The sequence below is a fragment of the Macadamia integrifolia genome, unplaced genomic scaffold (genome assembly GCF_013358625.1).
Source record: "Macadamia integrifolia cultivar HAES 741 unplaced genomic scaffold, SCU_Mint_v3 scaffold1321, whole genome shotgun sequence".
Classification (NCBI taxonomy): Eukaryota; Viridiplantae; Streptophyta; class Magnoliopsida; order Proteales; family Proteaceae; genus Macadamia; species Macadamia integrifolia.
The window spans coordinates 74,592-139,146 of NW_024868159.1; the positions used below are offsets into that span (position 1 = coordinate 74,592).

General features: G+C 38.9%; 2 protein-coding genes across 5 annotated transcripts; both read right to left on the reverse strand.

Annotated features, from left to right (window-relative positions):
* Positions 1-633: 633 nt before the first annotated feature.
* Positions 634-3,775, reverse strand: LOC122063430 (flavonoid 3',5'-hydroxylase 2-like). The gene is made up of 2 exons (XM_042627137.1): positions 2,821-3,775; positions 634-1,456 (listed from the first exon to the last, which is right to left on the reverse strand). Exons 1-2 carry the CDS (start codon positions 3,712-3,714, stop codon positions 827-829), a joined length of 1,524 nt encoding a protein of 507 aa, XP_042483071.1. The 5' UTR covers positions 3,715-3,775; the 3' UTR covers positions 634-826.
* Positions 3,776-11,144: 7,369 nt separating this feature from the next.
* LOC122063426 (transcription factor TGA2.2-like) lies at positions 11,145-54,287 on the reverse strand. 4 transcript variants are annotated; one of them, XM_042627133.1, is made up of 12 exons: positions 54,066-54,287; positions 53,381-53,536; positions 52,388-52,491; positions 32,946-33,022; positions 32,631-32,825; positions 32,300-32,371; positions 32,155-32,214; positions 26,639-26,716; positions 26,481-26,532; positions 15,673-15,944; positions 14,470-14,718; positions 11,145-11,667 (listed from the first exon to the last, which is right to left on the reverse strand). In XM_042627133.1, exons 2-12 carry the CDS (start codon positions 53,476-53,478, stop codon positions 11,521-11,523), a joined length of 1,404 nt encoding a protein of 467 aa, XP_042483067.1. In that variant the 5' UTR covers positions 53,479-53,536; positions 54,066-54,287; the 3' UTR covers positions 11,145-11,520. The 4 variants fall into 4 exon arrangements, with proteins under 4 accessions (XP_042483067.1, XP_042483066.1, XP_042483068.1 ...); XM_042627132.1 differs by having other exon boundaries at positions 53,381-53,542; XM_042627134.1 differs by lacking the exon at positions 53,381-53,536 and having other exon boundaries at positions 54,066-54,285.
* Between the last annotated feature and the right edge of the window lie 10,268 nt (positions 54,288-64,555).

A 64,555-nucleotide genomic window follows, 5' to 3' on the forward strand; every position in this document is an offset into this window, starting at 1 on the left:
CATCTTTTGCTTCAAAAACCTCACCAACCTCAAACCCTTATCTCTTTATGAATCTGCTATTACCCCTACCACCGTCCCACCCGTCCTGACCTGTGATGGCTGCCTTAATCCTGGAGAAGAGTGAAGCCTCTGTTTTGGGGTGAGGGGTTGGGGTTGGGGTTGCGGTTGGGGATGGAGTTTTCTATGGGGGGGGGGGGGGTTATACAGATAAGAAAAATGTGTAATAAATGTGAAGGTTTTTATAAGGAGATATATGTTGGATCTTTCACAGTATATATATCAAGTATCCAGATGAGTGGGGTTGGGGTTTTGGAGAGAGGGGACATACAAAGAAGAAAAAGGAGTAACAAGTGTGAAGGGGTTTATAATGAGATATATGTTGGATCTACACAATATATATATATATATATATATATACCCAGATGAATGTACGTGAAGAGGATCCCGTACAACATGAGGTTGGGAAACAAGTTTAAAATTCCTAGGAGCTATTGCCTACATCACATTGGTAGAATTTTTTCTCTTGAAATAATTAGGACCAAATTTCCCGTCACCAACTGATGGTGATAAAAACAAAAGATCATTAACACCCTAGGATGGTGGGTGAACCCTCTTTAGGAATGGAGAAAATAATTATGTGAACTAGGGGTAAAGAGAGAGAGTTTCTGACTCCTTTTTTTCTTTCCCTCTTTAAAAGTATCTAATTAATCTCTTATTTAAAGTTTAAAAAAGAAAAGAAAGAGAGGAACATTAGAAAAACAGAAACACAGTAGAAAGGAAAGCTTCAGAACTGCAACCCTAATACTCAATCACCAATCCAAACCCATCAAGCTAAGTAAGCATTAGGTGCCAACCTAGGAGTCACCATAGCTGCCAATGGCACAGCCTTCTGCAAAGCCAACCCAAATGCTTCATCCATGTTCAGGTCAGTCCCAGCTGGAATGTTCCATTCAAAAGAATGAACAAGTGTTCCCAATATATACTCCACCAAAACAATTCCCATTCTAGTTCCTGCACAGATCCTTCTACCAGCTCCAAATGGAATCAATTCAAAATCATTCCCACGAGGATCAATCTTAGCATTCCTTCCACTCAAGAACCTCTCTGGTGTAAACTCAATTGGGTTCTCCCACACATTTGGGTCTCTCCCAATTCCCCATATGTTAATACTCAGCCTTGTGTTCTTAGGAATGTAGTAGCCATTCACTTCACAAGCTTCAGTGGCGACTCGAGGGAGGTTCAATGGTGTTGATGGGTGTTTCCTGAAGGTCTCTTTGCAGATGGCTTGGAGATATGGAAGCTTTGGGATGTCGGATTCTTCGAGACGGCGGTTCCGGCCGATCACTTCATCCATTTCTGCATGGGCTTTTCGGAAGATTGATGGGTTCTTCATCATCTCTGCTAGTGCCCACTCAATTATGCTTGAAGATGTATCTGTTCCAGCTGAGAAGAGGTTCTGTAGCAGTAGAAGAAATCAAGAAATATTTTAGAACTCGGTGAATCTAACTCAGGACTGAGCCGATTTGGTGAATCCACTTGATTTTTAAAAAAGTCTTTTATCATGTCCCCACATTGCAAAGTGTACTATTTTTCTTAATCTTTTAATCATACAAGAATATGCCTTGTATATAATAATGGGGGCAGTTTCCCTTCACCCAAGGCAAAGAATCTAGGAATTTCTACACCACTAGGTATGGGTGCCTTGGGTGGGGGTATTATCGACTTTTTACAGTAAAGGAGTAAGATTAACTCTAGATCTCCTATATTAAATACTAAATCAATCCCCATTTTTTAATCAATGGTGTTTTGTTTTCTTTATTTTTGGTATAGAAAAGATATATCATATAATAAAAAAAAATTATGTCGGAAAGTGTGCTTCAGTGTCTATCTCTCCTTTCACGTGAAAAAGCATATCTACCCCTTGTTTGGAAGAAAGAAAGATAAGAAAGAGAGATAAACACATGAAGTGCTACGCTGCTGCATAAGCACATATTTAAGATCACTATTAAGTGCCCACCTTGACTAATCCTTGGTGAGACTAAGGCAGCAACTTATCGCCATGGTCTTCACTTAAATTACAGATGCATAGATGAGAATCAAACCTGAGACCATACGTCTATCCATACAATCTTCAATTCACCTTCACCATCTGAGTAACCCACATATGGGTTTATGAGCATGCCACTCTTTACCAAAAAAACACAAAAAAATATGCCACTCATCCCTACCCCATTGACATTTAACAAGTGAAGTTTGCTCAAGGAAAACTGACCTTGATGTTGATGGATCATAATTAATTAAGTCTTCATTACAAAAAAAAAAAATTATGATATGATAAAATTAAGATTATTCAAACATTTTGACCATTAGGTAGAAGGATAATGCCCCCCCCGCCCCCCGCCCACCCCCACCCCCACCCCCACCACCACCACCAAAATGCTTACCTCCACATACTTTCATTGCTTTTGAGCCGTGAAAATATTTTTATATCTTGTACCACCTATTTATGGTGTTGTCGGTGCATAGATGCATCCCCATTTAATTAATTTATGACTTTCTCACATTAGGTAATGAATTCTAAGTAACATTTGTGATTTCTGTGAATAGCAAAAATTACTTAATAGAAGATGCAGGTTCATTATTACTCTCTTACTCGAAGAGAGATAAAGAGAGATAATATTGAATTTGGATCATCTTATCATGTGATGATCTCTTCACATGGCAATCCATCCATGAGATGTGAGATCACGACTCAATGGTGCATTAAATTTTAAAACATTAGTTTAAAAGATGAATTAGAAGGATTAAAAAATGACATACCAAGAGAAGGGCCTTGATGTTGACATCGGAGAGTCTCTCTCCTTCTGAGTTTTCCCGATTCGCGAAGATCACATCGAGAAAATCGGGCTTTCCTTTCCGCTCATGAGCAGATGCTTGGTGCTCCTTAATCATCCTTGCAATGAGATGATCCCATTTCTTGTGCAGCCTCTTCATCCCTCCTTCAATTCCTTGCAAGTCCATCCAAGCAATTGATGGAATAAAATCACCTATATTGAACAGCCCAGCCGTGGTCATGAGCTCCACCACCATTTCCTTGAACTCGTTCGACTCATCTCCCTTTGTGGCAAAAACTCGGCGACTCAGTATGATCTGCCCAATCATATTAGCCATTGCATAAGTCAACATATCGGGTATTACAACGGTATCACCACGGCGAGTCGACTCGCACATGGCCCGTATCATGTGACCAAGCTCGGCGGCACGCACGATGGACCACTCTTCCAGTGCTTTGCCGCCGAGCATGTGGAGGTTGCTCAGCTTACGAAGCAACTTCCACCGAGGCCCATAGTCGGCAAACACCATATCCTGAGCGTCATAGGCCAAGTGGGTGGCTCCGGCGTTGGGCGGGCGGTTGGAGAAGTTGAGATCAAGTGTCTTGAGGAAGGCACGAGCAGCATCCGGCGTTGACGCTACGACCATGCCACATGTGCCCATCTTGAGGTACATGACGGGGCCATACTTCTTGGCTAAGTCAAATAAAGCTACGTGAGGCATCTTGCCGAGCAGCGGCAGAGCACCGATGACCGGCCAGCCTTTTGGGCCTGGAGGGAGGCGGCGGGGCTTGAAGATGATGCGGCGGATAAAGTAGCGGGTGATGAAGAAAAGGATCGTAGCTGCGAAGAGCTCACGGAGTAGAACCATGTCAAGCACCATTGTCGCAGAGCTAGCTAGGCTTGTAGGATAAGTGTGAGGTCACTAGTCCACTATGGTGTGAGGAATGAGGGAAAGGACTTTATAGGAGTTTTGATTTCTGAGGAAGGTAGAGCTAGCTTGTCGTTGGTCACGTGGGAGAATACTCAACTACCACTCTTACTCGCATGGGGGTAGGAGCACCAGGAAGACACAATGTGACCGGCAATTATTTGTATCTTCGAGACATTTGGATTATATTATAAATTGTGGGACATGGAATTCTTCTTGACGTGACATTGATTATTAGGAAAATTACATAATTATACCCATTTAATTTTCGCTTTTAACAAAATTATCTCGGACATGGGTATTACAAATCTTCCGCTAAATACTTTTTTTTTTTTTTGAGATTTTTACAAATCCATTTGTCTACATCCCCTGATTCTCCTCTCTGTGCGAAAATCGTCTGCAACAGTTACATTGGTATAGTGAGTATTGGATGATTGAAAATTCCTTTGGATGCGTTTTCAGATGTTTTCAGTCATTCAATGTTCACCGCATCTCACAACTCGTTGTAGAGGATGTTGATTCCCTCTCTTATCTTTGCCTCCACCGTAGCGAAAATGGGTTACAAGCATGGTTCTAAAAAAGTGAAACGGAACGATCCATATCGGCCAGATTGGAATGATATCGGCTTTGCCTGATTCTCGATCTTGATCTTTTTGATTCCATTCAATATGTATGGTTCAAGTTAAAATCTTAATAAAAACTGAATTTTTTTTTTTTTAAATTAAAGGTAAATATATCCGATATGATCAATCTAGACTGTTTCAAAATGGTATTAAAACAATACCGGCCTTAACCGATTTCATGAGCATTCCTAAAGTTTTAGAACCTTGGTTACAAGTTGTTGGTGATTGACTGAGAAAGTTGGCTGAGGAATTGCACGTGCCTTGTTGGTAATTGACTGAGAAAGTGACGATAGCTTGGGGTCACTGCTGGCGGGGGACCAGCTAGAGTGGTGACAGGCTGGGGTGGTAATTGACTGAGAATACAAGTGATGGACCGGGGTTACAAGTGATTGGTTGGGGTGCTACTGGACTGGGGCTATTGGTGATGGGCTAGTGAGGTGGTGATGTGATAAGGTGGTTTATGAAGAAACAAGGGAAGAGTTGGAGGAACTAATGGGGGATTGGGAGGAGAGAAAGGCAAAAGGGTGAGGGAGTTGCAAGGATGGATGATTTGGGGAGAGGGTGGAAGTTTTGGTGAGCGGATTGTTTGGGCTGCACAGGGTCTTCCCCAAGTTTCAGACTACATAATGGAGCTAGGGAGAGGGATTTATGGCTTGGGTTTAAGTTGTCTTGAGGGATTTAGTATCTCTCTCCCTCTCTCTCTCTCTCTCTCATCATGAGGGCTCTCGCATATGAATTGTGAGGCACTCTTTTTGCTTTTATTGGTTTAGCATGACAGATGCGCCAGTACATGCAAAATGTATAGATCCTTCTAATATTGAAAAGAAACTTTTTGCATAGATCCTTCTAATCTTGAAAAGAAACCTCTTAGGTGACATGGTATGGGGCCATGGAGCCTAGTCGACCTACCATTTGCTTCATTTTATAGGATGAGGAACAACAAATGGTTGGGAGTAATCCACAGGAAAATTTTAATTCACAACTATCAGCTGCCTTTAAAGACACTGAATCATCTCAACTAAGCATAATGTGATAAATGAAGCTCTTTTCCAAAAAAAAGGTATGTCATTCTCTTGATTTTATTTATTTTAAATTTTAGAATGGTGACCCTTGTAATGGTAAGGAAGTTCATCTTTATTGCTTGAAAAAAAAATTGCATCCCTAAATCTAATGGTGGCATAGGACTTCGTGACTCGGAGACCCACAAATAAGGCTCTCCTCCTTAAGTTAGGTTGGAGACTTCTCACGGTTGAGTTCTGCCTCTGGGGTGCATACCCTAAGAGCTAAGTATTTCAATGGTAAGAATTTCGGCTAAGACCGATCCTAATACTTGGTCGATCTAGGATTGGGTATCATATCGGTATCAAGGGTAAAATCATTAAAAAAAAAAAACATAATTTTTTATGAAAAATAGGGGTAATATTGACAGAAATGGACCAATGCAACCAATCCTGAATCAGTATTGTATCAGTATTAGTTGAGATCAATACCGATACCGATACCAAGAACTAAATCCCAAGTTAGAATAGCATTTCACTTGTTTTACCTACTTTAAGAAATTGGTGATTCATAAAGTTGGGAATGGAATGAATATTTTTGTTCTGAATTGATCCATGGATAACTTCTTTACCTGATTGTTCTATCCCCGATTTTTTTATTCAGTGTGACCCTCTCTTGAAGGTTAAGAAGGACTTCATCATTAAAATACATGAAATGTTAGCCTTTGATGTAGTTATATATTTCTCCTTTGATTGTTAATAATATTTTGTATATCTCCCCATCTTTGGAAGAAGATCATTGGTGGTGCTCTGTCTAATCTTGACAAGTGAACCACCAAAGTTGTTGTTAAATTTCTTCCATTGCAGAGTTGGAGTAACTTAGCTAGTATCTTAAACAGATCTTCCAAGTCTTCTCCATTCTCATCATGGTGGCGTGTTTTTTGGAAACTCAAAATTCATCTAAAATTGAAGATTTTTTTTAGAGACTTTTACCTAATGGGTTGCTTGTCAGAGACATCTTGGGAAAATGGATTATTATGGATGTCTCCAATTGCATTTGCCACTCTAATGTGGAAACTCTTTGGCATGTTTTCTTATTTTACAACTTTGTTAAACACATCTTGGGCAGCTGGACCCTGGGATTAAGGACAAAATCCCTTTCTAGTTCGTCTATTTCATCTCTTTAATTCCTCCCTCCTTATGCCTCATGATAGGCATTGTATTGATTCTTTAGTGTTTTTATTATAAATACATATTTTATTTGGACTTACAGAAATCTAATTGTTCTTAAAGCTAAACTCAACCACCTTACAATTATGAATATTAATCATTGGGTTTGTATTTTATTTTCACACATTTTTACTAATGATCAACTGTCTTTGATTTTGAGCCTCGACGAATGCTCTGAGAATATCAAGTGCCTCCCCTCTTTCGCTATGGAGTCTTTTGTTCTGATCTTTGCAACGGCTATTAATACTATAGGGGAAAAAAAAGATTTAAGTGGGCTACTAGTATACTCTTTAAGGGGAACCTAATGCTAATCTCAACTAATTTCTTAATGACCAGAGAAAGCATTGAAGCAATCTTTTGTAGTGTTCTCCAAGGACTGAAGATAGCGAAGGACCATGGTTGGGACATTTTGAAAATTTGGTGTGACCCAATGGAAATGCAAAATCTTTTGATGGATCCGAAACCAACTAGTTGGTCTTGGGACGATCTTTCGTTATTTTTAAAAGTTCTCACCTGATCAAATTGGTCAACTTTTGTTTTATATCTCCACAAGCTCCACAGGAGTTGAAGTTTTGCTCTAGGATGCTGGCATCTATAGTGATGCGTAAAATAAATGGAAGTCTGGTGAAAGGTTTAACTATAAACATTTCTAATTTTCTAAATAAATGATTTTTTTTTTTTTTGGTAGTAGGAAATAAAAATATTGTTTAATGGTTCAACGTAATTCTCTTAACTTGTACCCATGTATCATTGTTGCCTTTGAATGCATCATGTGGTAATCCAATTAAGCAAAATTTTTTAATTTGCCATTTAATTTTATTTTTTATCATTTTTTTCTTTGCATGGAAAAGTATGCACAAATCAGAAATTAGTCTACAACCTCGATCTCCACAGAGTGAGGATAAGATTGTATACATTATGAGCCCATAGTGATGGGAGCCTAGTAAGCAGCAAACAGTGGTAGATAGCATGTGAGGGGTGAGTCCCTAAATTTTCTTAAAACCTGAAAGGAGTTTTTGTGGAGATTGCTACAGGTTGTCAAAGGTTCTGAACTCAACCCTTTTCGTTCAATTTCATTAAGCAAGCTTATCTGTCATATGGTACAGAGATTATTGGTAGGAGTTAGGAGTTGGGAGTTGGGAGTTGGGAGTTGGGAGTTGGGAGTCCCCACCTACCATGAACACGAACACGATTGGTGGGGCCAGTTGAACTGGCCCAGGCCACTTTGGTTCCGGTTGAAATGGCCAAAACCAGAATCTACCACATGATAATTGAGCAGAACCGGTTATCATAACCAATTTTTGGTTTCTTCAGTCCAGTTAGAAAGACAAACACATATATAATTGCAGAACAAGAATTGTATTATGCTACTGTTGATGCAAATACAAGGGCCACATGAACTAGGTAAATAAGAGGCTATAAAAAGGCTATATTACTTTCAATCCTTACAAAAGATTCCGAATAATGCTGAACAGATACGAGAGAGAGAGTTCCCGGTGCAAGGGTACTACAGGAGACATGATAGGCATCCAACTGAGACCAACCGATTAATAACTCCGACAGATTTAAAGTCAGCTTAGGGCCTGTTTAATAAGCCCAACACATTTAGAGACTAATTATAACCTGTTTAGAGCCCACTATAGCCCATTTAGAGATAATTGTATCATTAACCCGTTTAGCTTTATTATTGGTAGCTCGTTAATAGATTGGGATCCTGATTATTAATAGCCCGATTAAAGACCGATACTTGACCAACAGTTTATAAATTGGTCCTAGCATAAGAGGACCGATTTTACTTAGAAGGGCCCGTCACAGTTCAAGATCCTAAATTGAAAGGGAACCCGAATAAACCCGATCAAAACTGACCCACCTGACCAGTTGACACACCCTATATAGGGGCAGCTATTTATGACAGTAAATGTGCGCTAATCCTTTACTCACTGAAGAAAACTTCCTCCTTCGTTTTTTTTTGGGAAATTTTCTTATATCACCCTTAAAAATCCCCATAACTTAGAATGAACCCCAAAAATAAAAATAATATCCATCACACAAATTAGAGTGACCCCCAAAAATAAAAATAATATCCATCACATCATAATTTGTAACACAGTTACTTGAAAAGATAAAATGACTTTTTACCTTTCTACTTCACCTTTAAAAAGAACTCATTTTTCTTCCATTCGAAACCTTTGCATACTCCCACCACCAGTTTGGCCGCGATCCTAGCAAGGATGATCGGATTTCAAGGTGGAGTCAAGCATTGGAATTTGAATAATTGGATTTCTTGGCCGACGATGGTAATGATGCGGCGGCGGAGTTGGAGGTGGTGAGAGGACTCTGGTGGTAATGGTGCAACATAGACTCGGATAGCTGACCTAACCCCTCTATCGCCTCCATGGCTTCACCGACCAGAACTGTCGAGCAACACAGAGATCGAAAAACCAGAAAATGAATTAACACGTTATAGGATTCAGATTTCTGAATTCACCGAGATTGAACCACTAAAACAAAGGCTCAAAATCAAATCGAAAAACCAGAAAACGAATTAACATGGTATAAGACCCGAGATCAGATTCTGCTCGCCGTGGTGAACGAGGTAGAGATACAAATTCAGATCCATCATATTGTTTTGAACTTCGTACTCCCCATCAGCCATTACCAAATCAAACCCAAAAAATCCAAATACCCAAATCTTCCCTTCTTTGTTCCTTCTCTCTAATTTTCCAAAACCCATAAACTCGATCCCTCTTACTACATCAAAGCAGATGATCGACATCTGGCTTTCCTCGTCAAGCCAAGCAAACACCAATTCAACGATTTTGATGATATTAAAACGACCAGAAACCACCGCTGGATTCAATTTCAAAAGCTTAGAACATGAAATTTGATTTCTGGGATTACTTTTTGCTAGATTCACCTTGGTGTTGCAATAGAGTACCTGAAATTTCAGGTTAAATCGAGACTTATCAAGTGAAATATCTCAATCCAAGGTTTTCTGGTTCCACTGCCCTAGGGGTTAGGTCGAAAGTTATGACTTGATGTTTTTTACCCCCTTAATTTCCCCCTCCTTTCTTTCTTCTCTGATAAATTAACAGATGTAATCGATTTCGTTTCTTCAATATTCTTCTTCGAGCTCTCTTATTATTCCCCTTTTTCCCCTTGATTTTTTATTCTTCTTCTGTTGCAGCCTGCTGCTTTTCATTTCTTTTCTTTACTTTTCCCCCTTTGTTACCTCCTATGTATTCTCCATGCAGTTTTAACACTTGAGTGTTGATGATTCATGCACAGATGATATATTTGAAACTGCATATGACAAAATTGTGATTTTTACAATTTAAGTAGCAATTCTTTACCGGTGTATATAGAAACGATTGAATAGACGACAGCAGAGGTGGAGAGAACGAAGAAGATGAGAAGGACGACGAGATAAGCCGCCTTGAAGAGCCAATAAGCAACCCATTCCGATGAGATTCAATTGCTAAGGCGTTGGAAGGTGGGCATATTTGAACGAGTGAACGATGAGTTTGCACATGATGAACTCAGAGATTTGGATGTGAGCTAGGGAAGATGAAAGTGAGTGATAAGAACATTATGGTACCTTCACATACCCATATTGACCATTTAAACAATAAAGACTAATGACATCATCACTTAACAATCTAATTCTAAGTGAACGAATTTTTTAAAAATAATTTTATGAAAGGGAGAGATATTAGACATTATTTTCATTTTTTAAGGTCACTCCAAGTTATGTGGATTTTTAAGGGTGGTAACAGAAAATCTCTTCCTTTTTTTTTTTTTTTTTTTTTTTTTGGTAAAACGACCAAGTTATGTGGATTTTTAAGGGTGGTAACAGAAAATCTCTTCCTTTTTTTTTTTGGTAAAACGACCCATCGTTTCTTTTACTATTACTGCTATCAGCATGACATCCAATGATGCACAAATAATTGAAAGAAATGAGAGCAAGAACGCAACCCACTTGCATTCCCCACGCCTAGACATGTGGAGAAGATATGGGAGAGAATGAGCTTCTACATTCACCAGTCCTCTTGAAATGCAATCTCTTTTGTTGTTAAACTTACCGTCGTGGCTTCTGAACCGGTTACCAACACAAAAGGCATATACATTGTTCAGATTAGAACCTGTAATTGTTAATCGAGCAACTTGTCGTCGCAGCATGGCTTTCGGCAGCATTACCCAACATCGATTGAGGGATTCCAACCACCAACACTCACCAACAAAACCAAGTTATACATATACCTTCCGTCACATGAAAAAAATGACTTCGACAATTCTAACCATTGGATATCTAAAATACTAGCTATATAAGCTATAAAATTTCAACCTCATATGCAATCAATTTACTATCCCATCCAATGGCATACTCTCCTATGCATGTCCATGCACCATCTTGGTTGTCCCCAAAGATTTTTCAATGTTTTAGTTTATTACATCCTCGTCCTCCTTCCCTCCGTCGCTTATTTTGCGTACCCTGTATCACAAAGAAGATACATCCACAAGTGATACGACATGCCAAATTGAATGTCCTCTTTACAAAAAATTCTGCAATACTGGTTGTAAAAGCAAATTGATTACATTAATAAACAAGCTGAGACATGCTAATTATTTCCACTACTGTTCCAAACATGAGAATAAACATACACCACCTTGGGATCAAATTGACAATTAAGACAACCTGGGAGTGGCGAGAGATACAGCAAATGGGTGAGATCACGGAACCACTGGCTCCCAATATATCAGAAGAGTCCAACAGCAGGCCAATCACGATTTCTGAATGACAAAACCAGGTATTGACCGTGTTGAAACCCAAAATTCACAGCGCCAACTCCCTCCATTAAGAACCGTTAACTTTTCTGGTACAATTTTAGATTGGCTACACATCTTTTTCACTCCCGCGGACGGGCCAGCCAAAGAGAACTAAGAGCACGAAGCCGCGAGAAATAATCATGTATGGCAAGTAGTGCACGCGCTGATTGGCGGGTCGTTAGTATTCGGTGCATTTGTTGAAGGGTTTGTTGCCGTAGATTGTCAGCCTGTTTACATATCAACAAATAATTTCAAATTGTTATCCCAAAAGAAAAAAGAAGAATGAGACATTTTACTAGGGAACAAGGAGAAAGGTAGAAAGCAAACCAAAACATGGCAAAGAAGCAGGCTGACCACACAGGGGTCATTAAAATGCTTGGGCAAGGCAACCTAGGCAATATACACTTCAGATTGCATAGGTGCCTGGGCAGTTGCTGAGTTAAGCAGAATATGCAAATAAATAACAAATTATAGATACTAAAAGATAACTTTCAGCGAACATCAATCACAGTTTTCTTTTATGGATGACAAAAACATTTTTGCAACAAGAAGATGACCGAAGCAAAGGGAGGAGAACCCCTTAAAGGAACTAAACAAAGGAAAGGAATTTCTCATTACACCCATTAGCTATAATAAGAGTGCATTTCAGAATCATCAAGAAAAGATCAATTCCCTCTAAAGCAGAGACTAGCCTTGCAAGATATATGCACCTCTAAGCCCATCATCATGAAATTGAAGCCAACTGTTGACCATCTTAGAATCATTAACCATAATAAATAATGATTCATAAGCATATGTAACATCCACCATTCCAGACCAGAGTGTAACTTAATATCATATTTATCCCAACTCACAAGCATAGTTGTCAAGGCCCCTAGGCAAACCAAGGCATTCGAGGGGGTCAAAAAATAAGTACATCTAAGACCAAGGTGCCAAAAGAAACTGGCCAGAACAGCTAGGCGAACCATCAAGGGGGTCAAACCTATGGTCACAAGTAGATAAAGCATATTCTGTTAAGCATAAACTCAAGATTCAACTTCCACCCAACCTTTCCCCCCAAAAAATGATGCACACCACATAGATAACATCCATGCAAGTATATTATACTGAAGGGAAAATGAACTGTCCCGGAGTGTAGCATACGCTAGCACCTCTCTCTCTCTCTCTCTTCTCACTGAATTGACATATTTGCCCCTGTGGGAGGAGAGAGAGAGTCAGGAGACACTAGCAAATGAAAGGCTCCCAGAAACAACTCAATCCCTATAATTAATATGGATTACAGTATAAAGCATATTCTGTAAAGCTCCCCCACCCCAGAAAAAAAAAATTGCACACGCACAGAGACAAAAGTTGTTCAGCTAGATGCTAAAGGTGAGACATTTAAAACCAGCAAACCATATACTTGAAATCAAGGACTGTATTACCCCAAGGCCCCTCTTTTTTTTTAAAACACCTGACCGTCTAGGCCACACCTTGACAACAGCACCATTAACAATCCTCCCAAGTCACATTAGGCCATAAGGGGTTCATCAGAAAAGATGATCTGATATACATGACATTAATGGTAAATGATGAATCAAATCAAATGTTCAAGGATTCCAGTTGTTGCAGTATAACTGGAGGAGGATGGAACACATACCCATCTTTAAAAGCTATGCCTAAGTCCCCACTGACCATAAAGAGAAAACGTGAACAGAGATTTATTACTTTATGGATAAGAAATTATTCATGCTGTGAAGCAGATGGATGAACAAAGATATGTTCAATAGCTTCCACATGTTGCAGTATACTAAGAAAGATGATCACTATATAGGGTCCTTATCTGAAAATCAACCATAGCTGTCAAGGCACCGTGCCATCTTGGCAACTATACCATTTTTCAGTATGTGTGCCAATTTTTTTTATTTTTTTTATTTTTTTTTTTTTTCTTTTTTTTTTTTTTAATAATAATTTGTTGTCTTTTCTAGCATTTTGATCAGATATAGCAAACTATTTAGATGTACCTCCACACATTGTATCATCCATGTGTATTAAAAGAAATAAAAGTCTAAGATGAAGAGAAGGGAACATGAAGACGGTAGCTCCATCTCACAGCACCTGGCATCTCACCCTGAAACCCTCTCTTGCCCAACTCCTCCTTTAAACCTTTCTCTCCGACCTCCCTGACACCTCTCTGCATCCCATCCTCTCCCACCTCCTCCCTGAAACCTCTCTCTCTCTCTCTCTCTCTCTCTCTCTCTCATATTCCTGCAACCCTCTCTCTGTGTCTGAAACCCAGAAAATAAGAAGTAAAAAGAACAGAGGGACGTAAGTGTACCTGTCACTAGATCGTTGGACCATGGCAGAGTTGCAGAGGCGAGTAGTGCTGCCTTATATGGCACAAACTTTTTAATCAGATCAGTCTTCAAAGGGACACCCAATCATGTGTGGTTCTTTCCCCCCTGTTAAGAAAGTGCTCTGGACCCTTTGTACTGTGGGTGTACAAAGGGAGCATATGTACCATACAATGGAGCTTGTCTTGTGCGCTGTCACATACAATGGGGCTTAGTCTTTGGTGTTAGTTTTGAGTCAGTTTTAGTCTGTATTTCTTTCCTAATTAGGATAATGATTCCGTTTCCTGGTTAGAATAGGTTACAAAACTTTCGTTTTCTTTCCTATTATAATTAATTTGAATATAAATAAAGATCAAAGGGAGACTGCTAGACTACAATTCTGAGAACCCTAGCAGTCTCAGTTTCTCTTCTTCTTTCATTCTTCTTCCCCTCTGTGATTGCTCGTTAGTCCTTGATACTGTTACACCCCCATTTAATGACAGATTATAAGAAGGTAACACAGCCTGCAATTTGCACACTTGTACTCAACTCAACTCAGCTTTATCCAACTAAATGGGATCAACAATTTGCACGCTTCAATAATAGCAAATAAGAGAATGGTAGTCCATTAAAGCCATATCGTAAAGTGCTTGTCAATGGAGCCCAACGACAATGTAATGCATATTTACAATAAATAAAACTAAGACAAGATATTACCTGGCGAAGGAAGTTCTCAAGGGTGCCCAGCTTTCCCATGGCCATAGCCATTTGCCCCATATAGTTTGCCACGTTTCCAGATGACCCAGTGGGGCCAAGAGATCCACTTGCCAATGTCTCAGCTAGGGATTGCTGCAATGCTTCCATCCCTTGAGAAAGGGCATCCTCGGCCTGCTGGGATGACTCTTGCAAGTTGCAGATGCCAACCAATTGTTGCTCAGTTAAAGGCTCCAATTGATTAGCAAGAAGCTGCAATGGCACCAGTTTGGTTCATCAAGGAGAACATATGTAAGAGTAATGCTCAAAGGAAATTCAAATTTCAGACCAAGAAAGGATCATAGTATGAAAATCGCAATCACAGAAATAAGTAGTTGATGCTAAAGTTCATTTTACATAAACATGCTCTATCAGAATATACAAATGCAAACCTTTGATGTGAGCAGGATCAGGAGACTGTTAATGCAATAATGCAATGCACAAATTTTATTACAGGGGAAATGTTTCCTGAACTACATCTTAAGGCAGCCTCTTAATGGCCCATATATCTGTGAAACTGGGAATAGGAAAATCAAAGTATGCAAATCAGGCAAAAGCAAACAGGCATGATACATGTACAACAATGAGACCTTATGAGACGGAGAGAACACAAAATCCCTCTCTTTCCAATGATACACAAGGAAATGGCAAGTAGTTTCCACAAAGGATAACAGACTGGCACGATGGCAACCTATTTTTCAACCCAACTTTCAGGAAGTACTAATATGTTGTTTCTGTTCTTCTTCTTCTTCTTCTTCTTCTTCTTCTTTTTCTCATGATGCAGAAACCTATGAGCCAAAAATTTTATCTTAAAGAAAGTTTTGAGGCGAGGAGGTGCCACATAGTCAGTAAGCAAGACTAAGACACTTTCATTCATTTGTTGATGATGAAACATCCATTTCTCTTCCTTCAATTTGAAATTTTCACATGATCACTCCCCAAACCACACACACCACCCCAACCTAACCCCACACAAATACCACCTACAAAAGGCATCAAACTGGAGGGAAAAAAAAATAACACACACACAATGGAAACGTGCAGCCCCCCCAAGAGAACAGAACAAATTATTCTAATCTGATAGTCACCAGCAGCACTTGGCATTTAAAAGGAAATTAATTGCTCTCTTCCATAAAAACTGGCCCAAAATATTAAAATACTCCGCACCTTCAGTAGTTCGGATGAGCGGAAACCACCGATCCACAGAAAACACCTCTCTGCAGGTGTCTTCCACATTCCTGACAGCATGTGAAAAACATCGGCCTTTGCTGCAGTGCCCTTATGTCTGAAAATGTCATCATAGTGAGCCATTACACCATCTACAATAACACGGAGTTCATTGTCACTTGCATGGGAGTTAACAGCTGCCCTCAGCTCATTGATCTGCCTGTTTTGTTCTTCTAGCCATCGTGCATACTCTATGTCAAATGCCAAGGCCCCTGCAAGAGAATCCAATCAATGACATCTCTTTTCTAAAAAATTTAAAAAATTAAAAAAACAAAAACAAAACAAAAAATTATAAAAGCAACCCAAAGCACGAGGCTCCCACTACTACAGGGTCTGGAAAGGGCAAATGTACGCAGCCTTACCCCCTGCTTCACAGGAGACGTCTCTTTTCTAAGTGACCCAAAATAAAATAAGCAAATAACATGATCTCCGTCACAATTAAATGATATCAAAAAAATTATAGGTACCAACAAATACAAGAAATGTCCACTCATAACCAAAATAATAATTATTTGCCCACATGTAGAATGCAAGCAAGTAGCACAGTTGCCACTTCCCAGTATCTTTTTCACATAAACAGTAAGAGGTTTTTTTTTTTTTTAAAGAAAGAAAGAAAGATATAAAACTCTTCACAGACATCCTAGAAGATAAGAAGGATCTCAAGTTAATACTATAATGCATCACAAACTTGCAACTCTTCTGATTAATCCTTTCAGGGCTCCACTATTTTCAACAGGAAAATATTTCCTGGAAAATCAACCCTTTAATGTGAACTTATTTTGTATTTCTTTGCCACTTGCATTTTATCATTTTCTTCTCTTCCTTTTTTTTCCCAGGGCATTGGGTGGGTGGGTGGGTGGGGGGGACAGTATATGCATAGTTGGCACATTGTGAAATATTGCTCATCAAAGTTCAAAACGAAGGGAAGAGGGAGGATATGCACATAAAGAGAAGGGGGTGGAATGGAATATTCAGTGGGAATATGAAGTCTAGCTGTGCCTGTGATCAAGGATTAAAGTATCGGTATCGGTTTCCGTCTCGGTCAGCCAAAATTAAGATACGTATCAAAGGGTATTGTATCAGAGATACGCAGAGATACGTTAAGATACGCACATAAATGGATAGGAAACATTTTTTTATAAACTTTTGCATAAAAAATTGTTAAAAAAAGCTATTGATAACATGTATTATTCATAAACACTAAATTGAGGGTATCACACTACGAATTCAAGGTTTTTAGTTGTCCCATAAATGTAAAATCCTTGTTCTCAATCTTGATTTCCACTTTAGTTAGAGAAAAATATGGCTAGCAGCAACTTTGGAGCAAAAACCCCTAAAAAAATTGTGTTTTTTTCTGAAAAATGACCTATGTTGGCCATTATATGACCGTAGCACACTGTATCGGTACAAATCGTACTGTATCGGTATGTATCGGTTTATACATACCAAAACGTACATTTCACCTCGATTTTATTTTTTCTATAGAGTATCGATACGTATCGGTGGATCGTATTGTATCAGTGTGTATCGGTATGTATTGTAGGATACATATCGATACGAAAGGATTTTAAAAATTCCATGTATCGTATCGGCAAGGGTCAATACAGATACGTATCGGTAAGGGTTGATACAGATACGTATTGGTAAGGATCGATATAGATACGTATCGGCCTATACGGTACGATACGTACCGATACTTAAAACCATACTTGTGATACAAGAGTGTAACCATTACAGTTGAGGATCAGAGATTTGGGAATGATTCGAGTTGTCAGTAATGACAGAGGTCTTTCTTATTTATAAGAAGATTATACTAAGCTAAATAAGGAAAGTAGGGTAACACTAAGCGCTCCTATCTAAAAGACTTAGTACAGTAAATAGTAAATAATAAAACTTAATCAAAGTAAAAATAAAACTAACTGTGGTCATCTCAACACTCCCCCTCAAGTTGGTGCAAATATATCATACATGCCCAACTTGGAGACAAGAGGATGAAATGCCTTCCAGTGAACAGCCTTAGTAAACATATCAACTAACTGATTTGCAATACTAACAAAGGGAATGCAGACAGACCCTTGTTCAAGCTTCTCTTTGATGAAGTGTCTATCAATCTCAATATGCTTGGTCCAATCATGCTGAACAAGGTTGTGGGTGATAGTGATGGTTGTCTTGTTATCACACTACAGAGACATAGGACCTTTAACATTAACTTGGAGATCACTCAGTAGGCTCTTAAGCCAAACCAACTCACAAATCCCCTAGGCCATTGCGTGATATTCGGCTTCAACACTAAACCGAGATACCACGGATTGTTTATTGCTACGCCCAGTAATAAGGTTCCCTCTAAGAAAAGTACAATACCCAGAGGTAGATCGCCGATCATCAATATATCCAACCCAGTAAACATCAGTAAATGCCTCAATCTTCAAGTGCCCCTGATTAGAATACAAAATACTCTTTCCAGGAGCGGATTTCAAGTATCATAGGATACAGTACACAACATCAAGGTGAGGTGTCCTGTGATCATGAAGAAAACAGCTAACAATACCCACAGCATAAGCAATATCGGGCCTGGTGTGGGACAGGTACATCAGACAGCCAACAAATCTCTGGTAATGCTCTTTATCAACAGAGTCACCCACGCACTGCTCAGTTGATGATTGACATCCATAGGGGGATCCGCAGGCTTGCACCCAAGCATACCTATCTCACTAAGGAGATCCAAAACTTACTTCCTTTGAGAAATGAAGATACCTCTGTTAGATCTAGCCACTTCAATCCCAAGGAAATACTGAAAGGGTCTTAGGTCCTTACTTTCGAACTCTGCTGCTAGTAAGGCCTTAAGGTTGGAGATCTCCTCATCACTGTTACCAGTAATCACAATATCGTCAACATAGAAAATCAAACCAGTGACTTGGTTACCTTCCGCTTTTGTGAACAAGGTGTGATCAGCTTGACTCTGTTTATATCCAAAGCTTATCACAGTTTTCATGAACCGGCCAAACCATACCCTAGGAGACTGCTCGAGGCCGTACAATGACTTCTTCAACTTGCAGACACGTCCGGCATCGGAAGGAGTGGCAAATACAGGAGGAGCATCCATATAAATTCCCTCTTCAAGATCTCATTCTTGACATCCAATTGTTGAAGATTTCATCCCAGATTTATAGCAACAAATAGCAATGCCCTGATAGAGTTCATCTTTACAACTGGGGCAAAGATTTCCTAGTAATTAATCCTATAGGTTTGGGTAAAGCGCTTAGCCACCAAACGTGCCTTGTACCACTCAACTGTCCCATCAGCCTTATGCTTGACTGTAAACACCCACTTGCACCCAATTAATTTCTTTCCCTGAGGAAGAACAAGTTTTCAAGTACCATTTTTATGTAATTCCAACATTTCCTCAACCATTGCAGCTTTCCACTTTAGGACATTTATGGCTTTCTTCCAACCCTGTGGAATAGACACAGAAGACAACAAAGAAACAAAGGCCCTACAGGAGGGAGATAAAGATGCATAGGAAACAAAATTGGAGATGGGATGTTTGGTATAGGAACGAACTCCTTTTCTAACAGCGATAGGAAGATCGTCCACTATAGGAGCAGAAGGTATAATATCAAGTATGGGAGGCTCTGAAGAAGTAACATGTACAATATCAAGTATGGGAGAAATATTACCTGATACTGGTGGATCCAATGGAGATACTTCAGAAGGGTATGGCTAATTATCAGTGGTGTCTTGCTCCTTGGAACTCCGAGTGTAAGTGATCACATCTCTTACAGGCTGATCTGATGTCTCCCCTTGAACGGGAGGCATACCCTAAATAAGAGACGTATCAATAACAAAAAGAGGCTCTTCCTTAAGACTCTCCCCCTGAAGGTGATGTGAAATACACCTCAGACTCATGAAAAGTGACATCCATGGTAACATATAAACGGCGAGTAGGAGGGTGATAACACTTATACACTTTTTGAGAAATCGAGTAACCAAGGAAAACACACTTTAGAGCCCAACGATCAAAGCTTGGACCTTGAAGGAGAGGAATTATGGGCAAAACAGACACCCAAATACCCGAGGAGGAAGACTAGAAACAATTGTAGGATCAGGAAGAAAAGATATAGGGGGCTTATAATCAAGTACACTGGAGGGCACCCGGTTAATAAGATGGGCAACAGTAAGAACAGCATCGCCCCAAAGATATTTAGGAACACCGGTAGCAAACATTAGAGCCCGAGCAACATCAAGGAGATGATTCTTGCACGTCGGGATCTCATTTTGTTCAGGTGTCATAACATAAGATGTTTGGGAGAGAATGCTCTGAGAATCAGGGTATTTCTGAAACTCCACATTATATACTCAGTGCCATTGTCAATACGGAGGACTCGTACAGTGGCATCAAACTGGGTACGAAGCATGGCATAGAAAGATTTAAAACAAAAGAAGATATCAGACTTATTATGCAACAGATATACCCATGTCAGACGAGTACAATTATCAATATAAGTAATAAACCAACGAAAGCCATTCCTATCAATTGTCAGAGAAGGACCCCACAAAACTGAATGAATAATAAAAAAAAGGAATCAATTATTTTCAGTAGGAAAGTAAGAGGTGCGTGTATGTTTAGCAAACTCTCATACAGCACACTTAAGTTGTTCGAAACCACAATGTTTAGCTAAAGTAGAAAACATGAGACGAAAAATATGAAAAAAGTGATGTCCCAGAAGACTGTGCCATTGGTGGAGTTGAGAGAGCAAGCTGTCAGAATGAAGAGTATGCGCTACCACAAGAGGAGGCACAGCCAGTGGAGAATCCTAGTAGTAGAGCCCATCATAGACCTGACCATACCCAACCGTTGCACCCATCACCAGATTCTAAAAAACAGCGAGTAGGAAAAAAGGGAACAGAACAATTCAACTCCTTAGTTAAACGATAGATGGAAATAAGGTTAGCACATAATTTTAGGACATGCAACACAGATGGAAGAGAAATTCTAGAGGTATAGGAAACGAAACCTTTATCAGAAATGGGGGGGGCAAGGAACCGTCAGCCACACGTACCTTATCCCAACCGGAACAAGGAATAGAAGTATGGAAGACATCAGAGCTACTTGTCATGTGATCGGTAGCACCCGAATCAAGTAACCATAAGGGAGAATGAGGAAGAAACAAGGAAACTACCTGTTTGAGCAAAGTTGGACACAGGAGGAGCAAGAGAAGTGCCTGTGTCATTAGTTGCTTGAGGGCAGCCATTTCATCCGGAGAGAAAGGTGCAATAGTGGAGGCATTGGCAACAGTCTCAGCCAGATGGGCCCAGGGGCCTTGTTTTCCAGCTTTGCTATAACGCCCACCCTTGGAACGACCATGGAGCTTCCAGCATGTTTCCCTGGTATGGCGAGGGCGACCACAATAATCACACTGAACAATTTTCCGAGGGGTAGAATCAGCAGTCAGAGTAGTCAATAGTGCAAACCGAACAAGAACTGTAGAGGGTAGCATGACAGAGCAATGATGATCCTCAAACAGAACCAAGTTATATCCCTGGAGTAGAGTCAAAAAAGTCTCACGACCCAGAATCTGTACCCTAATCTGATCACATTCAAGATTAAGACCTGTCCAAAAGTCATACACCCGTTCCATGTCATGCTCCTTCTGAAGTGTACCAGTATCTGTAGAACAGGCCATAAGGACTGGGTGATAGAAATCCAACAGTTGCCATAGGCTGCATAAGATGGAATAATAAGCTGAGAGAGACAACGTACAATGAATCTCATAGACTTGAGCATAGTTCCCCCTATGAGAATAGGTTCGCCTTACTACATCCCAGAGATCCTTAGCAGAGTTAAACAGGACAAGGCTTGGGTTGATAGCAAGCTCCATAGAGTTGATTAGAAAGAACATAACAATGGCATCATTGGCTAACTAGGTGTTAGAGCCGGATGGATCAATCGGTTAAGCGTCTCCAGTGAGAAAACCAGAGAAGTTCCCACGGATAGTAACGAGGCAGGCACGAGACCACGTGAGGTAGTTCTGACCATTAAGTTTGATTGGTCCAGCATGAAGAGTGAATTGATTGCTTGAATGGTGACCATCAGAGGCCTCAGAGGAGGCAGCAACAACCTTAGCATCATCACTTAATGTAGTCATGGCTCAGAGAGAGGTACACGTGGACTTCGTAGTCAGGCGTGAAGGGGCGTTGGCAAAAGGCGTTGATGGCAGCAAGTGCAAGCAGGCACAGGTGCAGGCAACGAGCAGATGTAGGCAGCGACAAGCGCTGGTAGCGATATGCAGCAAAGAGAGCAAGCAGGAGGCAGCAACAGGGAACAGCAAGAGACGACGACGACGAGGCGTGGGCAGGCGCAGGCAGTGACTTTGTGACGAAGGAGGAAGCGGGCGCGATGAGAAGGCGTAGTGGGTTAGGGGTTAAGTTTGAATGGAACAGGGTTTAGTCTACCATACTAGATTAGGAGGCAATGGCCCCCAAGGGCGGGGAAGAAAACCAAAAAAGAAGAAAAAGATTTTTAAGGTTTTTAGCTCTGATACCAAGTTGAGAATCAGAGATTAGGTAATGATTCGACTTGTCAGTAATCTTTCTTATTTATAAAATTACAATAAATCAAATAAGGAAAGTAGGGTAACGCTGACTAAGTGCCCCTATCTACAAGACTTAAGGCTAACTAAGTCTCCCTATCTACAAGACTTACTATAGTAAATAGTAAATAATAAAACTTAATCATGGTAAAAATAAAACTAACTACGGTCATCTCAACAATTACCTATAGTGCAATCATGAAAAAGTCTAGCCTTAGGGTGTCAAAGAGTTTTATGGCATCTGACTGCTTTTGCAATCAACAGAATTTTGAAGAATGCATGTAACAATTGTGTTGTTCAAAGGAATTCATAGTAGGAAATAAGGCAGTTGCAGCCAAGGTATCAAGTATCAGTATCAGTATCAGTCAATGTATAAGGAGGGCAAATTTTAGAGATGTCTCGGAGACATTATTAGAGAGACGATACAAGACCAAGATACTCATGAAAACGCTTAACAAACGCATGAATATGCTTAAGATACACATAAAATACTATTTCGAAGATAAATACACCATAAATAAGTAGTAATTAGGTCTAACCATAGGATGTTAGGTGGTTGGACCAAATATTTGGACATGGCAGATCAATATAAGCCCAAATTTTGTGTACAAGTAAACCCCATGATACCCTGATTACTATTCATTTTGAACTCAATCAGTGTTGGCCATGTGGTGGTATAAAGCTTTGAAGATTTATTACATTTAAAAAAAGAAATAAATGGTTAACACAAGGAAAAGATGCAAATACATGAGTGATAAAATCAAAGTTTTGCTGTGAAAATTGGTGTAGCCAATCTAGAACATGCCCTTCCCATTCAAAGGTTGGATATTCCAAATAATCCTTCCATGTGGCCCATTGAGTGGTAGTGCATGGAAAATTCCAATGGTGGCACAGAGCAGTAAAATTTACCTAGCTATAAACGAGGAAAGAGGGGAGGTACAGTCGGTGGAGAAACCCTCGACAGCTATTGCCGGGTTCCAAAAATGCTTCCGTTGTTGTGCAGGTGAGTTCTTCTCTTCTTGCTCTTCTTTTCTTTCGTGGCGGTGGCAGTGGCTGCTGCTGCTCCTTCCAATGAGCCGCGACAACTACACCCCCTTAGCGCCACCACTAAAACTCACTAGAATATTCCCCTAAGAACAATCTTGGTAGCAAGTGGTGGGAGTACCACAGCTACAGCAACTCAACCAGCCTCCTCTATCCATTGGAAGAAAATCTCCGGCAAGAGGTTGCCATATTCGGAAAGTTCTTCAGGTCGTTGTAGATAAAAAAATTGGTACGTTTTGTTGAGACATTCAGCATATGCTTTTTTTTTTCTTCAAATCGTTGTGTATCGTAATGGTAGGTCCCATATACAATACATACCGGGCAAATACGCCTGATACATATCAATTAGGGGTGCTAATCGATCATTTTGTTCTGACTTCAGTCGGGATGAACCGGTCTTTGGTCTCAACTGGGCCAAACCGAAGCCAGACCGATAAGAAAATGATTGGTTTCAGGTTTATATTGGGTTGGCCCATTCGGCTTCGTTTTTTTTTCTTTCCATATATGTATGAAGAAAATAAAAAATAAATATACTATTTTTTTCTCTCAGGTTGCCGGTTTATCCAATTTGGTTCGATTTTCTACTTGCCATGACCAGTCCAATCAATTCCGTTTCTACCATTTTGTAAATCCTAGACTGAAGCCAGCCCGATAAGAGTTCAGATGGGTTCGGTCTAGGCTAAACAGGTTGGTTTCAGTCATAGTTTTCATCTCACCACCTTGGCTTCTAGGCGGGTTTTTTGGGGGTCTAGGCAACTATTGCCTTAATGCAAGGCATTAGTTGAATTTTATTCCATTTATTATGTTTCTATTGGTATCGAACCAGGTTTGGCACTTATGCACGCCAATCATCATTTAAGCAAATGGTTTAGTAAAGATATATAAAATATATATAAGCAACCCAGTGCACGAGGCTTCCACTACTGCAAGGTCTGGAAGGGGCAAATGAAGGCAGCCTTACCCCTACTTTGCAGGAGAGGTTGTTTCCAAGTTTTGAACCTATGACCAACATGTTGCGCAATAGTGCAACTTAACCATTGCGCCACAAGTTCACCCACTAAATGGTTTACTTAAGATATTATTCATAAATAAGCAGACACAACCCCCCCCCCAAACAATGAATCTAATAAAAATAGTTAAGAATTCAATCCCCAGTTCGAGAACCAAAACACTGATTTTTTTTGTTTTAAGGGCGACTTTCAACCTTTTCAAATGCTAGGTTTTCTCTCGAATCAAAAATTTTCATAAATCTTACTGTGATGGAACCCACTAAGAGACAAAAGAGCAGAAAACTAATCTTTAGCTTTGATGTCTAAAAATTTGTTTCCATTCAAGGCGACTTTAAACATCATGGCACACACCAAATAAGGTTTGACTGAAACATAATTCCATCAATACAAATCAGATTTAAGCAACCAAGGATTTGTTGGAAAGCTGGTTTTGTTCTCTAACCAAATACCGAAAAAAAAAAATCTCATATAAAAATAAAATCATTTGACTAGTCAAACTTATTATGGAACAAGAACATTTCTCTAAATCGAAAACAGTTTAATTACTTATAGGTAAGATCATATTTTCCAAGAATAATATAAACCAAATGTGAGACTCGGTATACACCAAGACAATGATCATTTCCAAGAATATGATAAATCCAATGTATGTTTTGATTGTTTCAAACTTTCAATAGCTTGCTTCTTCAATTTTGTTGTCTTCTAGTTCTATCTATGTTGATTTAAAAAAAACAACATTTGGACACCTTGGTTGCTTAGGCGTGCAACTTGTCACCTAAGTGCTTAGGCACCCCTACACCGCCTTAGGTCCCTTGACAACTATGGTTTCAGTTGAACCGGTTTGGGCTGAAATTTGACACCCCTAGTATCACTACTTGATACACTGGCTGCAGCTGAGTTTTCTGAGAAAAATGGTGCACTTTCTTTGAGAACAGGACAGCCTGACCATGGCATCCTCCATGAGGTGATAAAGATAATAAATCTCACTTTGGAAAATGTAGTTCAGAGTGCAATCGAGGAAAGTAGATTTTTTAATATCGTCTTCCTGCTTGAGGGAAACAGATGGTAATTTTTTCAGATGTTTTAACTTAGAGATCGCTATTAGGTGGAATCCCCTTTCAAGGAGGCACTTGCTGAACAACCTAATGAGGTTAGAAAGCAGTTGAAATGGAAAAACTTGGATTGGATTTCATTCGTGAAGTTACTGAATGTTTTCTGTGTGCAACTGTGTTGGTTGATGGCCTTGTTCGCTGTCTGCTGTTGCTGTTGCTGTTTTTTGTTTTGGTGGGTTGTAGGAAATGAGGTGGTCAAGTCACAACTGTCACATCGAAGATTTTTTATCGTTTTGGATGGATTGGCAGTTTCAACAAGCTTCAATAGTTTAAAACATAGTTGTCACAGTGCCTAGGAGAACCAAGCGGGTCGAGGAGGGCAAAATTTAAGGTGACACCAGCAAGTCGCTTAGGAGGCAACTATGGTTTTAAAAGGAATCTTCTCCATGGTGTTTTTACAAGGATCATTAGAGAGGATATATCTTTTTCTTTTCTCTTCTTTTTTGTCTCAAGAGTGCAATTTGCACAATTTGAACATTCTCCAACATTTTCTTAATATAATGGGGAGCATTTTCCCTCCAGTTTTGTTGGGTAGTTGCTGTCAGCTCTCAATGACCAGTTTGTTTTATCATGAGCCAATTTCCCCCATCCATTTATTAAGATGTTCACTGGCTTCTCGTAAATTCTACTAAGCCCCAACACCAACTGAACAAAAATTATTAAATAAAAAAAAGGGATGGGAAGAGTGGGGGAAATAAAGAGAGATAATCCAACATGCAAACCGGAAGTTAGATCCGATAGGTAATTAAAAAATTAATAACATTCAGCACCCGGCACCTACATCAGGTCCACAAAATCTGCATCCATTATTCCATAGATCACTCACAAAAAAGTAAAACATGCTACTGAGAACAAAGGAACTCTCCCTACTAAGTACTTTAAGAGAGTAACAAAGTAAAAATTATTTCTAACATGTAAAATCAGTGGAGACTTTCTCATAACTGAGGACCTTACTAGAAGGAGAGACGAGAGATAGAAGGAAGTGACATTACCATTTCCACTCATGGAATGAGATTGGTCTCCAGAACTTGAAATAAAAATTCCCTACGGAAAAAGAAATATGGAGGGTAAAATGCAAGGCAAATAAACTATGAGGGGTACATACGTCAGTAACATAAGTGAGAGAACAAATGGTCTTATAGATACAGACCTGCTGACGAGCTCTCTGAAGCTCCTGCTCAAGTTGAGTCAGCTTCAGTCTGCTACTCTCTAATTGTTGGACATATGCCTTAAAGAAAATGTGATAGTCAATGAAAGTGATGAATGAAAATACAATAGCATTTCATAGCTTAATCAAATGGATGGAAATAGATCCCTTGATGGGGAGACCATCAAATAGCGAGAAAATATTAAAATGAATGAAAACTAGGTACTTGAGAGCTCATATCTGTTTTAATAAGGAATTCCTGTAATGCAAAATGGAGGAGATGACACTTGAGTCTTGGGGCCTGCAAATCTGGATCCTTGAGGCCCACATAACTACTAAACCAGTGCTTTTCCTCTCTTGCTTAGATGATTCGGTCTAGTCTAAAAACAATATATAACAGAAAAAAACAAAATAATATGCTGCATAACAAATATTTTTCATAGGAACAAGGATGTCTTGGACTCTATGCCATGTTTTTTGTTTACACCTGTTGTTAAACTCTACAGTTGAGCTGCAAATGACCTGTCAATGTGAGAATTTGCAAGGGAATCCCATAGAAAAGTTGCATTGACCAAAATTTTGCAAAACAACCTTGAGCTTAGCACCTCATACACATCAAGACCCTGAACAAGCTGGCTAGATCCGTGCTCAGCTTGGCTCATTTACAACTTATCTGAATTGTTCAAGAAGTACCCTCCCCTAAATAAATTGTGAACTCATACCAAAGAACATTAGAAGGTACATCGAACTATCCTACAGAAGTAATAAACTTGCAATTTTGCATAACGTAAGCCATATGGACCTTCAGCAATCCAGGAAGTCTAAAAAGTGATCCCCACAAAGGAGAACTCCCACGAAGAAATAGCTTTAACGGTAGCATTGAGCACCCAAAATGGTAAAACATAGAAACGAAAAAAGGAATTTCTTAGGGGTGTCAATCGCTCGGGCCTAGTCGAGCCTAGCGGGCCTATGTCCTCAGACCATGACCTACCTATTAAAGGAATGAGTCGGTCTCAGTCGGTATCGTGTCGGGCTCGGTCAAGTTCCGAGCTTTAATCAGGTTTCTACTAATTGGGCTATAATCGGGCCTTAAACGGGGTACTGTACCAATAAAGCCTTAAACGGTCTTTACTTTTCTTAGATTTAAGATACTTTAATTTGTTTGGCTAAATTATCAACAATTTTGAAAAGATATTACACTTAATTACAGTCAATAATTGATAAAAATATCAATATATACCCTATTCTATCCCAAAATAATCAAAAAACCTATATAAACAGTCGGGCTCAACGTGTCGGTCTGAGTCGGGCTTGTAAACGGGCCGGGCCGGTCGGGAGACCCATCGGGCTTACCCCTTGCACCGTGTACTACCTATTTATAAACAGGCCAGGCTTAGGCCCGACACGTTTATTAATCGGGGCAGTCCAAGTCAGGCCATAAACGTGTCAAGCTCGGTTGGGCCTACCGATGCGGGCTTGGAATTGACACCCCTAGAATTTCTTATCCAGATACTTACGGATATTAATCATTTTGGCTGGCAGAGAGAATTTCATGCATAATGATACAGATGCCTAATTTTGTCTAGACAATTTAATAAAGGGGTTCAATGGATTAGATTGCACATAAGCTCATATGAGAACATTTATTTGCCATACAGACCTGTTCTAAAATAAACCTGATGGCACAAATCAATCCAGCACATTCCTCTGTAATATATATGGCTAATAACAGAACTACTTGATGGATCAAATTTGTAAGAACAACTAGATAAAAGCAAATTCCCAAAATATATTCGAGAACAGATAAGCTCTCATAGTGGTTAATTCCCAATGTCCCTATGCTAATACGCTTACTAGATAGCTATCAAGGTGACACCAAGGCGTCCAGGAGTCTTGGTCACAAAGGCAGGCATTTTGGATGCCTTGATCGCCTTGCATCTAGGCCCCCTTCCAATGCCTTGGGTCCGCCTAGGCGCCGTGACAACTATATGATGCAGATACGGCTGCCCTTACCTAGTTGGACCAGCATGACCGGCTTTGGAAGCCAAGAGCCACGAAGAACCGGTGCAGCCAGGGGTTTTGGTCCAACAAGGGTTGGAAATAAAATTAGTAGTTTACTTAGTATTTTATTTCATGCTTTTATTTTCCAAACTTGAACGTAGGAGTAGGATTTATTTCCTTGCTTTGGTTTCCTTTTTTATAGTTGTTTCCTAATTTAGGCTAGTTTCCAATTCGGTTAAGTTTCTAATTTCATGTTCCTATTTTCCTATATATTGGCTGTAATCGATTGAAGACTTAGAGTGATTTTGATTATTGAATGAATATGTTGAGTTTGTGCACTAGTGAAGTGTGTGATTCTCCTCTTTCCCCCTCTCTACTCTGATTTTCCCTTTCTTCCCTAAGGGTTCTTCACCAACTTGGTATCAGAGCCGAAGATCCACATTCCCCTTCTTCTTTTCCATCTTGCTTTTCCTCTTCCCCCTTTCTCTGTTTCGTTCTTACAGAAACTGAGAACAAAAAAGGAAGACAGAAGAAGAAGAGCAAGAAGAACAAAAGAAGAGAAAGCAGAAAATAGAAGAGAGAAAGAAAGACATACCTGATTTGTCACAACTCCATTGCTGGGTTGAAACTTCACTGCCAGTCGTGGAATCCCCATGGTTACCTCCTAGTTTTGCCTTGCACCTCAGTTCTTGGCATCGTCTCCCCTGGTTGGACAGAGCAGCTAGCAGAACCACCCTCCCTGGCTTCCATCTCCTTCGTCGGTAAAATCCATCCACGATTTCTCCTTTTTGTCCCCTTTTTTCTTTTATTATCTTTTATTCCCTGAAATACCCCCCTCCATTATCTTTAATCCTTTTCACCCCATATTTGTCCTTGTTTCCAATTAGACCCTTGCCCCACACTTGATATCCTTTGTGGTTTAATTGAATCTCAAGTAAATGCAATTCTGCCCGTCCCAACAAAAAAAAAAAGTAATTTCCTATTCTACCATATATTCTTGAGTGTTATTTTGTTAATCATCACCATAGTTGCCAATAGTGAAGTTGTTCAACAGCTGAATTCTTATAAAGGAGAAACTGATACAAAATTTGATGCTTTCACTAACATGGTCACGTCCTTAAAAACAATGGTGGAATCTATGCAAGTTTCCATGGGATCCATGCAAGTTTCTATAGATCGTTTGGTGGCAGCAAATAAAGGAAAGAGTCATTTAATCTGGGGATTCTTCCAACACCACTCCACAGGATCCGTCAGTAACACTACCACCACCACCACAACCACCACATCATACACCACCACCACCACCACCACCACCACCACCTCCACCACCATATGGGACTGGTAGACATAATGATGGAGCAGAAAGAGCAGCAAAATTGGATGTCCTTGATTTTTATGGAGACAATAATCCAGAATTGTACCTTGACTGGATTCACAGCTTAGATACATTCTTCAGATGGTATGGGTGGACTGAGGCTCGAAAGATCCTATTTGCAGAGGCCAAACTGAAAGGCACGGCTCGAGTCTGGTGGATCAAGCAACAACAACAAAACCGAACCCGAGGCATTGGTTTGGTCACTACTTGGGCTGAAATGTATGAAGTCATAAATCGGCGATTCTTACCTTCTAATTACAAGCAATGCATGCATCTCAAGTTTGCACAGTTGAAACAAGAGAATTTGACCGTTAAAGAGTATGTTGCTAGATTTTATTATTTGGCCACTCGTTCTGACTTTGAGTGGGATGAAGAAGTATTAGTGGCACAATTTCGCAATGGTTTGCACCCTCAACTTAGTGCTGCCATTGCATCTAGTCGATTGCCTACCATGGAAGGCGACGTACAAGTAGCATATCAGGTTGAGGAAAATCTGAAACGCCCATACAATCGGAGAAATTTTGCAGATACTTTTTCTCGAGGTACTAGTTCCGTTCTGCAACAGTCTCCTACCCACGAGAGGTCATCTAGCAAACCACAGGCTAGTGCTACATCTATGGCCTCTTCACGACCTAGTCGGCCGTTTTCTCCACCTCGACATGTTTCTGAAATGTCATCTTCACGGTCTCCTCGCTCATACTCACCCCCTCGGCGTGGTTCAGATAAACCTTCTGATTCTTCAAAATTTACAGTTCGGTGCTACTCATGCCATGGATTTGGACATATCAGTGCTCAATGTCCCAGCCGTTTGGTTGCTTTTATTGATAAGAATTCTCCTATACCATATATTCTCGAAGAGCAACTTGGTTCTGACATAGTTGATTTAAGAGAAGAGCGTGCAACAGGTGAAGTCAATGACTCCCAGTGACGACCAACATCCTTTTTATGTCATTCGTCATGTGTTGATCACTCAGAAGGCCACTGAAAATGAAGATTGGCGCCGCAGTAGTATTTTTCAGACTCGTGTGAAGTGCAATGACCAGTTGCTAACCTTGGTCATTGATGGAGGCAGTTACACTAATGTTGTCTCTGAAGACGCTGTTCGTAAGCTGGGATTGAACACAGAACCACATCCTAATTCTTACAAGGTCGCTTGGGTGAACAACACTAATCTCAAAATCACAGATAAGTGTTTGGTCACAAATTCTATTGGTGGATTTAAGGATACAGTCCAATGTAATGTCCTCCCTCTGAAGGAGTGCCATATCCTTCTTGGTCGACCTTGGTTGTTTGATAAGAAAGTACAGCATTGTGGCTATGCCAATACCTATGCCTTCAAGCATGCCAACAAGACTATGAAATTTCACCCTGCCAAAGATCTCCCTAAAATTAAGCTCAAAAAGATGGTGGGATCGTTTCTCATTCAGCGTATTCCTTCAGACGGTCTCCTCGGTCCTTTCCCTAACTCGACAGAGTCAAGTTCTTTTCAGAGGAGGAGAGTTGATGCAGATACGGCTGCCCTTACCTGGGTGGACCAGCATGACCGGCTTTGGAAGCCAAGAGCCACGAAGAACCGGTCCAGCCCGAGGTTTTGGTCCAACAAGGGTTGGAAATAAAATTGACTGCCCTTACCTGGTTGGACCAGCATGGACCGGCTTTGGAAGCCAAGAGCCACGAAGAACCGGTCCAGCCCGAGGTTTTGGTCCAACAAGGGTTGGAAATAAAATTAGTAATTTACTTAGTATTTTATTTCATGCTTTTATTTTCCAAACTTGAACGTAGGAGTAGGATTTATTTCCTTGCTTTGGTTTCTTTTTTTATAGTTGTTTCCTAGCTTAGGCTAGTTTCCAATTCGGTTAAGTTTCTAATTTCATGTTCCTATTTTCCTATATGTTGGCTGTAATCGATTGAAGACTTAGAGTGATTTTGATTATTGAATGAATATGTTGAGTTTATGCACTAGTGAAATGTGTGATTCTCCTCTTTCCCCCTCTCTACTCTGATTTCCCCTTTCTTCCCTAAGGGTTCTTCACCACTATGCTTACTACTTAACCCACATGTAACATTTGCAACCCATATCTCATGTTATAAACATTACAAGCAAATGAAGCTGATAGGATGGGAAGAAATAGATAGAACTTACTTTCTTCCTCAGCCGACTTTTTCTTGCAGCTTCACGATTCTGAGCTAGCCTCCGAAGTGTCTGGAAAATATAAAACAAATAATAAATCACCAAATACCATTAAATGGGTCCTAGTTAATATCCACACAAAACCTGTTCAAGCTACCTTCTGATCCCCTGCTTTCTCCTTCGACTTGTCACTTGAATCAGAAGCTAGAGCATTAGACTGACCTTCAATCTGCACTAGTATAACTTGATTTTAGTTCATTTATTAGCTGTACTGCCACCAGTACAATTTCTATACAATAAAAAAAAAAACGTAAAGACAGTATGAAAATTGGTCTAATATGCTGGAAACAAGGGATGACGTGGATATACATGGAGAAGGCAATTAGAAGACTTGCAGCTCAACATTTGGATATTGGAATAATCATGTAGATGTGGAGATGCAAAATATTGTAATTGGCATATAGAAATGTGAAAATTAGAAAATTCACCATTTGATTCTTATCATCAGTATCCACATCTGTTGAAGTATCAGTCCTCGGACTGGCATCCGCCATTGCGGACTCTCCCCAGTTCTCAAAATGACCACTAGATACAGAACCCAAATTAGGCTGTCCCTTTTGTGAATGAAACCTCTGAGGCACAGCTCTAGCAGCAAGTGGGGTTGTGTCGGAGGAAACGAGAGACTGTTTTCGAGAAAAAAGAGAAATCAGAAGAATGCAAGCACTGGATTAAACAAATAGGCAAATACTCACATGGTACTAGAACACATTCACAGAAGCTTAAAGGAAAAGAGTTAGACCTACCTTAGTAAAAGCACCAAATTGTAAAGGATCCAATGTAGTACCCTGCCCAGTTGACTTTGTTGGATTGAATGCAGGATCTTCAGAGCACAAAAATGGTTGAAAGAACAAGTCAGGAAGAAATATGCTGACAATACAAGTGATATGAAGATTAAATGCCAATCAATTTAGCACAGAAACTTCAAAAGGCAGAGAAAAAGATCTATTTTTAATTAAAAGTTTAAGGAAAAAAGGAAGGCATTTAAAATTGATGTGATTCCTCTAAAATGCGCAACTAATGGTTAGAAAAAGAATCTTAATTTTTGGACCAACTGACTTAATAAAGATTATGTAACAAAGACAATCCCTTTTGCAAAGTTCTGCTTTGTCATATGACCTGTATCAAGTGACCATGCCAGACACCCAAATTAATGTTTTCCACATAGGAAATAATTTTTGCAGAAAGTGCCATGTCAGACACTGAAACCCAAGTACATGTCCATGCAGCCTCAATTAAATACCATGAAACCATATCCCAACAAATTTATGAAGGGTTGTGCTATGCGTAACCACGTTGTTTACAATTTGTTGGAATATGAGTCCACGATAGGGCGGGTGTCCCCATCGTGGAATGAGTCCTAGTCTAAGTGAGTTAGTACGAGTTAGTTTCCTATTACGATTAGGCTTTAGAGTCCTCCTCATATTATGTCTTTAGAGTCATACTCAATGTATGTAATTGTTTCAGATTTAATATAAAGAGAGTGGCTGGCGGTAGGTTGTTAATAATCATCAAACAATCTATCGCACAAGCCTTTCTCCCCAATCCCTTTGCCACTATTCTTTCTTCTTCTTTGATTCTGGTCTCAAATCTCTACATGGTATCAGAGCCATGAAGAAGAAGAAATTAGAGTAACCTGTGTTTCATTACTGCAGCTGAAAAAAAAGGAGGGGTTTTGTATGAAAGTCATACTTGCTGGCTTTTAGTTGAGTGTCGATTTGCTTCCTGCTGCTGCTGCTATAATCAATTTTCCTAGGTTATCGACTGCTATTGCTACCCTGCTGATTGAGTTTTTGATCAATCTAAGAAGAAGCTGGGGTTTCCATTGTGTGACTATCGTAGGAAGAAGAAAAGGGCTCGCTGATTGCACTTCGGATCTGGTATGTTGGTGGTTTGTTGCTTTTCTCCAGCCCTGTTCCAGTGGTACTACGACTGCTCCAAAATCAGGTTTGAATCATGGATGCTTCTCTACCATCATAGTCTATTCAACGCAAGGAGGAAGAAGAGTGAATCGTGGCTGAAGGGTTTTGTTTGATCGAAGAAAAGGCTATTTTCAGCTCAAATTCCGCCAGAAATTTCTTCATTTCGAAGATGCTATCGCTGGTTTTGTGAGGAAGCTCTCCCTTGTCTCACTGGTGGCGTGAGAATTGAGATCTCTCTTTCCTTTTTATTTAATTTATTAATCAACTTTCCATATTCTACCCTCTCCCTACCACTTAGTTGCTTCCAACTCAACTTACGTTACTCATTTTTAAGACCTTATTTGTTTTGTTATTCTGAATTTACCCGTGCCCCTCCTTTAGCCTCTTATTTACACATTGCCATTGAATTATTTTCCCCTTCCTAGTTTACCCTTTGGCCTTAGCTTGTGCTAACAATTGGATTTCATCTAAATTACTATGCTATTCCTTTTTTATCATTGAGATATTTATAGTCCCTACGGTATCCAATTCCCTTTACTTACCTAGTGAGTCCTTGAAAATTCTGGTTTATTACCAGATTGCCACCCATCTTTGGATACTTGAGATATTAACCAAAATCTATTACTAAAACACATTTTCCTATCCCAATGCCTTTTTTACCTACCAAGTATCCTCTTGGGCATTTTGATTAATTACGGTTCTGCCATTACCCCCATGTTATTGCCTATTATGGACTTGGATAGTTCTATACGAAACCCAATTGAGGGATTGCATGAAATAATTACAGAATTGCCACTGGGCATATACATGTGCCATTTTATTGCTTTGGTGGGCCCAAAGTCACATGATTGACAGTGTTTCTTGGCATTGGTATTGGCATGCCATCAGCCATGGTAATTAGTGATTGTTTGTCACCTTGTTGCCGTGAGGGGGAGATTAGACATTAGTTTATTTTATTTAATGCTCTTGGTTAAGAGTTTATTTGGGATGCTGGTTATTGGAATTATTTGTTCACGTGAGAGGGAGGTTGGAGATTTTGCTCTGCACATTTTATCTACTTCTGCCCTGCACATTTTATCGGCTCTGCACAATTCATCAATTGGAGATTTTTGCTAGTGAATACTATTTACATTTTTTAAAGCACGATATGGTGTTTTTGAAGATTGGTTGTCCACCTTGTGCGATTGAATTGATTCTTTCCTTTCAAGATCAAGTTTTTCCCTTATATCAAAGATCATGTCTTCCCCTAAGATCAAGTTCCGCAATTATAGGAGAGAATCTGTCATCATTACCTATCTGTTGCTATGGCATTTTGGATTGCGATTGATGACATCTACAATTTCTGCGATTTTTTATTCTTCCTTTTGGAGATTTGAGTCTTTCTCATACGTTGAAGATCGAGTCTCCTCCTCTTAAGATCAAGTACTACAAATGTTAATGATTATCTATCGTCCATTTTTGTTTGCTACTGATGGTTCAATACGAAATTTCTTATCTACTAATGCTACTGATGTTGATGTGTGCCTGAGTTGATCTTGTTGTTGGTTTTATGGTGGTTGATTGAAGTTCCCACTGTTCATTGGAGTCTACAAGACTAATGATGCATTTGATTTTTTATTCTCCTTAGAAGCTCTATTCAATTGATACATGTATACTCCAACTTGAGGGGGAGTGTTGGAATATGAGTCCACGATAAGGGGAGTGTCCCATCGTGGAATGAATCCTAGTCTAAGTGAGTTAGCAGGAGTTAGTTTCCTAGTTTAAGTAAGTTCCCTATTATGATTAGGCTTTAGAGTCATACTCAAAGTATGTAATTGTTTCAAATTTAATATATAGAGTGGTTGGCGGTAGGTTGTTAATAATAATCAGGCAATCTATCGCACAAGCCTTTCTCCCCAATCCCTTTGCCTTCTTCTTTGATTTTAGTTCTCAAATCTCTACGCAATTAGACTGTAACAATGGCCTTATTCTGACACATTGCAAGCTCAGAAGCAGCTGAAAGTTTGTAGACACATGGATCCCAAGGTCCCCTATTCACACGTTAAGTTTCAACCTGATCAAAGTTTGCCACATGCAAAAAGGAATTCAGGACTACCAGAGGGTGCATAGGACTATGATGGGGTGCATGAATATACATGGGAGGGTAAATGATTATTTAAGGCTGAAATTTGACCTGTGACCAAGCTTAGAAATTCCCTAGATATTCAACAGTCAGGTTTGCCACATCATTCTTCCACACGGCCGAATCAACCCATGGTTAAAATCTAATTCTAACATAGAACTACGATGGGGTGCATGAATATACACGGGAGGGTATGGCATTAGATGAAAGGGTAAATGATACTACGAGGCTGAAGTTTGACATGTGGCCAAGCTAAGCAATTCCCTGGATATCCAACAAACAGATTTGCCATATCATTCTTCCACATGTTAGACAATGGTTTCCCATTTATAAATCAGAGTTCAAACAAATTGCTGACAACCTTGACCTATGAGCATGCACACCAATAGGTCTGTTGATGCCCACACTGCTTCTGCTTACTCAAAAAAATACAGAAAATAAGGGCCAGTTTTCCTCATGACTTAGTTAGAATCTAGAGGTTGCAAGAGAACATGAGGGCTAGCGAGGAGATGAGAGAAGACAAGGAGGAGAAGAGAGAGGTGGCAGTAGAATGATGCGGAAGAAAACTGTAGGGAGAGAATCACTTAATCATTAAGGGAAATTACATCATGAACCCCTATGCTAATATAAGATAGCCAAGGGAGGTCAAAAGGTAAAAAAATAGAAACACAATACAACATAAATGTCATACATGAACTCTTAACACTCGTACCAAAAGTACCATTATGCATGAACTCTTAACACTCCTCGAGCTAGAGAATAAATGTCATCATAAATGTCATATATGAACTCTTAACACTCGTACCAAAAGTACCCATACGCATGAACTCTTAACACTCCTCCTCAAGCTGGAGAATAAATGTCACACATTCCCAACTTACACAAAAGAGCGAAATGATGAGGCATGAGCCATTTAGTGAAGGTGGATCCGCTTGATTAACCGTCCTCACAAAGGGAGTAGCCAAAGTCAATCTTCACTTTAATGAAATGCCGGTCCACCTTAATATGCTTTGTCCAGTATTGCTACACAAGATTGTGGTCTATGCTAAAAGCAGCCTTGTTATCACAATAGAGACGCATAAGTAATATTTGGACGAGTCAAAGAGGGAGAGAGAGAGAGATCAGCTTCCCCACTAGTCTCTATTATTTCCCTATATAAATAAGAGATGGGCCACAATTTTCTCTTAGCTTGTTATTTTGCTCGATAGGAGAATTTACTGGTTTACAATCCATCATCATGTTTCTTTCAACAAGTCCAACATGAACTTCCTTTGACAAATGTTTATTCCCTTTCGTGACCAAGACACTTCAATCCCCAAGATGTATATTTCAAGTCACCAAGGTCCTCAGTCTCAAACTCTTGAGCAAGGTAAGACTTTAGTTTGTTTATCTCAACCTTGTCATCTCCTATCACCACAATATCATCCACAAAAACAATTAAGGTTGTGATAGTACCATTACCTTGCCTAAAAAACAATGTATGGTTAGCTCAACTCTTCCATTCTTTAGAATAGTCTACCTACACCTCTCAAACCAAGCTTTCATATATGGCTTTCTTGAGAAGACACTTTCCCTTCAACTGAGGGAGATTTGAAGCCTAGTGGAGTGTGCATACATACTTCCACTTCCAAGTCGCCATAGAGGAAAGCATTCTTTACATCCAGTTGATACACTGGCCAATCCTTATTGGCTGCCAATGATTAGAGCACTCTTATTGAATTGTGTTTAGCCACAAAGGCAAATGTCTCCTGATAGTCAATCTCATACACCTGACTATATCCTTCGGCCCCTAACCTGGCCTTATACCTCTCAATAGTGCCATCAGATCAGAACTTAATTAAGTAGACCCATTGACATCCAACAGATACTCTCCCCTTAGGAAGATCAATTCTAAAGAGCCATCATTTCCTCACAAATGGCCTCTTTCCATTTTGAGCCAGTGATGTAGATCCCAGGAACAAGGCCCCAAAACCAGTCCAGAACATGTTGTGGGATGCATCTACTGTGGGAGGCAGCCTGGTCTAATGTGGCTTGGTTTTTTGTACTTAATTGGTTTAACCCAAGACAACTTGCGTGGAGAAGACTTGAAGAAGAATCCCTCTTGATTCGAGGGCCCCATAGCCAGCTCGTATGAAGGAGTTTAGGCTGCAAGATTTTAGCAAATCTTTGATTGATGTAGTTTCCATTTTCATATTTCCTTGTAATAGTTAGGAAGATATTATCTAGCTAGCTTCTAATTTAGTTTTTACTTTTAGAAAGTAGGAATTCTAATGTATTGGGTTTCAATCTTTATAAAAGGGAGGGATTTGATTCGAGTTGTAATTAGTTTCCAAATAGGATAATATCCAACTATAAGGGGATTCATTTCCTTTCCATGTAAGGCAAGACCCAATTTTGTAATCAATTTAAAGTTTATAAATAAAGGATGAAGGCTGATCTACAGCACATGATTAAATTATAAAAAAAAAAAAAATTGTGCTGAAAAATTATGAGATGCAGTGTTATGAGAGACAACTTGCGTGAGATGGCCATGGGTGAGATGCTCGACCCAACCTATCCCCCTTCCCCATCTATCTTCTTTTGTTTATTTTTTCATCTTTAACTTTTGTTACTAGTTTCCTACGACACCATCATATCTAGATTTCAGAACAGCAATTTCTTGAAGATTCTATCAGCTACTGGAATATCGATCCTACTGTAGGGTTGGTTCTTACCTGGAACTTACTCCTACATTAATTGGTATCAGAGCCAGAAAGGCAGCGGACAATGGTGATGATTGTGGAGTATACTACCCACTAGAGGCTGATCAAGCAAAGTTTGATTCAACTCAACCAAACTCGCGGACGTTTTTTTTTTGGGAGAGCATAGATTGCAGGAACAATGCCCCAAAACCAGTCCAGACAGGTTGTGGGATGCGACTATTGTGGGAGGCAGCATGGGCTGATGTCTTGGTTCTTGGTTCAACCCAAGGACAGCTTGCATGGAGAAGACTTGAAGAAGATTCCCTCTGATTCGTGGGCCCCATGGCCAGCTCGCATGGAGAAGTTTAGGCTCCAAGATTTTAGCAAATCTTTGATTTTTGTAGTTTCAATTTTCATATTTCCTTGTAATAATTAAGAAGATATTATCTAGCTAGTTTTTTATTTTAGTTTTTACTTTCAAAAAGTAAGAATTCTAATTTAATGGGTTTCTATCTTTGTAAAAGGGAGGTATTTGATTTCATTTGTAATTAGTTTCCAATTAGGATATATATCTAATGACAAGGGGATTCCTTTCCTTCCATGCAAGGAAGGACCCAATTTTGTAATAAATTTAAAGTTTATAAATAAAGGAAGAAGGTTAATCTACAACTCATGATTAAATGAAAAAAAAAAAAAGATTTGTGCTGAAATAATGTGAGATGCAATGTCGTGGGAGACAGCTTAGGTGAGACGCTCGACCCAACCTAACCCCCTTCCCCATCTATCTTCTTCAGTTTATTTTCTCATCTTTAATTTCTGTAACTAGTTTCCTGCGACACCATCAAATCTGGATTTCCGGACAGCAAGTTTCTTGGAGATTCTATCAGCTATTGGAGTATCGATGCTACTATAGGGTTGTTTCTTACCTGGAATTTACTCCTACATTAGTCAGACATGGCCTCAACAACATCCTTGGGAATAGGAGCAGAGAAAAGAGCAATAGATAAGGCAACATTCGCAGGAGAGAGAGCACCATAAGAAACAAATTTGGCTATAGGATTAGTAAAAGCTCCATTTCCTTTTCGAATAACAATGGGAAAATCTAACTCAAAGGGGAAAAAGTGCTACCTAATTGAGGAAGGTGGATCTCAGGATGTGGATCCAAAGAGGACTCTTGGTAGGTCTTCTTTCCCTTCTCTTTTGTAAATAAGTAACTCCTCAAGTTCCCCTTGACTGATCAAGAACATCAACAAGATCCACCTCCTTGTGTTTCCCAACATCAAGCATAAAAGGAGGAATAAGCAAAGGTGGAAGAAAAGGCGTGACATCATCAGCCTTTTCATTCCCACTATTCTCTCTTGAAGTAGGTGTTGATGAGGAATAAAGAAAGGCATAGATTCAAAGAAGGTGACATCTTTGGAGAGAAATCTCCTTTAGGAAGGGAGATGGTAGTACTTATAGCCTTTCGTAGAAGGGAATACCTAAGAAAAGGGTATTTGAGGGCATTAGAGTCAAGTTTATTCCAAGTGGACCTATTAACATGAACATAGCAAACAAACCCAAACAACTTAGGGGGAAGAGAAAAACCAAAAGCCTGAGGGTACAAAATGCCCAAAGGGGATTTGGGACCAAGAAGTTTAATAGGTATATGGTTGATTAAGAAAGCAGCAGTAAGAAGGGCATCCAATAAAAAAAAAAAACCATAAGGACATGCATGCCAAATAAAAGACTTCTGGTGACTTCCAATAAATAACGATTTTTACTCTCAGCTAGCCCATTCTATTGGGATGTGTCAAACAAGCAAGCTGATGAATAATGGTATTATCAATAAAAAAAAGTGTTTTGAGTCCACCATACATGTGCTCACCCCCCCCCCTCCTTATTATCAAAACAATCTTAATTTTATTAGCAAATTGAGGGCAAATCATTTGATATAAATGCTTGAAAGCAACATAAACCTCACTTTAATGTTTCATCAAAACGGTAGTGTGGGAACAATCATCTACAATCTACAAAGGATGCAAAATAATGATAGCCAAACAAAAAGGTAGTGAGAGCAGGTCCCCAAACATCGTATGCACAATATGAAAAGGAAGAACTAATCCATTACCATAAGATAAAAAGAACAACAATGTTTTGCAAACCAACAAGGCTCACATTGACATAAAACAATTGTTACAATTGTTTTTTCATAACAAAAGAGGGGGGTGGCCCCAAAAGTGTGATGCCAGAACATCACAGAATCAGCACCATTGTAGTCACTACGTCCACACACGTAGAACTGAGCAATAGGCCAAAAAAAGACGTTCGAGCCCCTTTTCCTCACATCTGCTACCAATAATTCTCTGTCACCAAGTCCTAAAAAAACGACAATTCAAGAACTTGGTTAAGTGGCTCAAAGATAAGAGGTCAATGGCAAACTTAGGAACATGAAGAACTGAATCAAGGGAAATAGAAGTAACATAGACACTACACTTAGCAAAAATAGAGGAAAGGAGAGCATCAACAAACCTAACCTTATCCCTATCAAAACAAACAGAATAGGAATTACAACACTAAGACATACACCAATGGCTCTAGACCCAATAACCTAAGGAGGGGCAATAGGAGGAGCAAATGTAGAGACCTGCAAGGTGGAAGGTAAAGAATTGGCTATAGCTCCCACTCTCTTGCCGCGACACATACCAAGTGGACAGCCATAAAGCACGTAGCATCTGTCTCTAGTGTGTCCAGATTTCCAACAGTGATCACATCTGAATCAATCTGTCATCCCCACATGATTGCCCTTGGCCTCTTCCTCCACCACACAAATCTCTTCAGGAGCTAGAAGTAAGAGTTAACAGCCAAAAGAAGGTATAGTTTCCATGGCCACTCTAGATATCCTCACTTTTACAAGTAACTATAGACCTCATCTAAGGAGGGAGGAGATCAGCCCAAAATTTATACCTGGATTGGTTCATATTCTGAATTTAGCCCACCAAAAAGATTTAGGACACACTCCTTCTCAATTTTACATCTGGACTAGATAGTTGGAGGTCCTGATAATGGCCATACTCCTCCCAAAGACCAATAACAATGTTACAGTATTAAAAAATTATCCTACCACCATGTCTCATTGTGATGATCTTTTGAATGAGTTGGTAAACCTTAGCCAAGTCACCCACTCAGTCAAAAGTCTTGGAGACACTGTCCCAAATATCATTGGTAGTCTCCTCCTCATTAACCTCCTACCAGTCTCAGGTTTCATAGAGAAAATCAACCAAGTCATAACAATGGAGTTCTTGGGTAAGGGGCCTAAACGTGTTGGTGCCTGTAATGTACTCTAACTTCCCCCTACTCCATAGGGAAAGCTTCACAGGATGAGCCCAGTCCAAGTAGCTGGTGTTGTCCAACTGCACAATGGAGATCTGGGTGTTGGGATTCTCAAAGGCAATTTGAATAGAATGGGTACTACTCAAAGCACTAGCCTAATCGCCCACAGGTCCACAGACCTCAAACATAATGTAGGAACACATGTAGAAAGTGGGAATGATACCCAAGCCAAATGGGGAATACACACTTTACCCAAATACTCCTTCTGAACACTCAGGAAAAAAAAAAATCCAGCAAGGAGAACAAACACACAACTCAAATACACTATTCAAGGTGTAGCAACATCTCATACCAGCTCAAGAGGTCCAAACAAAATAGCTCACCAACACAAGGCAGCCGAAAACATAACATACAACATTTGAAAAACAAAAAAGGGGCCAAAACAGTGTCGGAAGTACCTTTAACAACTCCTTTCTCACTAGACGAGACCATGGGTGATGGAGAGGGCCTTAGGGAAGAGAGGGGAAATCAGAATAGCAGGGGGAGGAAGGGATCACACAATTAGATATTGCACAAATCCAACCAGGGAGGGAGAGAAATCACATAAAGAAGGGAAAGAGGAAGAATCACTCACATGACACAGCCCTAAGGCTCTCAAACATTAACTCAATTCATCATTCTTCAAATCTGTTCAATTAGAGTACATTAGCTCCTCTATATAAAGAGGGCAGACTAGCAGTCATAACCTAACTAGGAGTTAGACTCCAAGTAGGACTAGACTAGAGCTCCAACATAAAGTAGGACTAGGACTCCAACATGGAGTAGATAACTAACTAGTCATTCACTAATAGAGAAACCTAAATTGACTCAAACTGAAATAACAAAGGCAATAGACTCAAAACAGGACTCTAACTAAGCTAATGAATTAAACCCCGTTTTCCTACTTTCTACCCATATTTTAGATCCCTTAAAGTGACCCATTACAAAGAAAACCCATGGGATCAAAGGCCCAACACATACATAACCCAACCCAAGGCTTCTTTGCAATAAAATAAGCTCATTAAGTGACTTATCTACATCAATTCCCTCGATGTTGAGAAAAACTCGCCCACAAGTCTTGTAGAACGGGAGAATCAACACTAATCGATCAATATTCATCTTTGCTCGTATGAAGTCACCATCAAAACCATGATCGAATGCTATGAAATCCACAACGCGAAGTTCATTGGTGAAACAGTGACTTGGAAAAATAAAATCAATCGATTCACTAAAGAGATCAACCGATTTAAATTTTTTATGCAGATACAGCTGCCCTTATCTGGTTGGACCAGCATGACCGGCTTTGAAAGCCAAGGGCCAAAAAGAACCGATCCAGCTAAGGGTTTTGGTCCAACAAAGGTTGGAAATAAAATTAGTAATTATTTAGTATTTTATTTTTGCCTTTTATTTTCCAGATTTGAATGTAGGAGTTAGGATCTATTTCCTTGCATTGGTTCCCTTTTTTATGGTTGTTTCCTAGTTTAGGCTAATTTCCATTTCAATTAAACTTCTAATTATATGTCTTTACTTTCCTATATATTGACTGTAACCGATGGACAAACCAGAGTGATTTGATTATTGAATGAAGATGTTGAGTTTGTGCACCAGTGAAGTGTGCGATTTCCCTTCTTCCCCCTCTCTATTCTGATTTCCCCATCTCTTCTTCCCTAGGGCCCTCATCAACTTGGTATCAGAGCCGAAGGATCCTCCCCATCACTCTCTTCTTCCCTCCGTCTCTTTCCCTTGGCGTGCAGAATTGGAGAAAAAAAAAAACCTGTCGCAAAACAAAGAAGTCTGAAACCCCTCCCTGTTAGGTTTGAGTGACCAGAAAAAAAAAAAAAAGAGCAACAGAAGGAAAAGAGGAAGAGACGACAGAAAAACCACCAGAACCTCCACCAACCTCTTCTCAGGTCGAAACCCCTCTCTAATGTTCCGACAGCAGCCCAAAAAAAAAAGTAGTTGAAACAGGACCAGAAGACAAACAGAAAAGAAAAAGAAAAAAAAAAAGAAGAGTGATGAGAACGAGAAGGGTGAGAGAAATAGAAAACAGAAGAAGGAGAAGAGAAGCCGAGAAGAGAGAGAGAGAGAGGTGGCGACTTACCTGGTTCTGACTCCTTCGCCAACTCGTTATCTGGTTCGATAGATCAGAGTCATCTCTGCTGGTTCCGTCTCCAAGAAGGAGATCCCTAGCCTTTAGTCTGTAATCCCAAACCCCACCCCAAATATTTCTCCCTTAATCTCTTTAATTTGTTAGATTTCCCCACTTTGCCCCTTTATTTCTCTTTAATTCTTTTATCCCTCCTATTTTTTTCCTTATTTACAATTAGACCCCTACCATATGTGATACACCCCTGTGTGGTTTAAATTGAATTGCAAGTAATTACAATTCTGCTCTTTCAAAAAAAAAAGTTATTTATTATTCTGCCATTATTCTTTGAGTGTTATTTTGTTAATCATCACCATAGTAGCCAATAGTGAAGTTGTTCAACAGGTGAACTCTTCTAAAGGAGAAACTGATACAAAAATTGATGCTCTCACTACCATGGTCACGTCTCTTAAGACAATGGTAGAATCTATGCAAGTTTCTATGGGATCTATGCAGTTTCTATTGATTGTTTGGCGGCAGCAGATAAAGGAAAGAGTCCCATTCAATCTGAGGATTCTTCCAACACCACTCCACAGGATCCGTTAGTATCACTACCACCACCGCCACCACATCATACACCACCAACATCATATGGAACTGGTAGACATGATGATGGAGCAGAAAGAGCAGCAAAATTGGATGTTATTGATTTTTATAAAAATAACAATCCATAATTGTACCTTGACTGGATTCACAGCTTTAGATACATTCTTCAGATGGTATGGGTTAACTGAGGCTCGAAAGATCCTATTTGCAAAGGCCAATCTGGAAGGCACGGCCCGAATCTAGTGGATCAAGCAACAACATAACCGAACCTGAGGCACTGGTTTAATCACTACTTAGGCTGAAATGCATGAAGTCATGAACCAGAGATTTTTGCCTTCTGATTACAAGCAATGCATGCATCTCAGGTTTGCACAGTTGAAACAAAAGAATTTAACTGTTGAAGAATATGTTGCGAGATTTTATTATTTGACCACTCGTTCTGATTTTAAGTGGGATGAAGAAATATTGCTAGCACAATTTTGTAATAATTTGCACCCTCAACTTAGTGCTGCCCTTGCATCTAGTCGACCACCTACCATGGAAGATACCATGCAAGTAGCGTATCAGGTTGAGGAAAGTCTGAAACGCCCATACAATCGGAGAGATTTTGTAGATACTTTTTCTCGAGGTACTAGTTCCATTCTGCAACAACCTCCTACCCAAGAAAGGTCATCTAGCAAACCACAGTCCAGTGCTACATCTATGGCCTCTTCACGACCTAGTCGGCCGTATTCTCCACCTTGACATGTTTCTGAAATGTCTTCACGGCCTACTCGTCCATACTCACCCCCTCGGCGTGGTTCAGATAAACCTTCTGATTCTTCAAAATTTACAGTTCGATGCTACTCATGCCATGGATTTGGACATATCAGTGCTCAATGTCCCAACCGTTCGGTTGCTTTTATTGATAAAGATTCTCCTATACCATATATTCCTGAAGAGCAACTTGGTTCTAACACAGTTGATTTAAGAGGAGCGTGCGCCAGGTGAAGTCAATGAAACTCTCAATGATGAAGACCAACATCCTTTTATGTCATTCATGTGTTGACCACTCAGAAAGCCATTGATAATGAAGATTGGCGCCTCAGTAGTATTTTCCACTCATGTGAAGTGCAATGACCAGTTGTTAACCATGGTCATTGATGGAGGTAGTTGCACTAATGTCTCTGAAGGCGTTCCTAAGGTGGGATTGAAGACAGAGCCACATCCAAATCCCTACAAGGTTGTTTGGGTGAACAACACTAATCTCAAAATCACAGATAAATGTTTGGTCACATATTCAATTGGTGGATTCAAAGATACAGTCCAATGTAAGTCCTCCCTCTGAAGGTGTGCCATATCCTTCTTGGTCAACCTTAGTTGTTTGACAAGAAAGTATAACATTATGGCACCTATTCTTTCAAACATGCCAACAAGACTACAAAGTTTTATCCTGCCAAAGATCTCCCTGAAATTAAGCTCAAGAATATGGTGGGATCGTTCCTCATTCAACGTATTCCTTCAAACGGTCTCCTCAGTCCTTTCCCTAAGTTCTTTTCAAAGGAGGGGAGTTGATGCAGATACGGCTGCCCTTACCTGATTGGACCAATATGGCCGGCTTTGGAAGCCAAATGCCAAGAAGAACCGATCCAACCCAGGGTTTTGGTCCAACAAGGGTTGAAAATAAAATTAGTAGTTATTTAGTATTTTATTCCATGTCTTTTATTTTCTAGATTTGAATGTAGGAGTTAGGATCTATTTCCTTGCATTGGTTTCCTTTTTTATGATTGTTTCCTAGTTTAGGCTAGTTTCCGTTTCAGTTAAGCTTCTAATTCTATGTCTTTACTTTCCTATATATTGACTGTAACCGATGGACAAATCAGAGTGATTTGATTATTAAATGAAGATGTTGAGTTTGTGCACTAGTGAAGTGTGTGATTTCCCTTCTTCCCCCTCTCTATTCTGATTTCCCCATCCCTTCTTCCCTAGGACCCCCATCAATTTTTCCACAAGTTGATCTTCAACTTCCAACAGTGTCATCTCATCTTCTACCACTAGTGGTTCATCTTCTGGATCGTCTACCTGTTGTTCAACGGCTGAGATCACATAGTTGAAGGTAGAGTGTACTTGGGTATTGATGTCCGTGCAATGTCGTTGAACTTCATCGAGCTTCTCTATTATCAATTGCATTTATTGACGGATATCCAATAAAATGTCTAGATCCATCGGCCCGCTTTACTTCTTTTTTCTTCCTCTTTTTTTTTTTTTTTTTGGAAATCGGAAGGAGGGAAAAAGGAAGGGTTTAGGGAGAGAAAGGGAGTTGCGTGGGAGATGGAAGGGCTACCGTGGGACGTGACGGGAGTTATGTTTAAGTAGAACAAGGGATCCTTCGGCTTTGATACCCAATTGATGGAGAGGGTCTTAGGGAAGAGAGGGGAAATCATAATAGAAAGGGGAGGAAGGGATCACACAATTAGATATTACACAAATCCAACCAAGGAGTGAGAGAAATCGCATAAAGAAGGGGGTAGAGAAGAATCACTCACATGACACAGCCCTAAGGCTCTCAAACATTAACTCAATTCATCATTCTTCATATCTGTCCAATTAGAGTACATTAACTCCCCTATAAAATGAGGGCAGACTAGCAGTCATAACCTAAATAGGAGTTAAACTCCAAGTAGGACTAGACTAGAAATCCAACATAGAGTAGGTAACTAACTAGTCATTCACTAATAGAGAAACATAAACTGACTCAAACTGAAATAACAAAGGAAATAGACTCAAAACAAGACTCTAACTAAGCTTATGAATTAAATCCTGTTTTCCTACTTTTTACCCATATTTTAGGCCCATTAAAGTAGCCAATTACAAAAACCCATGAGATCAAAGGCCCAAAACATACATAACCCAACTCAAGGCTTATTTGCAATAAAATAAGCTCATTAAGTGACTTATCTACATCAATTGGGGGATTGCAAAGGACCCTTAGGTGATCCAAATGGAAAGTATCCTAGCTCCAAAAACAGTCAGATGAGAGAGAGAAGCTCAAGGGAAAAACTAGCAGAACCTTAGAGGGGGCTGTTCTTTATTGATTTGAGCTCCAAACCTCTATTTCTTCACATGAGACCTCTTGTTTCTATGATTCTCATCCAATCTCATCTCATGATTCTTCAAACTTTTTAATGTAGACTAGGATAAGTGAACTAACCAAGCCTTCAACTGCACGATTTTTTTATCAGAAGAACAACCACAGTCCGGCCCAATAGTAGAACAATAAATCAGAATAGGAAGATCAGGTCAGAAAATAAACAAACTATCGATTCCAATAAATAGAGAACCTTAGATAAAATCAGCAAGCAAGTCAAGGGGACCTAGCAGGGATTGGTATAAGCATCACATAGCCCAACTAGCCCAATCATTACTGTAGAGAAGCTTAGTAAACAGATCAGACCAAAAAGTATATAAAAAAATAATCTAGCGGGCTATCAATTTCAGTAGTCAATATTCCTTAGGACAGATCTGATTCGTAGAACAGCAATAACCCCCTTGAAAAGAAAACCTTGAAAGAAAAGAAGAGCACTTGAAAGGAACCTCTTAGGCCTCACACCGCAAAGAGTCAATTGGATCAAACACCAATACCATCAGCCTTGATCAAACACAAGACAACTCTTCATGGAGAAGATAATAACAACAACCATTAATTTGTTTATCAAGATCATTCTTCTTTTAGGAGCCTCCTCTTTATTTATAATATTGATGGGGAAGGGAATTACAAAATAGAAGGTTCCTCAAAAAGGAAACAAATATTCTCCTAATACAATAGTTACTAAAAATTGAAATTAGAAACTGACTGAAATTAGAAACTAGTTAAAAAAAGGAAACAACTACTAATGACTTGACTCAACCAATAACTTGACTCCTAAGGAAACAAATATAACTCAAACCAAATACAACTAAAAAGGAAACTAATTAAAAGGAAACAAACTAGTAATCTCATATGCAACCTTATAGCCCCCTCTTTTAGGCACATAAAAGTGGCCCATTACAGTAAAAACGCATGAGATCAAAGGCCCAACATGTATAGAACCCAACCTTAGACTTATTCCTAATAAAACAAGCCTAATTTGGTAGCGAATATACATCAGCTCTCCCCATCTTGAAAAAATTTGTCCTCGAATTTTGCAGTGATGAGGGACAAGAATATGATATTAACAGCTTTGACGATTCCCAAACAAAATTCTGGTTGCTTGTAAACTAGAATGTAGTCTTCAAGGCGTGGGGCTTTCTCTTCATTAAACCATGATGGCATAACAAATTTTATATGCTCGACCTCTGAATCAATATCAACTGTGAATGTCGTGTGCATAGAGTCGTCAACATTGGTATCCTTTTCATCAAGGATTGAAGGAACAAGCTCTTCCTTTTCATCATGAATCTCAAAGACTTGTTCTGGAGTGCTTTCAACCACTACATCATCGTCCACGGCTTCAATGTTGTCTACTCTAATCTCTTCAATATAGAACTCTTCAATTGAATCTTCTAACTCTTGACCTTCTGTTTTTTGAAACTTCAAGAACTATCTCTTTTATTGTAACCATCACTTCAAGTTATTTTGGTTTAAATAGAGGTCTCTTCACTTCCCATAGAGTCATTATAGGTGTTATTAATGATTCTGGGACAACAGAACGTCGTTGTATTCTAGCTAAGCTTTCATCCATTTGCACCATTTGTTGATTCATCTATATCAACATCTCCATTATAGAAGCAAGAGAAACCAGCATCTCAACAATAGGGTTGTTCTCTACCATGCTCTGATGCCACTTAATATAGACTAGGATAGGTGAACTAACCAAGCCTTCAACTGTAGGATTTTTTTTATCAGAAGAACAACCACAGTCCAGCACAAAAGTAGAACAATAAATCAGAATAGGAAGATCAGGTCAGAAAACAAACAAACTAACGATTCCAGTAAATAGGGAAACTTAGATAAAATCAGCAAGCAGGTCAAGGAGACCTTGCAGGGACTGGTATAGGAATCACACAGCCCAACTAACCTGATCATTACAGTAAAGGAGCTTAGTAAACAGATCAAACCAAAAAGTGTATAAAAAAAAAAAATCCAGCAAGCTATCAATTTCAGTAGTCAGTACTCCTTAGGACAGATCTGATTTGTAGAACAGTAATAACCCCTTGAAAGAGAAGAAGAGCACTTGAAATGAGCCTCTTAGGCTTCACACTGCAAAGAGTCAATTGGATCAAACACTAATTCCATCAACCTTGATCAAGCACAAGACAACTCTTCATGGAAAAGAGAATAGCAGCAGCCATTAATTTGTTTATCAAAATCATTCTTCTTTTAGGAGCCTCCTCCTCTTTATTTATAATGTTGATGGGGGATGGAATTACAAAATAGAAGGTTCTTCAAAAAGGAAACCAAATATTCTCCTATTACAATATTTACTAAAAATTGAAATTAGAAACTAGTTGAAAAAAGGAAACAAACTATTAATGACTTGACTCAACTAATAACTTGACTCCTAAAGAAACAAATATAACTCGAATCAAACCCAACTAAATAGGAAACTAATGAAAAGGAAACAAACTAGTAATCCCGAATGCAACCTTATAGCCCCTCTTTTAGGCCCATAAAAGTGGCCCATTACACTCAAAACACATGGGATCAAAGGCCCAACATGAATGGAACCCAACCCTAGGCTTATTCCAAATAAAACAAGCCTAGTTTGGTGAAGAATCTGCATCACTTTTCACATAATAGCCTCTTGCCCAGAACCTCCGTGTAACCTAGGGTTCCAAAGAGAGGAAACACAAGCAAAGAACTTGTAGCACGACTCTCAAACCAACACCAAGTTGGAATCTAGAGTCGCAATCGAACAAGAGGGCAAGAGAGGAGAGTAGAAGGTTAAAGGAGAAGAAGGAGAAGAAGGAGAAGATGAGAGAGGTGGCGGTAGAATGATGTGGGAGAGAATGCACTTCTCTCCACTATATTGAATCACACTCATTAATGGAAATTACATCCTTACCTCCCATGCTAATAAAGACAGCTGAAAAAGATAAGAGATAAACAAGTAAAACACATTACAACATAATAGACTTGAACCCAAAGTACCACACATCAAATCTTAACAGACTTTAAGTGGTGACGACATACTAGAGAGCGATATATCCCAAACATTATGCAACAAACTATCCATTAATGATACAAGAGGTGATACACTTATGAATTATGATGTTTCTTTGACAAAACTTGATCTAAAATACCATGAACAAGGAAAAAGTAGAGAAGAAGAAAGAGAAAGTAGGAGTCCTGCAAGAGACAAATGAGAGAAAAGTGATACCGATTATAGGCTTGATGGATAACCCTATCGTACAGTACAAGTCTATGAATAATAAAGCTTATAAGAGAGAAATTACATAAATGCCCTTCACTAACAGCATAACATAAGAACCACATATAATAAGAAAAGAAAAAGACACTACTACCCCTAGTCCTACGGTAGACAAATAACAATTGATACTAGCAGTAGAACCAATCTTGAACAAATAACAATTGATACTTAACACTTCCCCTCAAGCTGGAGCATATATATCCTAGACTCTAGCTTGGAACAAGAATAGATACTAACAGTAGAACCAATCTTGAACATATATAGCAGTCATAGACGCTAGTGAGCACAGAGAGAACTTCATTCGCAAGCCAAAACATCATAGCAGTAACAACAACATCATAAGCCCTTCTGGCACGTAGTAATCTTTGAACAACAAGAACAGACATAACTAGCATTACCAAACTTGATGGGTATATTAGTTGTAGAAGCTCGTGACCAGCAACCACACCCAGATGCAGCAAATAACAGAACGACATTAAAAGTATCACATTTCCAGTCACAGCACCAACAAAACATATCAGCCACCACCAGCAGCAATAGAGAAACTTCTTCATGAAGAAGAAATCCAAATAAAAACAAATAATATGAGCAACAGAAAAAATCAACCGCAGGCCAGAAAAGAGCAGCAGTAGAAGATGAACAAATCATCAATGCAGGGCAAAAGTCCACTAGTAATAGCAAAAAAAGTAATAACACCCAGAGAAGAGCAGCAGATGGGGATACATAAATCATCGTAGATTGTTAGCCCTATCATACAGTACAAGTCAATGAATAATAAGCTTATAAGAGTGAAGTTACACACCTGCCCTTCACTAACAGCATAACATAAGAACAACAAATAATCAGAAAAGAAAAGGACAATACTGCACTACTCCTACAGTAGACAAATAACAACTAATAACTTAACAAAATAAAGTACAACAGAACAGAGCAGATGACATGGAGATAGTTGCGCAAAAGTTAAAATATTGAAAACTGACTATTTCTATGATGCAAGTTAGAAATCTTGAAAAAAGGGCACAGATACGTACTTCTGCCGAGGCTAACAGCATCCTCTATGCGAAATCCGACCGAATTTGCCAGTGCCCCAAAGTCAGAAACTCGAGAAGAAGGGGTGTTATTTCCTTCTGTGCCACTGAAACCCATAAATACCAAAAACCATACGGTTGCATTAGCAACAACAGCAAATGTATTGCAATGGCGATATGACCTACACCATAGAAATAATTGGTAGCTAACAGAAAACAGCAAATCAACATAATAAATCATTCACATACTAAAGAGTGTTACCCTGGCCCAAGGACTGTTCTTTCACCTTCGTTCATGGCAGTTGGTTTGGTTGATTTGGTTGATTTGGTATATTCTTCTTTATTTTCTTTTGGTGAGTGCAATTTGGCATATTTGTCATATAGACTATATCTTAAAAGCATGTTCTTCGAATTCACATTCTTTCATCCACTTTTCACATCCAGATTATGCACCCACAGAATTAAGGTGACATTTCCAAACTTACCACGTAAGATTTTAGACCTCATAAGAAACACCCTCCCCCCAAAATATGGTTTTCAGGCCAAACTGTAGAACTCAATGACGTGCATAGTTTTCATGTCTCAAAATGGTGGATATCAATCAAAGCATCAGACATCAATCATATTGCACCTATGCATCCACTCAAACTAAGTACGCAATTAGTTTAGAAAGGAAAAGGATTCAACATTTCTACTTGAAGTACAAGAAAAAGAATGGATATGAAACCAAGGAGTTCTTCATAAGTCTCAACCTAGACACTAAGTGCATGCATAAATTCAGATTATAAATAAAAGGATTACCAAAAGACGATTAAAAACAAAAGGACCACAATTCCTTCAGAGAATCTAGAGGAAAGGAAAGGAAAACATCAATAAAGCAAAAAACAAAAAACAAAAAAAACAAAAAAACAAAAAACAAAAAACAAAAAACAAAAAACAAAAAACAAAAACAAAAGCCAAATCAATCCAAAGAGAAGTGTTGAAGAGGAACTTTACACTGCATGAGAAGCAGGCAACTGAGGAATGAAGCTCGGCATCCCACCTGCCGCTTCCTTATCATTTTCTGCACCAGCCCTCACTCTTCTACTCCCCATGCATCACCATCTCACCACCATCTTAATTTCTCAAAGCCAAGACGAAAACCCAAAAGCCCTAAACCTTCAGCAAACTCGGCAAGTTATAATTTGACTCCAAAAGCAAATGAATATAGAAAAAAAAGACTCTATAAGACTTCAATCCCACGGCTACCTTTAAAATCTCAAACAATCACGACTAAATCCAGACCCCAAAAAAATTACAAACTTTAAAGAATTCAACAACAAAACCAAAATCCAAACAACGGAAAACCTTAGGACAAAGATCAACCTCTCGTCACAGACTTCCAATAACAGTGGAAAATTTACAAGACAAACCAGTTAAGGAACCCGAGAAATTGACACGAGATTATCATAACCTGCGTCTCTAACCAGGCAAAACCCTAAAAGAGCTTAAAATCCGATACCCGAGATCCAACAAAAAATAGCAATTTTTCAAACTAGACAGTTCAGAAACCACTAATAACCATCATAAATAATGACCCTCTAGCTCATAACCCAAGATACTGTGATCGTCGAAAACATAACAACTTCGAAAAAAAAAAAAAAAAAAACAGAAGCCAAAAATCTTAAGAAAACCTAATTACCGTATAGCCTTTGAAGATCAACCTCGCCCCTTTTGACCCTTCTCTCTCTCTCTCTCTCTCTCTCTCTCCCTCTCTATATATCTCTCTCTATCTCTCCCTCTGTGCAAACTGTAACTGCTTCTTTCTCTCTCTATCTCCAAATTTCAGAACGACCCACCTCGAACTCCGATTTCTGTACGCGGGGTAAGAGAGATGAGAAAAGGGTGACGTTTGGATCATTCCAATCTCCAGACGTCCTTTTCCGTTGAATTTCTTAACTTTTCATAGGCTGTCCTTTTTCTAATTTTTTTTTCCCACTTGATTATTAGTTTCTTACAGCTTCGATAAATTAATTTTATTTGTTTATTTTTTATTAATAATTAATCTTTCCATATTGAGTTTAGTTAAAGATTTACAGTTTACAGCTTTGTAAAGAGCTGAGAGTGGAAAATGAATTGGAATGTCTACACCTCACACACAGTTCAGAGACGGCTATCCACTGGGCCTGGGGTAGGAAAGTAGTTGATAACTATATGCCGCAATAGTTACATAAAATTACAATATGGCCACTGTCCAATGGTTAGTGGTCAATGGTTTGACTGTGTTTTAGCAGAAAACAAATCTTACAACAAAACAAGCATACGATGGAACTGCGCAATTTCCTCAACCATCATCTGCTTCCGTTGACCTCTAAGTTCATTTGGTGGTACTTAAAGCTGCTTTTTTTTTTTTTCTTTCTTTTTTTTTTTTTTTTTTTTTCTTTTGACCCAATGGTCCGACCGTTTCACATGAATCAGTCTATGGTCTATCCTAATTAAGGGCTCATAGGAACATAGAGTGTTGATTAGGTGAGAACCATTCTCGCACGATCTGATTCACACAGATAAAATCCATCATATGGTTTTTTCTTGAGTGGATTCCATCTATGTGAATCAGTCCTATATGAGAACCTAATCCACTCTCTCAAACATGAGACATTCAATGATGGTTGCATCAACAAGCAGAACCATAACCAACTACTCTAAGCAGTTGTTGGACCCCTTGCTTCTTTTGAGGCTTTATGTTTTGATTGTCATTTCATTCTATTCATTTTTTATTAGGCAAAAGGTTTCTTTGGCCATGAATGTCTATAATGAAATCAATTTTTTTTTTTAGCTGTGGCATATGGAAAGGTGATGTGGTAGTTTTAGCTATTTAGGACTCTATAGGAATGATTTAAATTAATTCTACGTCAAATTTTATACCCACATTCAATGAATATGTTTTTCATTGGACCACATGTCTAGAGAAAATATCGAGGCTGATCAAACTTCAATCCCATCTAACATGCCACAAGGGGAAATATGCCAAACATAGTTATTCTCTAAATTGCACAAATCAGGAAAATCATCCCCTTCTTAATTGAATTCAATCTCTTTCTGATAAAATAATTGATAACCATGAAGGTTATAAGGTAGGATTTGAAAAGAGAAAGTGTTATTCTAGGTTGCATTAAGTATACATTCCTGGAATGCATTTCAAGAAATCATATTAATCGCGGCCTTAGTCTTCCACTCGTGATCTTAAACATCCAGTCTCATTATTTATTTAATGTATATTTGTCATCTCATCTTCTCAACCTTAACATTTTGTGGGTCCTAGCTAGGCAACTTACCCCCTAAAGCTCAACTCTAAATGATGTTGAAAGAGAATGAACCATACTTCTACATTTTGAAAGAGTTTTGGATATTATAGGGAACTTTTTAAAATTAAAGCTACGTTTGATTTGATTTTTTGGAATACAATATCAACCTAGAAAGCATTTCAAGAATATGCATACCAAGCATAACCCTAATCCACTTATTAAATGGTAGTGAATGAGATCCACACTATGCAATGCCCAAATCCTTGCATCAACAGGAGGCCAAACCTTATATATTACCCCTTGTATAGTTGGGATTCATGCATTCATCACATTACACCCATTGTAAGCGGTATCACAGTGACCCCAAGGACTAGTCGGGTTAAAGATCTTGACACCCTGGATATATATATATATATATATAAATTACACCCATTGATGCAGCATTCCCTTTTTTACATGGTGTGCAATGTAAAATACTTGATTTTTTATGCCTCAAGAAAAAATGATTGTTGCACCTTCTCACAGTGTCTCTCCTCTTAACACCCTCTCTCCTCCCTTATTATGTGAATATGAACTGTGTGGCACCCCTATGCCCTCACGGCTCACGGTATCTCTCCTCTTAACACCCTCTCTAAGTTGATCATTCGTTAGATAAAGGGCCTTTTTTTGCTTACATATAAAATAATGGACCTTTCATCAACCATTTGACGATATGAGCACCACTTATTTGACTATTTACATTTAATTTCAATGTTTAAAGAAATTTTTACTTTTACCATGTTGGTGGTTGATGAAGTCCTACATTTAGATAAGGCAAAGTGCGGGAAGGTGATGTTTACCGGAAATTTTTTTCAAAAAAATCGGGTAGCAGGAATTTTCATCTTGCATGTAATGTATTTTATATAATTCCCTTCTCCTATGGGTTCACAAATACCTCTTTAGATTTTAGTATTTTCAAAATACCTCTTTTAATCAAAGTGTGATTCCATTCCAGTGCTATTAGAACTTTTATGGTACAACTAGATGCATTTACTTATTTTAGGTTAGAAATCATTAAGTTTATGCCTCATTTCTCTTTCTCATGGACTTGTAACCGTATATATGGACTAAATGTCAAGGATACTGCAATGCCCGACTATCACGTTGTGGCTAGAAATAGAATCACTTGACAATATATGTTTTGGCCGAAAATAGATCAGTTGATAATATATGTGATGAGTCTTAGAAGCAGTTGAGGACATAGCTTTTTTTTGCTAATGACGGGTATCCAGGCCTTTGGCCTGACTAGTCCCACGAGCCCATACTGACCCCACAACGACATGGATCGGGTCATACCGAGGTTGAATGAGAACCATTCAACTTTCACTGAAAGCAATGAACAGCATTAAACACCCCCGTTTGAGTGACCCAAGGTGTGCCTAATGGGACTCGAACTTAGAACGTCAAAGTTTAGGCTCGTACCAAGTTGAGGACATAGTTGTTCCAATATGAATTTGGAAAAAAAATTCATAATAATAATAATAAGGTGACGGGTTTTGTGCATGGTCATGCATGGTACACGACAGATCATGCACGAAGTTGTTGGATATATAAGTAGGGGTGAAACAGGGTCGGGTTTCTTAAAACCCTAACCCAACCCTAGGTCCTCAAAGTTAAACCGATGCCCAACTTAACTAGACCTAATTGACCTTGCAGAGCCAGGTTAGGTCGGGTTGGATCAGGCAGGGCTGGGTTGGGTTGACCTGGTTTCTGCAATGTTTGGATTAATATTGATTAACCTATTTTTGCCATTAATATATTATACATTACAAAAGTTATATAAAAATGAAATAATAGGAGCCCTAAATTCTAATATAAAAATTTAGGGTTTAACTTCAGGCCAAGGGTCGGGTTGGGCCAGGCTGAGGGTTCAACCCAAGTCCGACCAACCTTGACCCAGGGTGGGGTTTTTTCAACCCTAACCTACCCTTAGGGTCAAAAATCTTGGCCCAAGCCCTGTTCGAGCTCAGGACGGGTTCGAGTTATCAGGGCCAAACTTTCATCCCTATATATAAGGGATGCAGGTCTATAACCCTCATAACTCCATCTGATGGCTATATACATGGCAGTACATCACGACCTTACCCATAACCTTTTGCTTAATAATAATAAGGAAAATCATCATGTACCACCCTATTTTTAAAATTTATATTAGAGACCACCCTAAAAAATGTAAAATAGCAAACATACCCCTAAAGTCTAACACCGTTAGTTTAAAAATGGAAATTATTCTTTTGACCCTAAAACCAAATATGAATAAAAAAACCATTTTTCATTCTTTTCACCTCTTTTACTGTATTTGAACTTTGAACCCTATAATCAGAATGCAAAAGCCATCCAGCCTGGAAACGTTCTCATTTAACAATCCGGCCACATCATCCTCATCGATTTCGATCTCTGCCGCACCCTCTAAAGGTACAGAAACGATTTGGATCATCCCACTGGTAGGGTCAGACATTCAATCAACCATTAATGGAGGAGTTTAGATCATTACCTGAAACTCCACGAGTGCAGAGCCTCCACGCGATCTTAGCCCTTTCACAGTGAGTTCTTCCCACACGTATAGTTTTGCGTTCCGTTTGAGTCCAAGCTTCTCCTCAATAGTCAGGGTTTTCACAAAACCCTAATTTCTACTCAATTACTAGTGTAGGGATTTAGTGTGTCAGAGAGAGGGAGATGAGTATGACTATATAAAAGAGGAGAGATTTATAATCCTATATTGCTTTGGTTTTTAGAGTCCATGTATATCTCTAACCAAAATCCCTATTAGTTAGAGTTGTAGAAAAAATCCAACTTTGGCATAGAGATTTCTTACTTTGAGTCAAACACTCACAAAACCAATCTTACCATTATTGATAAGATATTAAATAGTAAGCAGTATAATAATTATTTTTTCCTAACAGTCTCCTCCATCCTACTATGAGATCATATCTCATAAGAGGATCCAAATTCTTAGATCATGAAAAAGAATCCATGATCATCTAATGTTGTACATATGGGTAGAACTTATAGGAAAGGGGTAGGATCCCATTGGGATTCCACCTAGCATACTATATATCTTAATAGTATTGTATTCATCATGCAAGGTTAACCAATACATATACTGGCAAGTAGATGTAACAATGATTACCCAAAATAAGTAGTTATTTATGCATTTATCCCCCACTGAGCAATATCACATAGTTCATTATAGGGCATACGTTAAATACTATCAAGTCCCCAATGAACCGAAAAACCATTTTAGAGATTTTGTATACTTGATTGGACCAGAAAAACATTTCTAAAATGTTTTTGAACATAAATAATAATTTATTTACAAATTTCAAACATGAAAAATATTTTATTGAAATACACCTGGATCTAGATTTTATCCAATCAAATATAGGTTTTACCTCTCTTTGATATTCTCCTAAAAAATGGCAGTAGATTCCTTGTTGAGAATCTCTTTCGAATATGAGCCAACGCTATGAGTCCAACATACCAATATATAGTCAAAAAGACATCAACCGTTGGCACACCAAAACACGCAATGCGTGTCCGCATCGATAAGGACCCCTCAGGTCAACGGATTGATCATAAACTACTTAAGAGAATTTCATTTTCTTATAAACTAACATTATATCACATTTGAAAATCTCAAGTGATCCAGTCCAATATACACATAGTATGTACACTCCCATTTGTACCCTGAAATCAACATCTCTAGGTACACACAATGTGACCACCATAAAGACAAGGTGTCCAATCTCGTCCCTAGTGGTGAACAGTTTTAAGTTAATAAATCTATGGACAAACTGAGCTCAATAAATAATCATGCTAATTAAAACTTAAATTAAACAATTTAATTTAAATAGACAAGTTTGTACATCAAAGCCAATTTTTCATAAACCTAATGCCCATGTTCTCAACATGTTTATTAAATACACTAGGTGACAAACCCTTAGTCATGGGATCAGACAGATTTTGAGTAGAATCAACCTTAGCTATAGCTTTATCACCACACTATATAATCTCATGAATTAAGTGATATTTTCGTTCCACGTGCTTATTCTTCTGATGAGCTCTTGGTTCCTTTGCTTGTGCTATGGCTCCCCGGTTGTCACAATACAACATGATGGGATGCTCGATGAGCTCAGTAACCACCCCTAGCTCGATTAATAATTTCTTGAGCCAAACCCCTTCCTTAGCTGCTTCACTAGCTGCCAAGTATTCAGCCTCAGTAGTGGAGTCGACCGTTGACTTCTGTTTGACACTCTTCCAAATTATAGCACCACCTCCCATAACAAATACCATTCCTAATGTACACTTTCTGTCATATTTGTCAGTTTGAAAATCTGAGTCTGTATAACCCACAACTGACAACTGGTCAATACCATAGATTAGGAAATAATCCTTGGTCCTCTTAAAATACTTGAGGATGCTTTTGACAGCAGTCCAATGCTCCTATCCTTGATTAGATTGATAACGGCTCACAATCCCTACTATATGACAAATGTCTGGTCTAGTACATAACACTGCATACATGAGACTCCCTACAGCCGAAGCGTAAGGGATTCTCTTCATTGCCTTAATATCCTCAACAATTTGAAGACACTGTGATCTAGACAGAGTGATTCCATGTCTGAAGGGAACACTCTCTTTTTTGGAATCCTACATGTTAAACTTTTATAGTATTTTGTCAATATAAGTGAACTGTGACAAGCCTAACATCCTATCCTTGCAATTTCTCACAAGCTTTATTCCTAGGATGTAACTGGCTTCACCAAAATCCTTCATTGAGAATGTCTTGGATAGACAAACCTTTGCAGATGAAAGCAATCCCACATCATTCCCAACGAGCAAGATATCATCCACATATTGGACAAGAAAATAAATACTATTCCCACTAGACTTCTTGTAAACGCATGGCTTATCAATGTTTGGTTCAAACCCAAACTTTTTGATGATTTGATCAAAACATATGTTCCAACTTCTAGAAGCCTTTTTTAAGACCATAGATAGATCTCAAAAGCCTGTACACTTTGTTTTATTCCCATGGGGAAGCAAACCCTCCTGGTTGATGCATGTATATGACCTCATCTAAATGTCCATTAAGGAAAGCGGTCTGTACATCCATCTCCATATCTCATAGTCATAGTATGCAACAATTGATAATAAAATCCTAATAGATTTAATCATCGCTACTGGTGAAAAGGTTTCATCATAATCCACCCCTTCTTTCTGGGTGTAACATTTTGCACCAGTCTTGCCTTGAAATGCTCCACATTCCCATCCACACTTCTCTTTCTCTTGAAGATCCATTTACATCCTATAGGCATAACACCTTGAGGTAGATCCTCTAGAGTCCATACGTGGTTGGAATGCATGGAGTCAATCTCAGAACGCATGGCTTCCTTCCACTGAACATAATCAATATCCTTCAAAGCCTCTTTGTATGAAAATGGGTCTGACTCTGAAGTGTCAGAAACCATGTGGAACTCTTCCACCTTTTGATCATCTTCATTGAGAAGTGTCAAATGAGTTGGAGGCCTGATGGACCTCCCACTCCGTCGAGGCTCTTGGGGTTGATTCACTTTAGTGGTCATGTCAGTGGGTATGTCAATAGGAGGTACAATAGGTGCAGAAGGTTCTTGGTCATTAAATATTTCTTTTATGACCACTGGATCCGATCTACAAATGACCAGATCCTCTTTAAGGAACGTCGCATGTTTACTAACTAAGACTTTTTTATCAACAGGGTCATAAAAGTAATAGCCAATAGTTGTTTTATGGTAGCTTAAGAAGTAGCATCTATTTGTTCTAGATTCCAACTTATCTATTTGTTGTTTCCTTACATGTGCAATGCAACCCCAAACCCTAATATGTTGTAGGTTAGGCTTTCACCCATACCACAACTCAAAGGGTGTTTTGGGACAGATTTCGTTGGAACCCTATTCAAAATATAGATGGTGGTATCCAAGGTAAAACCCCAAAAAGACGTAGATAATTCTGAATAACTAAGCATAGACCGAATCATATCTAATAGGGTACAGTTTCGTCTCTCTGCTACACCGTTCTGTTGAGGTGTCCCTGGTGCTGCCAATTGAGAAATAATCCCAGCTTGCTTTAAATAGTCCCTGAACTCATCCGATAAATACTCTCCTCCTCGATCTAATCGAAGGGTCTTGATGCACTTACCCAATTGCTTTTCTCCCTGAGCTTGGAACTCCTTGAACTTTTCAAAGGTTTCTAATTTTTTGTGCATTAGGTAAATGTATCCATATCAAGAGTGGTCATCAGTGAAGGTTACAAAATATTCATAATCATACCTCACTCGAACATTTATGGGACCACATACATCAGAGTGTATTAATTCCAACAAGTTTTCAGTCCTCTTACCTTTAGATGAAAAGGGTTTATTGGTCATTTTTCCTTATAGATAGGATTCACAGGTTCGGTGAGGTTCTACCTTTAAACTTTTCAAAGGGCCATCATTGACCAACCTGTAAATTCTATCTACTCCAATATGACCTAACCTAAGGTGCCAAAGATAAGTGGAATTATCTGGAGTTGATTCCCTTTTTAAAGTTACATTTGAAAAATCATTTGCATTTAAAACAAGTTTCAAGAAATACAAACAATTATATAAACAACTAGTTGTAATAAATAAACCATTCAAACGAATAGATAGTTTAAATCCAAATTGAAATGAATATCCATCAACGACTAGTTTAGAAACATAAATAATATTCCTTCGAAAGGAAAGAACATAAAAACAATATTTTAAAATTAAAACTATTTTTTCAAAATGTAAAATAAACTCTCATACGGCCTTTGTTGTGGCCTCAGCTCCAGTTCCCATCTTGAGACGAACCTCATACTTATTGAGTCTTCTTGTCATTGTGAACCCCTGCAACATATTGCAAATATGGGTGGTCAAACCAGAGTCAACCAACCACGTATTAGATGGTTATTCTGACAAATTAGACTCATAAAGGACATAGGTTTCAGATATACCTTCATCTGGCTTCTTCTTTAGAGTTTTCAGGTATCCACGACAATTTCTCTTCCAATGTCTGTCATTTTTACAGTAAAAACAAGGTACCTTCTCAGGTTTCTTGCCCTTCTCCACTCCCTTACTAGCCACCTTAAGGGTCTTACCCTTATTGGTCTTCTTCTTCTTTTTACCTTACAGTTTAGAGGAAGAAGGCTTGTGTTCAGTAGACAATACCTCAAGCTTTTGCAACTTATGTGTCATCTCTACTTCTTGCAACATATTGCCTAGCTCTGGAAGTTCTACGGAAATTTTATTCATATTGTAGTTACAAATAAAAGATTCATAGATTTCCTGAGACAATGAGTAGAGTATGACATCAGTTTTATAATTCAGCTTAAAGGATGTTCCCAGGGCTCATAATTCTTGGAATAAATCCCATAATTTCATAATATGATCGATAACTGAAATCCCTAAAGTCATCTTAGTGTTGTGGAGGAGAGTAACAAGCTGATGATGTGCATGTCTGTTTTGCTTACCATACAACTTCTTCAACTCTTCCAACATGTCATTTGTAAAACTTAAATCTTTAACAGAATCCTTAATGGTTTTGTCTATTGAATTCAAAACAAGGAGCTTGGTCTTAGATTTGTCGAAACAACTTAAAAGCAGCTTTCTCCTCGCCCTCCTTAAAGTCAGGGAATGAAGGTTCTTCATCTTCTATGACAGAAATTAGACCTTTTGCAGTTAGGAGCAATTTAATGTTCCTCCCCCAGTCAACATAATTGGGTCCAGTCAGGATATGGTATTTAATGAGGTAGCATAGTTCATTTGGCTTGACATATTGAATATTTACATAATGTACAAGGAAAAATTAGCACGATTAATATCGTTAAAAATAAGAGGCAAGTCTAAATACTACGATTACCCACACCTTGAGCTTTCCTTTAGCTATAAGGTGTGATTGGAACATCTCAACCCCTATGCACATGACTTAGCCTATCGGAGTTCATCATATACATGTTGGTTGAGTGGACTATTCTGTCTGTCTAGAAGACTTCCAATACTTTTTAACCACTTGAGTGTCATATCCATTCCTATAGCCTAATATACACTCAAGTAAAGTGTATACCCTTTGTTTCAGAGTGAATCATAGCATCATGGGCTAGTGTCTACTATTGCAGTACACCTCCCACTGACCATGTTTTCTACCTATCACATATGAGATAAATGAAGACCGTCTCAGATAACTACTCAAGCATTATCCTATCGGCATTTACAAAAGTAGATCAATGTGACCTCTACATTTACCAACTAAGGGATGCCATGGAAATCCCACCAATTAGGGTTTTTCATATCACACTTGCTTTTAAGTTAAGGGAAACGGGAACAGTCATTTCTTCTAAAAACACAATAGGGTGATAATATCACCATACATCACATGTAAAAGGAATCATAAAATAATTATCCACATGAAATATAAAACAAAGCCTTAGTGGTTATGGGATAGCGTATGAAATTAGATTGACTGTGGCATCACATGCAAGTCAATTTGATTCCAAGATGAATGGGAGTAACATAGCTTCTTTAATTACTCCCACACAGCATAATTATATGATAATGCACTGCAAATAATTATAACCAAGATAACTTTATATTGAAATAAAACAAAAAACTTGCTTTTCCATCTCTCGTAGCTTCCTCTAAGCAATCTCCTCCTCAGTCTTTTCACGATCAAATAAAATGTCTAATTCTATTACATTCCTTTAAAATATTTCATTTTTTTTAACTGAAAATAAAATTAATGGATCAAATACACAATATCATGAAATTAAATAGAATATCTCCCCATCAGTAATGAGCCTCTGACACCAC

Bases quoted from the DNA above. Each gene is read 5' to 3' on its own strand.
- LOC122063426 (XM_042627133.1), bottom strand. From the start codon at position 53,478: ATGGGGAGTAGAAGAGTGAGGGCTGGTGCAGAAAATGATAAGGAAGCG. The intron at 32,372-32,630 runs GTGAATTTTCTA...ATACTAGTGCAG, and splicing joins CTGATGATAAGAATCAAATG to ATTGAAGGTCAGTCTAATGC. The intron at 14,719-15,672 runs GTGCGGAGTATT...GTGCCATTGCAG, and splicing joins GCTCATCCGAACTACTGAAG to CTTCTTGCTAATCAATTGGA.
- LOC122063430 (XM_042627137.1), bottom strand. From the start codon at position 3,714: ATGGTGCTTGACATGGTTCTACTCCGTGAGCTCTTCGCAGCTACGATC. The intron at 1,457-2,820 runs GTATGTCATTTT...CTACTGCTACAG, and splicing joins ACATCAAGGCCCTTCTCTTG to AACCTCTTCTCAGCTGGAAC.